At 45.6% G+C, this 71,552-nt stretch overlaps 1 protein-coding gene across 1 annotated transcript; it reads left to right on the forward strand.

Annotated features, from left to right (window-relative positions):
* The first annotated feature begins 4,064 nt into the window (after nucleotides 1-4,064).
* Nucleotides 4,065-23,229, forward strand: LOC137333165 (heparan-sulfate 6-O-sulfotransferase 2-like). The gene is made up of 2 exons (XM_067997353.1): nucleotides 4,065-4,798; nucleotides 21,223-23,229. Exons 1-2 carry the CDS (start codon nucleotides 4,272-4,274, stop codon nucleotides 21,917-21,919), a joined length of 1,224 nt encoding a protein of 407 aa, XP_067853454.1. The 5' UTR covers nucleotides 4,065-4,271; the 3' UTR covers nucleotides 21,920-23,229.
* The last annotated feature ends 48,323 nt before the right edge of the window (nucleotides 23,230-71,552 follow it).

The raw sequence follows: 71,552 nt of genomic DNA on the forward strand, positions 1-71,552 counted from the left end.
TTGTTGCGCGGTGTCCGTTCATCCGTTGTCGCAGCGTCTGCATGGTCTCGCCAATGTACCATGCTCTGGGGCAGCCTTTCCTGCAACGTATGAGGTAGACAACGTTGGCCGAGTCACAGGAGTATGAACCGTGCACCTGGTGGGTGGTGTCCTCTCGTGTGATGGTGGTATCTGTGTCGATGATCTGGCATGTCTTGCAGAGGTTACCGTGGCAGGGTTGTGTGGTGTCGTGGACGCTGTTCTCCTGAAAGCTGGGTAATTTGCTGCGAATGATGGTTTGTTTGAGGTTGGGTGGCTGTTTAAAGGTGGACAAATGTAAGGAATCTTACAACACCAGGTTATAGTCCAACAAATTTATTTTAAAATCACAAGCTTTCGGAGATTATCTCCTTCGTCTGACGAAGGTGAGTAGTGGAGGTGTGGGGATGGCCATAGCGAGGTGTTCGTCATCATTGATGACATGTTGAAGGCTGCGGAGAACATGGTGTAGTTTCTCCGCTCCGGGGAAGTACTGGACGACGAAGGGTACTCTGTTGGTTGTGTCCCGTGTTAGTCTTCTGAGGAGGTCTACGCGATTTTTCGCTGTGGCCCGTCGGAACTGTCGATCGATGAGTCGAGCGTCATATCCCGTTCTTACTAGGGCGTCTTTCAGCGTCTGTCGGTGTCCATCGCGTTCCTCCTCGTCTGAGCAGACCCTGTGTATTCGCAGGGCCTGTCCATAGGGGATGGCCTCTTTGACGTGGTTAGGGTGGAAGCTGGAAAAGTGGAGCATCGTGAGGTTGTCCATGGGCTTGCGGTAGAGTGAGGTGCTGAGGTGCCCGTCTTTGATGGAGATTCGTGTGTCCAAGAAAGAAACTGATTCTGAGGAGTAGTCCATGGTGAGCTTGATGGTGGGATAGAACTTGTTGATGTTATCGTGTAGTCTCTTTAGTGATTCCTCACCACGGTTGCAACCACAGGGAAGTCTATCGTCAATTTGTCCGACCACACCCTTCAACCAGACGAAATCGAAGTTCTCAGCCGAGGGCTCAATTTCTGCCCCACTACCAAAATGGACCCCACTAGTCTCGCGGCAGACACAGAGGAATTCATCAGGAGAATGAGGCTCCGGGAATTCTACCACAAACCGCAAGATTTCAGCAGCGAACCCAATGAGATAATCAACGATCCGGAACAGCAGACAGAGGGATCCGCGGTACAGCATCCGAAGAGGAAAGAGTCTCACTGGACTCCTCCAGAGGGTCGCTGCCCTCAGCTTGACATGTATGCTCAAGCTGTCAGGAAATGCATCTATGCCAGATTCATCAGCCGCACTCGGAAGACAGTCCAGAATGTCACCCGAGCACAACGCAACGCCATCAAAACTCTCAAGACCAACCGCAACATCGTCATCAAACCAGCGGACAAAGGAGGAGCCATCGTCATACAGAACAGAACGGACTATTGCAAAGAAGCATACCGACAACTGGACAACCAGGAACACTACAGACGGTTACCCACAGACCCGACCAAAGAACACACCCATCAGCCCAACAAACTGATCAAGACCTTCGATCCAGACCTTCAAAACATCGTACGCACTCTCATCCCACGTAATCCCCGCGTGGGAGACTTCTACTGCCTCCCAAAGATACACAAAGCCAACACACCCGGACGTCCTATCGTATCAGGCAACGGAACCCTGTGTGAGAACCTCTCTGGGCATCCTGAAACCCATCGTGCAGGGAACCCCCAGCTTCTGTTGCGACACTACAGACTTTCTACAAAAACTCAGTACCCACGGACCTGTTGAACCAGGAACACTTCTCACCACGATGGACGTCTCGGCACTCGACACCAGTATCCCCCACGATGACGGCATCGCTGCGACAGCATCAATACTCAACACCAACAACAGCCAATCTCCAGACGCCATCCTACAACTCACCCGCTTCATCCTGGATCACAATGTCTTCACCTTCAATAACCAGTTCTTTACCCAAACACACGGAACAGCCATGGGGACCAAATTCGCACCCCAATACGCCAACATTTTCATGCACAAGTTCGAGCAGGACTTCTTCACTGCACAGGACCTCCAACCAACACTATACACCAGATATATCGACGACATTTTCTTTCTATGGACCCACGGTGAGGAATCACTAAAGAGACTACACGATAACATCAACAAGTTCCATCTCACCATCAAGCTCACCATGGACTACTCCTCAGAATCAATTTCTTTCTTGGACACACGAATCTCCATCAAAGACGGGCACCTCAGCACCTCACTCTACCGCAAGCCCATGGACAACCTCACGATGCTCCACTTTTCCAGCTTCCACCCTAACCACGTCAAAGAGGCCATCCCCTATGGACAGGCCCTGCGAATACACAGGGTCTGCTCAGACGAGGAGGAACGCGATGGACACCTACAGACGCTGAAAGACGCCCTAGTAAGAACGGGATATGACGCTCGACTCATCGATCGACAGTTCCGACGGGCCACAGCGAAAAATCGCATAGACCTCCTCAGAAGACTAACATGGGACGCAACCAACAGAGTACCCTTCGTCGTCCAGTACTTCCCCGGAGCGGAGAAACTACGCCATGTTCTCCGCAGCCTTCAACATGTCATCAATGATGATGAACACCTCGCTATGGCCATCCCCACACCTCCACTACTCACCTTTAAACAGCCACCCAACCTCAAACAAACCATCATTCGCAGCAAATTACCCAGCTTTCAGGAGAACAGCGTCCACGACACCACACAACCCTGCCACGGTAACCTCTGCAAGACATGCCAGATCATCGACACAGATACCACCATCACACGAGAGGACACCACCCACCAGGTGCACGGTTCATACTCCTGTGACTCGGCCAACGTTGTCTACCTCATACGTTGCAGGAAAGGCTGCCCCAGAGCATGGTACATTGGCGAGACCATGCAGACGCTGCGACAACGGATGAACGGACACCGCGCAACAATCGCCAAACAGGAGGGTTCTCTCCCTGTCGGGGAACACTTCAGCAGTCATGGACATTCAGCCACCGACCTTCGGGTAAGCGTACTCCAAGGCGGCCTTCGAGACACACGACAACGCAAAATCGTCGAGCAGAAATTGATAGCCAAGTTCCGCACCCATGAGGACGGCCTCAACCGGGATCTTGGGTTCATGTCACACTACACGTAACCCCACCAGCGAACAAATGTTATCTGTTTTTAATATAACGGGTCATTGACTGTCTTCCTTCTCTCTCTCTCTTTTTTTTTCTTTGAGGGTTTGTATATTCGGTGGCCTTTTAGGTGACACCTTTCTGTCTGCTCACTGTGATTGCCTTGGCAACGGGCAGTAATCACCAGGCATTGTTCTGTGATTTTCAAATGCGAAGGATTCGAAAATGTCATTTCCACACCATTCACCTGAGGAAGGAGGAAGCCTCCGAAAGCTTGTGGAATTTAAAATAAATTTGTTGGACTATAACTTGGTGTTGTAAAATTGTTTACAATTGTCAACCCCAGTCCATCACCGGCATCTCCACATCATGGCTTCCCTACCTCGACTTCTCTATCTCCATTTCTGGGGTAGGCTGTCAAGCAATATCTATTACAAGCCCACCGACTCCCACAGCTACCTTGATTTAAACGTCCTCCCACCCCGCTTCCTGTAAGGACTCTATTCCATTCTTCCAGTTTCTTCGTCGCAGCTGTTCTGACGATGCCACCTTCCACACCAGTGGACTCCCCTCCACTGTAGTTGACAAGGCCCTCGACCGTGTCCGTCCTATTTCCTGCACTTCTACCCTCATTCCTTCCCTGCCAGAACCACGATCGGGTCCCCCTTTTCCTCACCTTCCACCCCACCAGCCTCCAAGTTCAACATCGCATCCTCCGCCATCCCACCGCCAATCACATCTTCCCCTCCCCTTTCAGCATTCCAAAGGGACAGCTCCCTCCGCCACACTGAGGAGAGATCTTCCAACTGAAAACTCTTTTTCTCTCTCCACAGATGCTGCCTGACTTGCTGAGCTGCTCCAGAATTTTCTGTTTTGATTACTGCAGGTATAAATGCGGCTCCGGCAGCGCCGCTTGGAATTGCGCGCGATTCGAGTCCCGGTGCCGTCAGTCGGGGGCGCGCGCGATTCGAGTCCCGGTGCCGTCAGTCGGGGGCGCGCGCGATTCGAGTCCCGGTGCCGTCAGTCGGGGGCGCGCGCGATTCGAGTCCCGGTGCCGTCAGTCGGGGGCGCGCGCGGTTCGAGTCCCGGGTCCGGTCGGGCCCGGAATGGTGGCGGGGGTCGGGCCGCGGACGATGGATGACCGGTGGAACAAGCTGCTCCTGGGCCTGGCCTCGGCCGCGCTCTTTGCCCTGATCGCGCTGCAGTATCTGTGCCCGGGGGCGGGCCCCGAGTGCCGGGCGGCCCGGCTGTTCGGGGGAGGCTCGGCCGGTGATGTATACCGGGCCGAGGATGAGAGTGCGGCCTGGTTGGGGGGCCGCTTCCAGTTTTCGGAGCCTGAGCTTGGCCGGCGGGTCGGCTTCCGACTGCGGGGCGGCGACGTCCTGGTTTTCCTGCACATCCAGAAAACGGGCGGCAGCACCTTTGGGCGCCACCTGGTGCGGGACCTGGGCTTGGAGCGGCCTTGCGCCTGTGGGCCCCGCGCCAAGCGCTGCGCCTGTCACCGGCCGGGCACCAACGACACCTGGCTCTTCTCTCGCTTCTCCACCGGCTGGAGCTGCGGCCTACACGCCGACTGGACCGAACTCACCAACTGCGTGCCGGCCATCATGGAGCCCAGGCCGCGGGCACCCAGGTGAGAAGTTTCCGTTTTCCTTATTAACTGCGCTGAACCCCTTCATCATTTTGAACACCTCTGTCAAATCTCCTCAACCTTCTCTGCTCTAAGGAGAACAACCCCAGCTTCTCCAGTCTGTCCACATAACTAAAGTCCCTCATCCCTGGAATCATTCTAGTAAATCTCCTCTGCACCTTCACACCCTTCCTAAAGTGCAGTGCCCAGAATTGGACACAGTACTCTAGTTGTGGCTGAACCAGTGTTTTATAAAGGTTTAACATAACTTGTACTCTGTGCCTCCATTTATAAATTGTAAACAATTTTACAACACCAAGTTATAGTCCAGCAATTTTATTTTAAATTCACAAGCTTTCGGAGGCTTCCTCCTTCCTCAGGTGAACGTTGTTGGAAATGAAATCCTCGAAATTTCCAACAACGTTCACCTGAGGAAGGAGGAAGCCTCCGAAAGCTTGTGAATTTAAAATAAAATTGCTGGACTATAACTTGGTGTTGTAAAATTGTTTACAATTGTCAACCCCAGTCCATCACCGGCATCTCCACTCCATTTATAAAGCCCAGGATCCCATAAGCTTTTTTTAAACCATCTTCTCAGCTAGTCCTGCCACCTTCAAAGATTTGTGTACATATACCCCTAGGTCTCTCTGTTCCTGCGCCCCCATTAAAACTGTACCAAATTAGTTTATATTGCCTTTTCTCATTCTTCCTACCAAAATGAATCACTTCACACTTCTCTGCGTTAAATTTCATCTGCCATGTGTCTGCCCATTTCACCAGTCACTGTGTCCTCCTGACGTCTGTTACTATCCTCGTTGTTTACTACATTTCCAAGTTTTGTGTCATCTGCAAACTTTGAAATTATACCCTCTATACCCAAGTCCAGATCATTAATATATATCAAAAAGAGCAGTGGTCCTAATACTGACCCCTGGGGAACACCTCTCTAAACTCACCTCCAGTCTGAAAAACAACTGTTCACCACTTCTCTCTGCTTTCTGTTCTCTAGCTAATTTCGTATCCATGCAGTCCTTTTAATCCCATGGACTTCAATTTTGCGAACAAGTCTATTATGTGGTACATTATCGAACTCTTTTTGAAAGTCCGTATACACAACATCAACCTTCTCCGTTACTTGACCAAAGAACTCAATCAAGTTAGTCAAACACTATTTGCCTTTAACAAATCGGTGCTTGCTGTCATTGATGAACTCGTGTTTATCCAAGTAACAATTAATTTTGTCCCAGGTAATTGTCTCTAAATTTTTCCCCACCAACAACGTTAGGCTGGCTGTTGCTTAGTTTTAATTTCTATATCTTTAGTCATCCAGGGAACTCTAGCTTTGGATGCCCTTCTTTTCCCTCTTATGGGAATATGTCTAATCTGTACCTGAACTATCTCCTCTTTGAAGGCCTCCCATTGCTCATTTGTTGTTTTACCTGCCAATCTTTGTTTCCAATCCACCTGGGCTAGATCCCTTTTCAACTGACTGAAATTAGCCCTCCTCCAGTTGGGAATTTCCACCGTTGATTATTTCTTGTCCTTTTCTACAACTATTCTAGACCTCATGACTTATAAGAATAAAATGAAGAGCTGGAAGAATTTTTGCTCAGAGGGTTATTCGAACAAGGAATACTTTACAATAAGGCAGAGACTGTAACAGTATTTAAAACAGAATTGGATTCATTTTGAAAAGGTTAAATCTAAAAGGACATGGGGGATGAAAATGAGATTAGAGTAGATGGGTGCCTTTTTGAAGAGCTAGCACAGGAGCGGTGTGTCAGTTGAGATGCCACATTTTTTAGATTGGTCTTTAGGCAAATCCTTATATCTTTTGAACTGATCATGAGCGTGTTTACCAAGCTCCAGCTCACCATAAAACACCTTTCTTGGATTGTCTACTATCAGGCAGTTGGATTAAGTGACCAGCCCACTGTGCTTTTGCTATCATTGCCTCAACATCTGGCATATTTGCTCTTCTGAGGACATCAACAATTTGCATTTATATAGTGCCTTTAATGAAATAAAACATCCCAAGGCGCTTCACAGGAGCGTTATCAAACAAAATTTCACACAGAGCCACATAAGGTGGTATTAGGACAGATGACCAAAAGCTTGGTCAAAGAGGTAGGTTTTAAGGAGCATCTTAAAGGAGGAGAGAGAGGTAAGAGGTGGAGAAGTTCAGTGAGGGAATTCCGGAGCTTAGGGCCTAGGCAGCTGAAGGCACGGCCGCCAATGATGGAGCGATTAAAATTGGGCAAGAGGCAAGAATTGGAGGAGCGCAGAGATCTCGGATGGTTGTAGGGCTGGAGGAGGCTACAGAGATAGGGAGGGGCAAGGCCATGGAGGGATTTGAAAACAAGGATGAGAATTAAAATGGAGGCATTCCTGGACCAGGAGCCAATGTAGGTCAGCAAGCACAGGGGTGATGGGAGAACGGGGCTTGCTGCAAGTTAGGATACGGGCAGCAGAGTTTTGGATGAGCTCAAGTTTATGGAGGGTGGAAGATGGGAGGCTGTCCAGGAGAGCATTGGAATAGTCCAGTCTGGAGGTACCAAAGGCATGGATGAGGAGGTAACAAGGAGGGTTGATGAGGGTAACGCATTTGATGTAGTTTACATGGATTTTAGCAAGGCTTTTGACAAGGTCCCACATGGCAGACTGGTCAAAAAAGTAAAACCCCATGGGATCCAAGGGAAAGTGGCCAGTTGGATCCAAATTTGGATCAGTGGCAGGAAGCAAAGGGTAATGGTTGGCGGGTGTTTTGCGACTGGAAGGCTGTTTCCAGTGGGGTTCCACAAGGCTCAATACTAGGTCCCTTACTTTTTGTGGTACATATTAATGATTTGGACTTGAATGTGGGGGGCTTGATCAAGAAGTTTGCAGATGATACAAAAATTGGCCGTGTGGTTCATCTCCCTCCAAAACAGGTATACCGTTTTGGATGATGTTGGGGGAGATGGCTCACCAGGGGAAGGTGACAGTGGCCAGGTTCATGGCACCGTGGCTGGCTCTGCTGCACAGGAGGGCAGGAAAAAGAGTGGTAGAGCTATAGTGATAGGGGACTCGATTGTAAGGGGAATAGACAGGCGTTTCTGCGGACGCAACCGAGACTCCAGAATGGTATGTTGCCTCCCTGGTGCAAGGGTCAGGGATGTCTCGGAGCGGCTGCAGGACATTCTGGAGGGGGAGGATGAACAGCCAGTTGTCGTGGTGCATATAGGTACCAACGATATAGGTAAAAAACGGGATGAGGCCCTACAAGCTGAATTTAGGGAGTTAGGAGTTAAACTAAAAAGTAGGACCTCAAAGGTAGTAATCTCAGGATTGCTACCAGTGCCACGGGCTAGTCAGAGTAGGAATGACAGGATAGCTAGGATGAATACGTGGCTTGAGAGATGGTGCAAGAGGGAGGGATTCAAATTCCTGGGCCATTGGAACCGGTTCTGGGGGAGGTGGGACCAGTACAAATTGGACGGTCTGCATCTGGGCAGGACTGGAACCAATGTCCTAGGGGGAGTGTTTGCTAGTGCTGTTGGGGAGGGTTTAAACTAATGTGGCAGGGGGATGGGAAACGATGCAGGAAGTCAGTGGAAAGTAAAGTGGTGACAGAAACAAAAGGCAGTAAGGGAGAGTGTACAAAACATGACCGGACAGATGGTCTGAAAAAGCAGGGCAAAGACCAAGGGAAGTCTAGATTAAACTGCATTTATTTCAATGCAAGAAGTCTGATGGGCAAGGCAGATGAACTCAGGGCATGGATGGGTATATGGGACTGAGATGTTAGCTATTACTGAAACATGGCTAAGGGAGGGGCAGGACTGGCAGCTCAATGTTCCAGGGTACAGATGCTATAGGAAAGATAGAGCAGGAGGTAAGAGAGGAGGGGGAGTTGCGTTCTTGATTAGGGAGAACATCACGGCAGTAGTGAGAGAGGATATATCCGAGGGTTCGCCCACGGAGTCTATATGGGTAGAACTGAAAAATAAGAAGGGAGAGATCACGTTGATAGGATTGTGCTACAGACCCCCAAATAGTCAACGGGAAATTGAGGAGCAAATATGTAAGGAGATTACAGACAGCTGCAAGAAAAATAGGGTGGTAATAGTAGGGGACTTTAACTTTCCCAACATTGACTGGGACAGCCGTAGCATTAGGGGCTTGGATGGAGAGAAATTTGTTGAGTATATTCAGGAGGAATTTCTTATTCAGTATGTGGATGGCCCGACTAGAGGGGGCAAAACTTGACCTCCTCTTGGGGAAATAAGGAAGGGCAGGTGACAGAAGTGTTAGTGAGGGATCACTTTGGGACCAGTGATCATAATTCCATTAGTTTTAAGATAGCTATGGAGAATAATAGGTCTGGCCCAAAAGTTAAAATTCTAAATTGGGGAAAGGCCAATTTTGATGGTATTAGACAGGAACTTTCAGAAGTTGATTGGGAGAGTCTGTTGGCAGGCAAAGGGACGTCTGGTAAGTGGGAGGCTTTCAAAAGTGTGTTAACCAGGGTTCAGGGTAAGCACATTCCTAATAAAGTGAAGGGCAAGGCTGGTAGAAGTATGGAACCTTGGATGACTCGGGCGATTGAGGCCCTAGTCAAAAAGAAGAAGGAGGCATATGACATGCATAGGCAGCTGGGATCAAGTGGATCCCTTGAAGAGTACAGAGATTGCCGGAGTAGAGTTAAGAGAGAAATCAGGAGGGCAAAAAGGGGACATGAGATTGCTTTGGCAGATAAGGCAAAGGAGAATCCAAAGAGCTTCTACAAATACATAAAGGGCAAAAGAGTAACTAGGGAGAGAGTAGGGCCTCTTAAGGATCAACAAGGTCATCTATGTGCGGAACCACAAGAGATGGGTGAGATCCTGAATGAATATTTCACATCGGTATTTACGGTTGAGAAAGGCATGGATGTTAGGGAACTTGGGGAAATAAATAGTGATGTCTTGAGGAGTGTACATATTACAGAGAGGGGGGTGCTGGAAGTCTTAACGCGGATCAAGGTAGATAAATCTCCGGGACCTGATGAAATGTATCCCAGGACGTTATGGGAGGTTAGGGAGGAAATTGCGGGTCCCCTAGCAGAGATATTTCAATCATCGACAGCTACAGGTGAGGTGCCTGAAGATTGGAGGGTAGCAAATGTTGTGCCTTTGTTTAAGAAGGACGGCAGGGAAAAGCCTGGGAACTACAGACCGGTGAGCCTGACATCTGTAGTGGGTAAGTTGTTAGAGGGTATTCTGAGAGACAGGATCTACGGGCATTTGGAGAGGCAGGGACTGATTAGGAACAGTCAGCATGGTTTTGTGAGTGGAAAATCATGTCTCTCGAATTTGATTGAGTTTTTTGAAGGGGTAACCAAGAAGATAAATGAGGGCTGTGCAGTAGACGTGGTCCACATGGACTTTAGCAAAGCCTTTGACAAGGTACCGCATGGTAGGTTGTTACATAAGGTTAAATCTCACGGGATCCAAGGTGAGGTAGCCAATTGGATACAAAATTGGATTGACGACAGAAGACAGAGGGTGGTTGTAGAGGGTTGTTTTTCAAACTGGAGGCCTGTGACCAGCGGTGTGCCTCGGATCGGTGCTGGGTCCGCTGTTATTTGTTATTTATATTAATGATTTGGATGAGAATTTAGGAGGCATGGTTAGTAAGTTTGCAGATGACACCAAGATTGGTGGCATTGTGGACAGTGAAGAAGGTTATCTAGGATTGCAACGGTATCTTGTTAATTTGGCCAGTGGGCCGACGAATGGCAGATGGAGTTTAATTTAGATAAATGTGAGGTGATGCATTTTGGTAGATTGAATCGGGCCAGGACCTTCTCAGTTAATGGTAGGGCGTTGGGGAGAGTTATAGAACAAAGAGATCTAGGAGTACAGGTTCCTAGCTCCTTGAAAGTGGAGTCACAGGTGGATAGGGTGGTGAAGAAGGCATTCAGCATGCTTGGTTTCATTGGTCAGAACATTGAATACAGGAGTTGGGATGTCTTGTTGAAGTTGTACAAGACATTAGTAAGGCCACACTTGGAATACTGTGTACAGTTCTGGTCACCCTATTATAGAAAGGATATTATTAAACTAGAAAGAGTGCAGAAAAGATTTACTCGGATGCTAGCGGGACTTGATGGTTTGACTTATAGGAAGAGGTTGGATAGACTGGGACTTTTTTCCCTGGAGAGTAGGAGGTTTAGGGGTGATCTTATAGAAGTCTATAAAATAATGTGGGGCATGGATTAGGTCGATAGTCAAAATCTTCTCCCAAAGGTAGGGGAGTCTATAACGAGGGGGCATAGATTTAAGGTGAGAGGGGAAAGATACAAAAGGGTCCAGAGGGGCAATTCTTTCACTCAAAGGGTGGTGAGTGTCTGGAATGAGCTGCCAGAGGCAGTAGTAGAGGCGGGTACAATTTTGTCTTTTAAAAAGCATTTGGACAGTTACATGGGTAAGATGGGCATAGAGGATATGGGCCAAGTGCAGGCAATTGAGACTAGCTTAGTGGTATAAACTGGGCGACGTGGACACATTGGGCCGAAGGGCCTGTTTCCATGTCGTAAACTTCTATGATTCTATGGTTGATAGTGAGGAGGAAAGCTGTGGACTGCAGGAATATATCAATGGACTAGTCAGGTGGGCAGAAAAGTGGCAAATGGAATTCAATCCAGAGAAGTGAGGTAATGCATTTGGGGAGGGCAAACAAGGCAAGCGAGTACACAATAAATGGGAGAATACTGAGGTGTCGAAGAACAAAGGGACCTTGGAGTGCATTTCCACAGATCCCTAAATTTAGCAGGACAGGTCGATAAGGGTAAAAAGGATATGGGATACTTTCTTTTATTAGCCGAGGCATAGAATATAAGAGCAGGGAGGTTATGCTCGAACTGTATAAAACATTGGTTAGGCCACAGCTTGAGTACTGTATACAGTTCTGGTCACCACATTACAGGAAAGATGTACTTCCACTAGAGAGTGTACAGAGCTGATTTACGAGGATGTTGCCAGGACTGGAGAATTTAAGCTCTGAGCAAAGATTGGATAGGCTGGGATTATTTTCTTTGGAACAAAGGAGGCTGAGGGGAGATTTAATTGAGGTATATAAAATTATGATGGGACTAGATAGTGGAAAGGGAGGATCTCAGCAGAGAGATCAGCGGGGGCATAGATTTAAATTAATTGGTAGAAGGATTGGAGGGGAGCTGAGGAGACATTTTTTTCACCCAGAGGGTGGTGGGGGTCTGGAACTCACTGCCTGAAAGGGTGGTAGAGGCAGAAACCCTCAACTCATTTAAAAAAAAATACTTGGATGTGCACTTGAAGTGCCGTAACCTACAGGACTATGGACCAAGTGCTGGAAGGTGGGATTAAGCTGGATAGCTTTTTGTCAGCCGGCGCAGACACGATAGGCCAAATGGCCTCCTTCTGTGCCATAACTTTCTATGATTCTATGAGGGTTTCAGCAGCAGATGAGCTGAGGCAGGGGCTGAGACGGGCATTTACGGAGGTGGAAGTAGGCTGTCTTGGTGATGGAGCGCATATGTGGTTGGAAGCTCATCTCAAGTCAAATATGATACCAAGGATGTGGACGGTCTGGTTCAGTCACAGACATTGGCCAGGGAGAGGGATGGAGTCGGTGATAAGGGAACAGCGTTTGCGGCAGGGACCAGAGATAATGGCTTCGGTCTTCCCAATATTTGGTTGGAGGAAATTTTTGCTCATTCAGTACTGGATGTCGAACAAGCAATGGCCATTTAGCCCCTCAAGCCTGTTCTGCCATTTAATGAGATCGTGGCTGATGTGTGACCTAACTCCTTATACCTGACCTTGCTGCCCACACTGAAGACTGTCCTTGTTGCCCACACCTATATCCCTTAATACCTCCTGGTTAATTTTAAATCTGAGATATAGATTTTTGTTAACAATTGAGCTAGCATCAACTGGAAGACAGAGTTCCAAGCTTCCACCACCCTTTGCGTATAGAAGTGTTTCCTAACTTCGCTCCTGAAAGTCCTGGCTCTAATTTTTAGCCTATGTCCTCTAGTCTTAGACTCCCCAACCAGCGGAAATAGGGTAGATAGAAAGAAACTATCAGTTCCCTTTAATATCTTGAAAACTTTGATCAAAATATCCCTTAATCTTCTAAATTCCAGGGAATACAATCCTAGTTTGTGTAATCTCTCCTCATAATTTAACCCTTGGAATCCAGGTATCATTCTAGTAAATCTACGCTGCATTCTCTCCAAGGCCAATATACCCTTCCTAAGATGCGGTGCCCAGAACTGCCCACAGTACTCCAGGTGTGGTCGAACCAAGGTTTTGTATAGTCTAGCATAACTTCTATCTGGACGCCATGGTCTCTTTGGACCTCTACTGTTTTGAGCTTTTCACCAATCTGATCTATCCTTTTTAGGTCCAAAGTGGGTGACCTCACACTTGCCTACAGTGAAATCCATTTGCCAGTTTTGCCCATTCACTTAATCTATTAATATCTCTCATTTTATGCTTCAATTTACACTGCTTATAATGCTGCCTATCTTTGTGTCATCAGCAAACTTGGATATGTGACTCTCTATCCTCTCATCTAAGTCATAAATAAATACAATGAATAGATGAGGCCCCAACACAGATCCCTGTGGGACACCACTAGTCACATCCTGCCAATTTGAGTACCTGCTCATTATCCTTACTCTGTCTCCTGCCGCTCAGCCAATTTCCTAACCAGGTCAATAATTTGCCCTCAATTCCATGAGCTTCAACTTGAGCTAACAGTCTCTTATAAGGGAATTTATTGAATGCCTTCTGGAAGTTCATACAAACAACATGCATCCACTATTTCTGTAGCCACTTCTTTTAAGACCCTCAGATGCAAGCCATCAGGTCCAGGGGACTTGTCAGCCTTTAGACCCGTTAGTTTACCTAGTACTTTTTCTCTCGTGATTTGTTTTTAGTTCCTCCCTCCCCTTTTGCCCCTTGATTTTCTACTATTATTGGTATGTTATTAGTGTCTTCTACTGTGAAGACAGATACAAAATATCTGTTCAATTCCTCTGCCATTTCCTTGTTTTCCATTATTATTTCCCCAGCCTCATCCTCTAAGGGACCAATGTTTACTTTAGCTACCCTCTTTTTATATACTTGTAGAAGCTTTTACTGTCAGTTTTTATATTTCTTGCTAGTTTATTCTCATAATTTATTTTCTCCCTCTTTATTATTCTTTTAGTCATCCTTTGCTGGTTTTTAAAGTTTTCCCAATCTTCGGGCTTACCAGTAGTCTTTGCCATATTGTATGCTTTTTCTTTTAACCTGATACCATCCTTGACTTCCTTAGTTAGCCATGGTTGGTTCACCCTTTTTGTGGAGTCTTTCCTCCTCACAGGGATATATTTTTGTTGCGAGTCATAAAATATCTTATTAAATGTTTGCCACTGCTTATCCACCATCATACCATCTAATCTGTTTACCCAGTCCACTTTAGCCAATTCTGCCCTCATTCCTTTATAATTGCCCTTTTTTTTATTTGTTCATGGGGTGTGGGCGTCGCTGGTGAGGCCGGCATTTATTGCCCATCCCTAATTGCCCTTGAGAAGGTGGTGGTGAGCTGCCTTCTTGAACCGCTGCAGTCCGTGTGGTGACGGTTCTCCCACAGTGCTGTTAGGAAGGGAGTTCCAGGATTTTGACCCAGCGACGATGAAGGAACGGCGATATATTTCCAAGTCAGGATGGTGTGTGACTTGGAGGGGAACGTGCAGGTGGTGTTGTTCCCATGTACCTGCTGCTCTTGTCCTTCTAGGTGGTAGAGGTCGCGGGTTTGGTAGGTGCTGTCGAAGAAGCCTTGGCGAGTTGCTACAGTGCAACCTGTAGATGTTACACACTGCAGCCACTGTGCGCCGGTGGTGAAGGGAGTGAATGTTTCGGGTGGTGGATGGGGGGGCCAATCAAGCGGGCTGCTTTGTCCTGTTTAATACAGTAGTTTCAGACCCAAGATCCTCGCTCTCAAACTGGATGTGAAATTCATCATGTTATGATCACTGCTTCCCAAGGGATCCTTTACTTTGAGATCATTAATTAATCCTGTTTCGTTACCCATTACCAGATCCAAAATGGCCTGTTCCCTGATTGGTTCCCCGACGTATTGGTCTAAGAAACAGTCCCTAATACACTCCATGAACTCCTCCTCGGGGCTATTTTTGCCAATTTGATTTGTCCAATCTATGTGAAAGTTAAAATCGCCCACAATTATTGCATTACCTTTTTTACAAGTCCCCCTTATTTCCTGATTTATATTTTGCCCTACAGTGTAGCTACTGTTAGGGGGGGCCTGTATGCTACTCCCACCAGTGATTTCTTTCCCTTGCTATTTTTTACCTCCACCCAAATGGATTCGACATCTTGATCTTCTGAGCCAAGATCATTTCTCACTATTATACCAATTTCATCCTTTATTAACAGCTACCCCACCATCTTTACCTTTTTTCCTATCCTTCTGAAATGTTAAATAATCCTGAATATTTAGCTCCCAACCTTGGTCACCTTGCAACCACGTCTCTGTAATGGCCATGAGATCATACCCATCTGTTTCTATTTGTGCCGTCAATTCATCTATCTTATTACGAATGCTGCGCACATTCAGATAAAGAACCTTTAATTTTGTCCTTGCCATTCTTTCCTACCCTGGCCCCATTTGCTAGTGCACTCTTATGTTTGTACGCTCTGTCCCTTCCTGACACACTGTTTATCATTACCCCCATCACTTTCCTGTACTACTTCCTTGTCTTTTCTCTATCAATCTAAACTTTGCCCCACCTGAGCGCCCCCCTTCTCTATTTAGTTTAAAGCCTTCTCTACCGCCCTAGTTATTCAGTTTGCCAGAACACTGGTCCCAGCATGGTTCAGGTGAAGCCCGTCCCAACGGAACAACACCCGCTTTCCCTAGTACTGATGCCAGTGCCCCATGAATCAAAACCCACTTCTCTCACACCAATCTTTGAGCCACTCATTCATCTCTCTGATCTGATTTACCCTTTGCCAATTTGCTCGTGGCTCAGGTAATAATCCAGAGATTATCACCTTTTGTGGTTCTGCTTTTTAATTTAGTCCCTAGCTGCTCAAACTCCCCCAGCAGAACCTCTTTCTTAGTCCTACCTATGTCATTGGTACCTACGTGGACCATGACAACTGGATCCTCCCCCGCCCCCCCCCCCCCCCCACTCCAAGTTCTTCTCCAGCCTTGAGGTGATGTCCTTAACCCTGGCACAGGTAGGCAACACAGCCTTCTGGACTTTCTCTCTTGGCTGCAGAGAATAGTGTCTATCCCTCTAACTATACTGTCGCCTACTACAACCACATTCCTTTTTAATCCCCCCACTTGAATGGCCCCCTGAACCACGGTGCCGTGGCCAGTTTGCTCATCCTCCCGACAGCCCCTACACCCGTCTACAAGGGCTGCAAGAACCTCATATCTATTGGACAAGTGCAGAGGCCGAGGCTCCTGCAGTGCTACCTCCTGGATCCCCATACCTGCCTTGCTCGCAGTCACACCCTCCCTCCCTGACCACGTGTCAATTCTACAGTATTTAGTCTAAGGGGTGTGACTGCCTCCTGGATCAAAGTGTCCAGGTAACTTTCTCCCTCCCTGATGCATCACAATGTCTGCAGCTCGGACTCCAGCTCCTCAACTTGGAGCCAAAGTTCCTCGAGCTGCAGACACGTACCACAGATGTCGTCGCCCTGGACAAAACTGTCCAGTAGCTCCCACATATTGCAGCTGCAACACATCTCCTGCCCTGTCATAACTATTATTTATTTAATTGATTACTACAATGCCATTCAAATTATTTTTATGTTGAACCAAGTATTGGCCTTGTTTAATTTATTAAATTAAGTTTAGTTTTTTTTTAAAATTAGTTTTGCTATAAGTTACTGAGCCCACAGTCCTAAGAAAGAAAAAAACAAGAGATACTCACCACCAACCACCTACCTGCCTTACCTGTAACATCACACTGCAGTTTTGTTTTGTTGCTGTTACCCACTCTCAGTACGCTCCTTTCCACTGACTAATCAAATGTACCTCACCCCTCACTGCACCGAATCCCCTCACTCACCAAATTCCCAATTATAGACTCTGTCGAAACCAGACTCCGTCGATAGCTGAATTCACTAGATTCTGGAAAGGTCCCAGCGGATTGGAAAACCCCTAACCCCTATTCAAGAAGGGAGTGAGACAGAAAGCAGGTAACTATAGACCAGTTAGCCTAACATCTGTCATTGGGAAAATGCTAGAATCCATTATTAAGGAAGTTAGTAGCAGGACATTTGGAGACTCATAATACAATCAAGGAGAGTCAACATGGTTTTATGAAGGGGAAATCATGTCTGACAAATTTATTAGAATTCTTTGAGGAAGTAACGGGCAGGGTGCATAAAGGGGAACCAATGGATGCAGTATATTTGGATTTCCAAAAAGCATTCGATAAGGTGCCACATAAAAGATTATTGCACAAGATAAGAGCTCATGGTGTTGGGGGTACTATACTGGCATGGTTAGAGGATTGGCTAACTAACAGAAAACAAAGAGTCGGGATAAAAGGGTCATTTTCAAAATGGCAATCTGTAACTAGTGTGGTGCCGCAGGGCTCAGTGCTGGGGCCTCAACTATTTATCAGTGACTTGGATGAAGGACCAGAGTGTCTTGTGGCCAAATTTGCTGATGATACAAAGATAGGTGGAAAAGCAAGTTGTGATGAGGACACAGTGTCTGCAAAGGGATATTGACAGGTGAGGCGAATGGGCAAAAATTTGGCAGATGGAATATAATGTGGGAAAATGTGAAGTCATCCACTTTGGGAGGAAAAATAAAAAAGCAAAATATTATTTGAATGGAGAAATACTACAAAATGCTGCAGTACAGAGGGATCTGGGTGTCCTTGTACATGAAACACAGAAAGTCAACATACAGGTGCAGCAGGTAATCCGGAAGGCAAATGGAATATTGGCCTTTATTTCTAGGGGGATGGAGTATAAAAGCAGGGAAGTCATGCTACAACTGCACAGGGTGCTGGTGAGACCACACCTGGAGTACTGCGTACAGTTCTGGTGCCCTTATTTAAGGAAGGACATACTTGCATTGGAGGCAATTCAGAGAAGGTTCACTAGGTTGATTCCAGGTATAGAAGGGTTGTCTTATGAGGAAAGATTGAACAGGTTGGGTTTATACTCATTGGAGTTTAGAAGAATGAGAGGAGATCTTCTTGAAACATACAAGATTCTGAGGCGACTCAATAGGGTAGATGCTGAGAGGATGTTACCCCTCATGGGGGAATCTAAAACTAGGGGGCATAGTCTCAAAATAAGGGGTTGCCCGTTTAAATCGGAAATGAGGAAGAATTTCTTCTCCCAGAGGGTCATGAATCTTTGGAATTCATTACCCCAAAAAGCTGTGAAGGCTGAGTCATTGAATACATTCAAGGCTGAGTTAGACAAATTTTTGATCAGCAAGGGAGTCAAAGGATATGGAGAAAGGGTGGGAAAGTGGAGTTGAGGTAAAAATCAGATCAGCCATGACCTCGTTAAATGCTGGAGAAGGCTCGAGGGGCCGAATGGCCAACTCCTGCTCCTATCTCTTATGGTAACATCCATAGACATTCCCCTGTCCATTTAATGACCTCTTCAAAAAATTCAATCAGGTTCGTCAGGCATGACCTACCCTTTACAAATCCATGCTGGCGCTCTCTGATCAGCTGAAAATTTACAAGGAGTTCAGTCACTCTAAACCTTAATTATAGACTCTAGTAATTTCCCGACAACAGATGTTAGACTAACTGGTCTATATCTCCATAATTTCCCCCTCTCTCCTTTTCTTAAATAGCGGAGTGACATGCAATTTTCCAATCTAAAGGAATGCTTCCTGAATCGAGAGAACTTTTTGGAAGATTATAGTTAGGGCTTCTGCAATGTTCTCACGTACTTCCTTTTAAAACCTTGGGATGGAAACCATCTGGTCCTGAGGATTTGTCATTCTTTAGTGCCATTATTTTCTTCATTACTGTTAATTTGCTTACATTAATTATGGTGAGTCCCCGACCCTGATTCAAAATCAGTTTCCTTGGGATGTCTGGCATGCTATCCTCTTCCTCTACTGTAAATATTGACACAAAGTAATTATTTAACATGTCTTCCATTTCCTTATTTTCATTTACAATATCGCCATTATCAGTTAAGGGGCCTACATTGCTCCTGACCACCTTTTTCCTAATATAATTGTGAAAAAAAATTGGGTTGATTTTGATATCCCTTGCAAGCTTCTTTTCATACTCCCTTTTTGTAGCTCTTACTATCTGTTTTGTCACCCTTTGCTGTTCTTTTGTATCTCTCCCAGTCACCAGGATCTGTGCTTTTTCTTTTAGTTTTATGTTGTACTCTTACCTTTTTTTGTCATCCATGGCTTTTTTTTTTGGTAAGTAGAGCTCTTGCCCCTTAGCGGTATAAACTGGTTCTGTATCACGTTAAATTCTTTTCCGAACACCTCCCACTGATCATCTGTTGTTTTGCCCATTAACAGATTTGCCCAGTTTTCTGTGGACAGTTTCTGTCTCATCCCGTTTAAGTCAGCCATATCTAAATTTAGAATCTTAGTAGCTGATACGGGTTTCTCCCTTTCAAACACAACGGTGAACTCAATCAAATGATCGTTATTAGATAAATGTTCACGCACCGTTAGGCTATTATCTAAATCTGACTCATTATTCATTATTAAATCTAATATGGCCTGCCCTTTGTTGGTTCTAGGACATATTGTTGCAGAAAGCTGTCCTGAACACACTCAAGAAATTCGCTACCTTTCTGACATGAGCTCGTCTGCTTATCCCAATCAATATGAAAGTTAAAATCCCCCATTAAAACTACTTTGCATTTGCTACATACTTGTCTAATCTCTGCATTTATACATTCTGCCACTTCACAGCTGCTACCAGAGGGCCTATACACAACTCCCACTATGGTCTTAAATCCTTTTCTATTTCTTAATTCTACTCAAAGTCTCCACTGCCTGCTTACCTCTCGTTATATCCTCGTCATTGAAGTAATTTCATCCTTAATCACTAAGACTACTCCTCCCCTCTACCAGTTTCCCTATCCTTCCTATAGACCTTATAACCTGGTATATTCAGTTCCCAGTCCTGACCATTTTGCAGCCATATCTCAGTAATGGCTACTATGTCGTACCCTCTAAGTTGAATTTGCACCTGCAATTCAGTCAATTTGTTCCTTATACTCTGTGCGTTTGCATAAAGAGTGCTTATTTGGGCCACATACCCTAACCTGTCCTTTTGCTCTAATGTTTTTCTCTCATTTCTTATTTCTCTCTAATTTAATTACTTTACATCTTTTAGTTTTCCCTTTATCTGTAGTGCCTAAAGCATAATGACCTGTAAAGTTGGGGATTCGTTATCTCCTTTCAAATGCTTCCAGCAGGCATTCACATTTGAGGTTGGGACAAAGGGAAGTCATAGCCCCGGGTGGTCTGGCTAGGATTCTCCTGGGGTGGCTGTACTGACCAACCCATGAACGGAGGAGAAGCCCTGTTCACTTCTAGGGAACAAAAGAAGGCGGAAACGCATGTTGAGGGTGAGTTTGAACAAGGGTGATTGAGTGAAGCAGGGGGGAGGCAAGGCTCTTCAGAAAGATGTTGGTCAGGTTTTAGAGAAAAACACCGTTCAAAGAAAGTGCTTTTTGTTTTAGCCAACGTAAAGGGTCACTGTGGTGTAATTTATTTTATTTGTTGAGAATGGATACAAGTGTTATTGAAAATGATGTGTTGTTGTGCTGGCAATAACTTCAAATGTTTATCAATTAGTTCACGTAACAATTGCAAAATAACTAGTCTGTGGCCTTTCATGTTAAAATGTAAATCAGTCAGCCGTCTGGAGTTTGGAGACATGCACCCAAGGGCAAGTGTAAAGATCACGATATCCACTTCATATCAACAGGGGAGTCCTGGGTTACACTATCAAATACCTAGATATTGTACAGTAAGGGTGAACTCCTAAACGGAAGAGATGAGGAGTCGTTCCACTTAGAGGAGTGACAAGTTCTGCTGAACATGAGAATATTTACGGCAGACACACAATTTGTAACAACGCCTTCAAAATACTTACTTGCTCCTTGGTCAAAGTGTTTGGTGAAAGCAGTGAAACTGATTTCTGATTTGTGCAATGAATTTTCATTTGTAAACATTACAATGATTTCTCAAATGAACTTCAATTTTTATAAAGATATTTGTAAATGTAACTGCAAAAATGGTGTATTTTTAGATGTAAAGAAAAAGTAGGAAATGAATGATAATGGTAATTGGAACTTAATAGTGTGTCTTATACAATGTTGCCAGGCAGTTTGCGAATTGAGAGCTAATGGAAGTCGTCATTTTTCTTTCAGAAATTACTATTATATCACTGTTCTACGGGACCCAGTGTCACGTTATTTGAGTGAGTGGAGGCATGTACAGAGAGGGGCAACATGGAAAGCTTCCTTGCATGTTTGTGATGGGAGATCTCCAACTCAGGAAGAATTGCCCAGCTGTTACCCAGGGGATGATTGGTCAGGTTGTAGTCTGAAAGAGTTCATGGACTGTCCCTATAACCTTGCTAACAATAGACAAGTGCGTATGTTGGCTGATCTCAGCCTTGTTGGATGTTACAATTTGTCTTTTATGCCAGAAGAGAAGAGAAAAATAGTTCTTTTGAACAGTGCAAAAAGTAACCTGAAACGTATAACCTTCTTTGGCCTCACTGAATTCCAGAGAAAAACTCAATATTTGTTTGAAAAAACATTCAATTTAAAGTTCATCACTTCTTTCACCCAGTTTAATAGTACACGGGCTGCTGGTGTGGAGATTGATGAACAAACTCAGAAACGTGTTGAGGAACTAAATTTTCTGGATATGGAACTTTATGACTATGCAAAAGACTTGTTTCTACAAAGGTATCAATACATGAGGCAGAAGGAGCACCGAGAGGCAAGGAGGAAACGCCAAGAACAGCACAAGCTGCTTCGAGAAAAGCAAACCCTTTTTAACCAAGAAGCTGAAAACTCAACAGCAGATTACGTGGGCCTTGTCGAGAGATGGCGATAATGTGACTGGAAAGATCTTATTTTAACTCATGACCTAGGAAAATATTAAAATTAGTCAAGTTATGCAAACATTGAATAAAACCTCAAAGTAAAAATAGATTTAAAAAAAAAATTAAACAAATCAGTATAAGGTGGAAAAAATGCCTTGTGGTTGTATTTACAGTGAATCTGTAGCTGTAACTTCAGATTGTACAACTCTAGATTCCTTTATCAGTCATTGTGTTGGTATGATGTTTCACTGGTGTGGCTATTTGTGGGGCATGAAGTAAATTTTAAATATTTCAACAATGGAATTACCTTTCTGAAAAACAAAGTTGAAATTGGGAAGTTCAGTCTCAAATAGTGTTTTGAATAGAAGATGTTTGTTATTAAACAAACATTTCTAACCATCTATTAGGTCAGTTATGTGTGCCATTATACACATTTTGTGCACTGATTAAACCACTCAATGTAAGACCAACATATTGTCATATTGGTAAACTATCCTGTTGGATGTTCTGCAAAACATACTTGCACTATTTTAAAAGAATCATAGAATGATACAGCATGGAAGGCAGCCATTCAGCCCATCATGCCTGTGCCAGCTTTTTAAAAAGGCTATCAAATTAGTTCCATTCCCTGTTTCTTTCCCCATAGCCCTGCAAATTTTTCTCCTTCACGTATTTATCCAATTCCCTTTTGAAAGTTATGATTGAATCTGCTTCCACCACCCTTTCAGACAGTGCATTCCAGATCATAAGTCACTTTAAAAAAATAAAAAATGTCTCCTCATCTCCCTCTGGTTTTTTTTGCCAATTATCTTAAATCTGTGACCTCTAGTTACTGACCCTTCTGCCATTGGAAACAGTTTCTCCTTATTTACTCTATCAAAACCCTTCTTGATTTGACCACCTCTATTAAATCTCCCCTTAACCTTCTTTGCTCTAAGGAGAATGACCCCAGCTTCTCCAGATAACTGAAGTCATGCATCCCTGGTACCATTATAGTAAATTTCCTGTGCACCCCCTGTAAGGCATTGACATCCTTCCTAAAGTATGATGCCCAGAATTGGACACTACTCCAGTTGAGGCCTAACCAGTGATTTATAAATGTTTACCATAACTTCCTTGCTTTTGTACTCTATGCCTCTATTTATAAAGCAAGGATCCCGTATGCTTTTTTAACAGTTGTCTCAACTTGTCCTGCCACGTTGAAAGATTTGTGTACATATACCCCAGGTCTCTCTCTTCCTGCATTCTCTTTAAAATTGTACCATTTAATTTATATTGCCTCTCCTCATTCTTCATACCAAAATACATCACTTCACACTTCTCTGCGTTAAATTCCGTCTGCCCATTTCACCAGTCTACCTATGTCCTCCTGAAGTCTGTTTCTATTCTCCTCACTGTTTACTACATTTCTGAGTTTTGTGTTATCTGCAAACTTTGAAATTATACCCTGTATACCCAAATTCAGATGATTAATATATATCAGAGAAGTGGTCTTAATACTGAAACCTGGGGGGCACCACTCTATGCTCACCTCCAGTCTGAAAAACAACCGCTCACCCCCTACCCTCTGCTTTCTGTAGAAGATGTTTCAAACACCTCCTTATTGCAGTAATTGAAGGTACAGTTCTATTGATGAGGTGCTAATTACTTTCCTGGTGAGTTGGCTGGCACATTTTTTAATGTTTTTAGCCGCAGGTATTTATATATAAATAATGGCAGTGATTGATGTAATTGGTGAATGTAGTTAGAAAAGAGAAGGCTGAGGGGTGACCTTAGAGGCTTTTTGAAAGGGTTTGATAGGGTAGACGTAGAGAAAATGTTTTCATTTGTGGGGAGTCCAAAACTAGAGGTCATAAATATAAAATAGTCGCTAATAAATCCAATACATATTCAGAAGAAACAAACTTCTTTACCCAAAGAGTGGTAAGAATGTGGAACTCGCTACCACAAGGACTTGTTGAGGCAACTAGCATAGATGCATTTAAGGGGAAGCTAGATAAGCACATGAGGGAGAAAGGAATAGAAGGGTATCTTGATTGGGTGAGATGAAGTAGGGAGGGAGGAGACTCATGTGGTGCATAAACGCCGGCATAGACTAGTTGGGCTGAATACCCTGTTTCTGTGTTGTAGTTTCGATGTAACTCAATGGAGAGGGGTTTACAAGCAGACTAGTCTTTACTTCACATCTAATTTATTCCAATATTCCATCTGGTTCATGCTAGGTGATCCCATTTATACTGACACACAGGTGTCACTTCCTGGCTTCTCATTGGCCAGTCATTTGACATTGCACAATATTATTCAGCCATTACTTCCGAGTAACTAAGTGTTCAAAATAAGTTGCTCCCCACTCAGAACAGGAAACCAGAAGGCCCACGTGAAAATTGTACAAACAATTCAATGTAGAATTGACATTGCTTTTAGATATATTCAATGAGGATTTTTTCCCACTTCAATAATTAGCCAGTTATCAGTTGTGTGTCAGTGTTTGTCTGGTTAGCCAGCATCTTACATTAAGGTTTTCTTTCATTTGAGAAGTGGTGGGGGTGGGGGCTGGTTAATCAAATATTTGGTGCAATGCTTGTAAACGTGGTTTTCAATGATCATTTCCCATGAGACCAGAGGTTTGCTGAAGCAACACATTCCTAGAAATGGGGTTAACGTCAAGCTGTATGCAGCCTGAGTCAAGTCTGGTTTTTGAAACCCTCCCTCAAACACTGATGGGATGTTTTCTGCACGAGCTTGAATAATTGTAGTTGTGTAATTAGCGGGGAAAGCAATTTCCCCACTAGGATATATATTTTGTTTAACCTGCTGACTGTTTCTGAAACCTGGTCCAATCTGATCTCTACAGAGTAAAACATGGTGTGCCTAGTCTTTATTTTAAAAAATTTTTTTATTATTCGTTCATGGGATGTGGGCATCACTGGCAAGGCTGGCATTTATTGCCCATCCCTAATTGCCCTTGAGAAGGTGGTGGTAAGCCGCCTTCTTGAACCACTGCAGTCCGTGTGGTGAAGGTTCTCCCACAGTGCTGTTAGGAAGGGAGTTCCAGGATTTTGACCCAGTGACTATGAAGGAATGGCGATATATTTCCAAGTCGGGATGGTGTGTGACTTGGAGGGGAATGTGCAGGTGGTGGTGTTCCCATGTGCCTGCTGCTCTTATCCTTCTAGGTGGTAGAGGTCACGGGTTTGGGAGGTGCTGTCGAAGAAGCCTTGGCAAGTTGCTGCAGTGCATCCTGTGGATGGTACACACTGCAGCCACTGTGCGCCGGTGGTGAAGGTAGTGAATGTTTAGGGTGGTGGATGGGATGCCAATCAAGTGGGCTGCTTTGTCCTGGATGGTGTCGAGCTTCTTGAGTGTTGTTGGAGCTGCACTCATCCAGGCAAGTGGCGAGTATTCCATCACACTCCTGACTTGTGCCTTGTAGATGGTGGAAAGGCTTTGGGGAGTCAGGAGGTGAGTCACTCGCCACAGAATACCCAGCCTCTGACCTGCTCTTGTAGCCACAGTATTTATATGGCTCGTCCAGTTAAGTTTTTGGTCAGTGGTGACCCCCAGGATGTTGATGGTTCTTTGCATTTATTTTAAATTATGAATTATCAAGGTGAACTTACACAGTGAAACAGATCAATAGATTATAAGAAATAAGTCAAATGTATAAATTTTAAGACCAGCAGTTAAAGATATTTAATTCATTGCATTTTCTGAAAGAGACCAGAACTGTACACAGTACTCCAAGTGTGGCCTCACCAATGCCCTGTACAACTTCAACAAGACATCCCAACTCCTGCATTCAATGTTCTGACCAATGAAACCAAGCATGCTGAATGCCTTCTTCACCACCCTATCCAATTGGTTACCTCACCTTGGATCCCATGAGATTTAACCTTATGTAACAACCTACCATGCGACAAGGTACCGCATGGTAGGTTGTTACATAAGGTTAAATCTCATGGGATCCAAGGTGAGGTAACCAATTGGATACAAAATTGGCTTGACGACAGAAGACAGGGTGGTTGTCGAGGGTTGTTTTTCAAACTGGATGCCTGTGTCCAGCGGTCTGCCTCAGGGATCGGTGCTGGGTCCGCTGTTATTTGTTATTTATATTAATGATTTGGATGAGAATTTAGGAGGCATGGTTAGTAAGTTTGCAGATGACACCAAGATTGGTGGCATTGTGGACAGTGAAGAAGGTTATCTAGGATTGCAACGGGATCTTGATAAATTGGGCCAGTGGGCCGATGAATGGCAGATGGAGTTTAATTTAGATAAATGTGAGGTGATGCATTTTGGTAGATCGAATCGGGCCAGGACCTACTCCGTTAATGGTAGGGCGTTGGGGAGAGTTATCGAACAAAGAGATCTAGGAGTACAGATTCATAGCTCCTTGAAAGTGGAGTCACAGGTGGATAGGGTGGTGAAGAAGGCATTCAGCATGCTTGGTTTCATTGGTCAGAACATTGAATGCAGGAGTTGGGATGTCTTGTTGAAGTTGTACAGGGCATTGGTGAGGCCACACTTGGAGTACTGTGTACAGTTCTGGTCACCCTATTATAGAAAGGATATTATTAAACTAGAAAGAGTGCAGAAAAGATTTACTAGGATGCTACCGGGACTTGATGGTTTGACTTACAGGGAGAGGTTAGACAGACTGGGACTTTATTCCCTGGAGAGTAGGAGGTTTAGGGGTGATCTTATAGAAGTCTATAAAATAATGAGGGGCATAGATAAGGTCGATAGTCAAAATCTTTTCCCAAAGGTAGGGGAGTCTATAACGAGGGGGCACAGATTTAAGGTGAGAGGGGAGAGATACAAAAGGATCCAGAGGGGCAATTTTTTCACTCAAAGGGTGGTGAGTGTCTGGAACGAGCTGCCAGAGGCAGTAGTAGAGGCGGGTACAATTTTGTCTTTTAAAAAGCATTTGGACAGTTACATGGGTAAGATGGGTATCGAGGGATATGGGCCAAGTGCAGGCAATTGGGACTAGCTTAGTGGTATAAACTGGGCGACATGGACATGTTGGGCCGAAGGGCCTGTTTCCATGTTGTAACTTCTATGATTCTATGATTCTATGACTGTTTTCAAATTTTCTATAATTCTGCTTTATGGGAATGTCTCTTATAGACTGTTAGATTTTCAATTTGAAGGAATAGTGCATCAAAAGAAATATCTTTTTCCTATTAATTACAGGTTTGGAGTGTTTCTTGAGCTCTTGCACAGCAGTGAAACTCGAAGCCTTGAACAGTGATTGAGGAACTGATTTCACAAATGCTTGTACCCTCCCATTAACTATCTTGCATATAGAAATTCTTTTAATTGAACCATCTGTTGCATTAGCTCAAGGTAGATCGTTTAATATTTTCCTCAAATAAAGTTTTTTTTAAGAGAATGTTAATGTTAAACTTTTTAAAAAATGTTCTCGTGTTTCAATTACAAAACATAGTGAACTGTTAATTACAAGTGTAAAGTGAATGTATAATAGAAGGGAATATAGTGCAACTTAACCTTGCATACTATGAATGAAACTCCATTTACATGTTCATATACAGATTATTCACACTGGTGATGGTTTTCCACAAGTATCTACATCATACAAAAGAAAATGTCAAGAATTTGCAGGAACTAAATAAACTAAACATTAATGCTTTTAGTTGATTACAGTGGTTTACATGAAGTTCTGTGGTAACAAAAAAAAGTCATGAGAATGTTTCCTTCAAGTATTCTTGAGTTTCACAGTGTGATGGCAGAAGGTGCTTCAATCAGAAGCTAGAACACAAAGGTTGGCAAAGACAAAGAGTGAAGCGCTAACAGAGTGAGGCGATTCAACTGGGAATTGGGTGCTGTGGGGGGAGGAGGTGCTTTGCGATTTTAAACCAAGGAACTAAAAACTAATCAACTTTTAAAACTTAAATTTAAAATATTTTTTTTAAGCAAAGGACTAAGACTGAGCGGAGGAATCAAAAATCAAGAAAAAGTCAGAAAGTGATGTCACAAGACGAGGAGTGCCACGGGTAAGTTAGTAAATATTTAGTTCATTGGTTAGTGTTTTAGTGTTAGATAAATAATAAATTGCCTTAAAGCTAAACAAACAGTTTAATAACATGGCAGGACAGCTGGGGCCCATTGCATGCAAATCCTGTGCCATGTAGGAACTCCAGAACACTTCATGTGACCTGGAAAGCCACATGTGCAAGAAGTGCCGGCAACTGCTGGAGCTGGAGCTCGAACTGAAGAGTTTGAGCTTGAGGGGAGGCTGGCATCATTAGTGCATACGGGAAGCTGAGAGTTTCGTGGTTAGCACGTTTCAGGATGTGGTCACCCCGCAGCTACAGAAAGTTCAGGCGGAGAGGGAGTGGGTGACCACCAGACAGACTAGGAGGAACAGGCAGGCATTGCAGGAGTCCCCTGGGAGTGTAGCACTCACAAATCAGTATTCAGTGTTGAATACCAGTGAGGGTGTTGACACCTCGGGAGTGCAGTCAGGAGCAAATCCACGGCACCGTGGGAGACTCGGCTGCACAGGGGGGCAAAAGAAATGCAGTTGTTACTGGGGATTCGATAGTCGGGTGTTGACCGGAGGTCACCGGTTACGGTTATTGGCTTAGTACAAAGAGGAGAAGAGTCAATTCTCTCTTAACTCTCAATTCACTTTATTCACGCCGTTAGATCATATACCTATAGCTTATACATCTGGTTAGATATAGGCATGCAGTTTATACTAGGTTACACAGTTTTATATTCAAACTAAGATCTAAATGCACACCCACTAGGTTTCTCTGACACTCCGAGTGGTCACAGAATATAAAGGATAATACCCGAAAAGGAGAGCTGATGCTGGCCAGGCGTTCCATTCTCTCTTTCGACGTCGTCTCTACGTCCCTGACGTAGGGTCTCCCACTTCCGCGATGGTTGGTCTCCGGAGTCTTCGCTCTGGCTCCACCCCCCAGATCCTTCATTCTTATTCTGAATCTTATCTCTTCAAGCTGTGCTGTCTCTTTCGTTGGTTTAGGCTTTCTCGGTTACCCTGTGTCTTCTCCTCATTGGCTCTGTCCCAAGGACTTAGGTAGCATTACCTCATTACTCCTTTTCTAAATAAGGACTTGTGTCTTATCACATCTCCTTTGTCTTTCTCAAAACTTAGCTAATTCAAATTGGTTCCAGCCAGCTCAGGCCAGCGACTGAACTCAGGTTACTTCAGTTCAAAAGTTGTTCTTGCCTGTGTGTTTTAGCAGCTGACGTCTCTGGTTACTTTCTGCAGCCCCTAGCCAACACTGGGATAGACGGGCGTTTCTGCAACCACCGACTTGAGTTCCGCATGGTGTGTTGCCTTCCTGGTGCCAGGGTAAAGGTCATCACTGAGAGGGTGCAGAACATTTTGATGATTTTGGGGGGGGGGGGGTGGAGGGCGAACAGCCAGATGTTTGGTTCCCACGTGGACCACATGACATAGAAAGGAAAAGGGTCGAGGTCCTGCAGTCGAGAGTTTTAGGAGCTAGGGAGGAAGTTAAAAAGCAGGACCTCAAAGATAGTAATCTTTGGGTTACTCCCACTGCCACGTGCTGGTGAGTATAGGAATAGCCGGATAAGACCGGTTAATATGTGGCTGGAGCAAAGGTTGCAGGAGGGAGGGCTTCAGATTCCTGGGGCATTGGGACCAGTTCTGGGGCAGGAAAGATCTGTTCATCATGGACGGGTTGCATCTCAACGGAGCTATGACCAATGTCCTCGCAGGGAGGTTAACTAGTGCTGTGGAGAAAGGTTTAAACTAATTTGGCTGGGGGATGGGCATCAGGATGAAACATTAGAGAGGAGAAACAAGGTGCACAGAGGCTGGGAGGGACAAGTAGCTCTAGAGTAAAGAATAGTTCAAAAATAGAAGGGATCAGATGTGGCAAATGTGAGGCAATCTAAGATGAGTTTAGAGTGCATGTGTGTAAACACACGTGGTGTGATAAAGTTGGTGAGCTGCAGGCTCAAATCTCCACAAGGGCAAGGAGGGGGAGGAATTGATGAAATGTTCACAGGATAACTTTCTTGATCAATATGTTTCTAGCCCAACGAGGAAAGAAGCAATGCTGGATCTAGTTCCGGGGCATGAAGTGGGTCGGTGGAGCATGTTTCAGTGGGGGAGCATTTGGGGAACAGTGATCATAATAGCATTAGGTTTAGAATAGTTATGGAAAAGGACAATGAACAATCAAATATGAAAATGCTTCACTGGAAGAGAACAAATTTCAGAGAGTTAAAAAAGGATCTTGCCCAGGTGGATTGGCATCAATAATTGGTAGGCAAAACAGTAATGGAAAAATGGGAGGCCTTCAAGGAGGAGATGGTTCGGGTATAGACTAGACACATCCCTACAAGGGGGAAAGGAAGGGCAACCAAATCTAGAGCTCCCTGGATGAGAAAAAAAGAGGCTTATGACAAATGTAAAGTTCATAATACAGAATACAGAAAGTACAGAGGAGATCTAAAAAAGGGAATCAGAGGAGCCAAGAGAGTATGAGAATAGATTAGCGGCTAACATAAAAGGGAACCCAAAAGTCTTTTTATAAACCTATAAATAGTAAAAGGGTAGTCAAAAGAAGGGTGGGACCAATCATCTTGTGGTAGATAATCAGGAGCCCGGAGTCCAGAGCGAGCGCGGACCTGCGAGAGACCGGGGGCAGAGCATCGGAGCAGGTAAAAAGTGAGGCCCAGGGAGCGAGGGGAAAAAATCTAAAGTGATGTCAGCACAAGGGATGGAGCTGATTGGTGAGTTTTTTTTTTAAGTCTTTAGTTTATTTCTGATAATTTATTAGATTGCTAACTAAACTTGAAGCGTGGCAGGGCACCTCAGTCCCGTCGCATGCACATCCTGTGCCATCTGGGAGCTCCAGAACGCGCCTCATGTCCTGAACAGTCACGTGCAGGAAATGTTGACAGCTGGAAGAGCTTGAGCAGCTGCTGGCGTCACTGAAGTGCATCCGCGAGGCTGAGAGCTACGTGGATAGCATGTTTCTGGAGGTAGTCACCCCGCAGCAAAGAGTGCAGGCAGAGAGGGATTGGGTGACCGCCAGACAGACAAGGAGGACCAGGCAGGTAGTGCAGGAGACCCCTGAGTGCATCTCACTCTCTAACAGGTATACTGGTGAGGGAGAGGAGTCCTCTGGGGAGTGCAGCCAGAGCCAAGTCCACAGCACCCTGGGTGGCTCAGCTGTACAGGAGGGGAGGAGAAAGGTCAGGAGAGCAATAGTGATAGGGTTAGGGGAACAGACAGGCATTTCTGCGGCTGTAGACGTGAGTCCAGGATGGTATGGTATGGTATGTTGCCTTCCTGGTGCCAGGGTCAAGGATGTCCCTGAGCGGCTGCAGAACATTCTGAAGGGGGAGGGTGAACAGCCAGAGGTCGTGGTCCATATTGGTACCAACGACATAGGTAGAAAGAGGGAAGAGGGTCCTGCAGGCAGATTTTGGGGAGTTAGGAAAGAGATTAATAAGCAGGACCTCAATGGTAGTAATCTCTGGATTACTCCTGGTGCTCCACGCTAGTGAGTATAGAATAGGAGGATAGAACAAATCAATGCTTGGCTGGAGAGATGGTGCAGGAGGGAGGGCTTTAGATTCCTGGGGCATTGGGACCAGTTCTGAGGGAGGTGGGACCAGTTCTGAGGGAGGTGGGACCTGAAGAAGCTGGACTGATTGCACCTCAACAGAGCTGGGACCAATGCCCTTTTGGGGAGGTTCACTAGTGCTGTGGGGAAGGTTTAAACTAATTTGGCAAGGGGATGGGCCGCAGAATTGGAAAGGAGAAACAAGGCGCACAAAGGATTGGGAGAGACCGATAGCACTAGAGTAAGAAATAGTGTGGTATTAAGTGGGATCAGATTAAGCGAGAATACAAGAAGGTCTAAGAGATTTACAGTGCATGTGTGTAAACGCAAGAAGGGTAGTAAACAAGGTTGGTGAGCTGCAGGCGCAATTAGCCACATGGACGTATGATGTTGTGGTGATAACTGAGACCTGGCTCACAAAAGGGCAGGATTGGGTGCTAAATATTCCTGGATACAAGGTGTTCAGGAAAGATAGGGAAGGAAAGAAAGGAGGGGTGGGGGTAAGTGGCAGTATTGATTAAGGAGAATATTGCAGTGCTAGAGAGAGAGAGGATGTCCTGGAGGGGTCAAGGACAGAATATATTTGGTTAGAGTTAAGAAGCAGTAGAGTTGCCATTACAATACTGGGGGCATTCTATAGCCCACCAACTAGCGGGAATGATATAGAGGAGCAAATCTGCAGAGAAATTACAAAGATGTGCAAGAGGCATAGAATAGTGGTAATGGGGGTCTTCAACTATCTTTAATATGGACTGGGATAGTAATAGTGTAAGGAGCAAAGAGGGGGAGGAGTTTTGGAAGTGTGTTCAAGAGAACTTTCTTGACTAGTTCTCTAGATTCAGGAACTGTCCCTCTGGATTGGAAAATTGCACATGTCACTCTGCTTTTTAAGAGAGAGAGGGAAACCGGGGAATTATAGACCAGTTAGCCTAACATCTGTTGTGGGGAAAATGCTGGAGTCTATAATTAAGGATAGGGTGACTGAAGACCTCGAGAATTTTCAGTTAATCAGAGAGCCAGCATGGATTTGTGAAAGTTGGTCGTGCCTGACAAACCTGATTGAATTTTTTGAAGAGGTGACTAAAGTAGTGGACAGGGAAATGTCAATGGATGTTATTTATATGGACTTCCAGAAGGCGTTTGATAAGGTCCCACATAAGAGACTGTTAGCTAAGATAGAAGCCCATGGAATCGAGGGAAAAGTGACTAGTGGAGTCCCGCAGGGATCTGTCTTGGGGCCTCAATTATTCACAATATTTATTAACGACTTAGATGAAGGCATAGAAAGTCTCATATCTAAGTTTGCCGATGACACAAAGATTGGTGGCATTGTAAGCAGTGTAGATGAAAACATAAAATTACAAAGCGATATTGATAGATTAGGTGAATGGGCAAAACTGTGGCAAATGGAATTCAATGTAGGCAAATGTGAGGTCATCCACTTTGGATCAAAAAAGGATAGAACAGGGTACTTTCTAAATGGTAAAAGTTAAAAACAGTGGATGTCCAAAGGGACTTAGGGGTACAGATACATGGATCATTGAAGTGTCAATAACAGGTGCAGAAAATAATCAAGGCAGCTAATGGAATGCTGGCCTTTATATCTAGAGGACTAGAGTACAAGGGGGCAGAAGTTATGCTGCAGCTATACAAAACCCTGGTTAGACCGCACCTGGAGTACTGTGAGCAGTTCTGGGCACCGCACCTTTGGAAGGACATATTGGCCTTGGAGGGAGTGCAGCGTAGGTTTACTAGAATGATACCCGGACTTCAAGGGTTAAGTTACGAGGAGAGATTACACAAATTGGGGTTGTATTCTCGCGTTTCGAAGGTTAAGGGGTGATCTGATCGAAGTTTATAAAGATATTAAGGGGAACAGATAGGGTGTATAGAGAGAAACTATTTCTGCTGGTTGGGGATTTTAGGAGTAGGGGGTACAGTCTAAAAATTAGAGCCAAACCTTTCAGGAGCAAGATTAGAAAACATTTCTGCACACAAAGGGTTGAAGAAGTTTGGAACTCTCTTCCGCAAACAGCAATTGATACCAGCTCAATTGCTAAATAGCTTTTTGGCATCCAAAGGTATTAAGGGATATGGGCCAAAGGCAGGTATATGGAGTTAGATCACAGATCAGCCATGATCTTATCAAACGGTGGAGCAGGCACGAGGGGCTGAATGGCCTACTCCTGTTCCTATGTTCCTCGTACATTTCCGGCCGAACGATGATAGAGGCATTGCTGGATCTGGTTCTGTGGAATGAGGTGGGCCAATTGGAGGAAATGTCACTGAGGGAACATTTGGAGAACAGCGATCACCGTATCATAAGGTTTAGATTAGCTATGGACAAGGACCACTCTAAAGTAAAAAATACTCAATTGGAGGAGGGCCAATTTCAGTGGGATGAGAACAGATCTGGTTCGGGTTAATTGGAATCAAAGATTGGCAGGCAAAACTTTAATTGAACAATGGACGGCCTTTAAAGAGGAAATGGTTGGGTACAGTCTAGGTAGGTAGGGCAACTAAAGTCAGAGCTCCCTGGATGACAAAAGAGAAAGAGAAACTCGTGGATAGCACGTTTAGCGAGTTGGTCACACCGCAGGTAAAGGGTATACAGGCAGGAAGTGAATGGGTGACCACCAGGAAGAGTAAGAGATGCAGGCAGGTAGTGCAGGGGTCCCCTGTGGCCATCCCCCTCTCAAACAGATATGCCACTTTGGATGCTGTTGGGGGGGATGACTTATCAGGGGAAGGCAGCAGCAGCCAACTTCCTGGCACCACGGGTAGCTCTGCTGCACAGGCTGGGAGGAAAAAGAGTGGCAGAGCTATAGTGATAGGGGACTCAATTGTAAGGGGAATAGACAGGCGTTTCTGCGGCCGCAACCGAGACTCCAGGATGGTGTGTTGCCTCCCTGGTGCAAGGATCAAGGATGTCTAGGAGCGGCTACAGAACATTTTGGAGGGGGAGGGCGAACAGCCAGCTGTCGTGGTGCACATAGGCACCAACGATATAGGTAAAAAAGGGGATGAGGTCCTAAAAGCAGAATATAGGGAGTTAGGAGGTAAATTAAAAAATAGGACCTCAAAGGTAGTAATCTCAGGATTGCTGCCAGTGCCACGTGCTAGTCAGAGTAGAAATAGGAGGATATTTCAAATGAATACGTGGCTAGAGGAATGGTGCAAGGGGGAGGGATTCAAATTCCTGGGACACTGGAAACGGTTCTGGGGGAGGTGGGACCAGTACAAACCGGATGGTCTGCACCTGGGCAGGGCCGGGACCGCTGTCCTAGGAGGAGTGTTTGCTAGTGCTGTTGGGGAGGGTTTAAACTAAAGTGGCAGGGGGTTGGGAACCTGAGCAGGGAGAGAGAGGAAAGCGTAACAGGAAGGGACAGAAGGTATGGAGTAATAGGTAAAGTGTTAAAAAAGGAAAAAGCAGGAACTAAGCGTCACAAAACAGATTTGAAAGTTCTTTATCTGAATGCACGTAGCATTCGTAATAAAATGGACGAGTTAACGGCACAAATAACTACGTATGGGTATGATCTTGTGGCCATTACAGAAACAAGGCTGCAGGGTGACAACGACTGGGAATTAAATATGCCAGGTTATTTAACAATCAGGAAGGACAGGCAGGAAGGAAGGGGAGGTGGGGTGGCTATGTTAATAAAGGAAGGAATCACTGTAACACAGATAAATGATATTGGGACAAAGCATCAAGATAATGAAACAGTTTGGGTGGAGATAAGGAATAATAAGGGAAAAAAAACATTAGTGGGCGTAGTATATAGGCCTCCTAATAGTTGCAACTCTGCTGGAAGAAGTATTAATCAGGAGATAGTCGGGGCATGTAATAAGGGAACAGCCATAATTATGGGGGATTTTAATTATCATATTAACTGGACAAATCAAATTGGGCAGAGCAGCCTTGAGGACGAGTTCATTGAATGCATCAGGGATGGATTTCTTGAGCAGTATGTAACTGATCCTACAAGGGGGCAGGCAACCTTGGACCTGGTCCTGTGTAATGAGTCAGGATTAATTAATAATGTCCTAGTTAAGGATCCCCTTGGAACGAGCGACCACAACATGGTTGAATTCCATATCCAATTAGAGGGTGAGAAGGTTGATTCTCAAACAAGCGTACTGAGCTTGAATAAAGGAGACTATGATGGTATGAGAGCGGAATTGATTAAAGTGGACTGGGAAAATAGATTAAAGGGTAAGACGGTACATGAGCAGTGGTGTTCATTTAGGGAGTTATTTTACAACTTTCAAAATAAATATATTCCACTGAGGAAAAAAGGGTGTAAAAGAAATGACAGCCATCCGTGGCTAAGTAAAGAAATCAAGGATAGTATCCGACTAAAAACAAGGACATATAAGGTAGCCAAACTTAGTGGGAGGATAGAAGATTGGGAATTCTTCAAAAGACAGCAAAAAGTAACTAAAGGATTGATTAAGAAAGGGAAGTTAGATTATGAAAATAAATTAGCAAAAAATATAAAAACAGATAGCAAGAGTTTCTATAGTTATATAAAAAGAAAAAGGGTGGCTAAGGCAAACATAGGTCCCTTAGAGGATGAGACCGGGAAATTAATGGTGGGAAACATGGAGATGGCAAAAATGCTGAACAAATATTTTGTTTCAGTCTTTACAGTAGAGGACACTAAGAATATCCCAACACTGGACAAACAGGGGACTCTCGGGGGGGGAGGAGCTAAATACGATTAAAATCACTCAGGAGATGGTACTCAGTAAAATAATGGGACTCAAGGCAGATAAATCCCCTGGACCTGATGGCTTCCATCCTAGGGTCTTGAGGGAAGTGGCAGTAGGGATTGTGGATGCTTTGGTGATAGTTTTCCAAAATTCCCTGGACTCAGGAGAGGTCCCGACAGATTGGAAAACTGCTAATGTAACACCGTTATTTAAAAAGGGTAGTAGGCAGAAGGCTGGAAATTATAGGCCAGTTAGCTTAACATCTGTGGTGGGTAAAATTTTGGAGTCTATTATTAAGGAGACAGTAACGGAACATTTAGATAAGCATAATTTAATAGGACAAAGTCAGCATGGCTATGAGGGGGAAGTCATGTCTGACAAATTTGCTTGAGTTCTTCGAGGATATAACGTATAGGGTGGATAAAGGGGAACCAGTGGACGTAGTGTATTTAGACTTCCAGAAGGCATTCGACAAGGTGCCACATAAAAGATTATTACTTAAGATAAAAAATCACGGGATTGGGGGTAATATTCTGGCATGGGTGGAGGATTGGTTATCAAACAGGAAGCAGAGAGTTGGGATAAATGGTTCATTTTCGGACTGGCAACCAGTAACCAGTGGTGTTCCACAGGGGTCGGTGCTGGGTCCCCAACTCTTTACAATCTATATTAACGATTTGGAGGAGGGGACCGAGTGCAACATATCAAAATTTGCAGATGATACAAAGATGGGAGGGAAAGTAGAGAGTGAGGAGGACATAAAAAACCTGCAAGGGGATATAGACAGGCTGGGTGAGTGGGCGGAGATTTGGCAGATGCAATATAATATTGGAAAATGTGAGGTTATGCACTTTGGCAGGAAAAATCAGAGAGCAAGTTATTTTCTTAATGGCGAGAGACTGGAAAGTACTGCTAAAAGAGCTAAAAATTGATAGAGGAGGTACAAGAAAGGCTAGCTGTACTTAAAGTAGATAAGCCACCCGGTCCAGATGGGATGCATCCTAGGTTGTTGAGAGAAGTAAGAGTGGAAATTGCGGAGGTATGGGCCATAATCTTCCAATCATCCTTAGATATGGGGGTGGTGCTAGAGGACTGGAGAATTGCAAATGTGACACTCTTGATCAAAAAAGAGTGTAAAGATAAACCCAGCAACTACAGGCCAGTCAGTTTAACCTTGGTAGTGGGGAAACTTTTAGAAATGATAATCTGGGACAAAAGTAACAGTCCCTTGGCAAGTGTGGATTAATAAAGGAAAGCCAGCACGGATTTGTTAAAGGCAAATCGTGTTTAACTAACTTGATTGAGTTTTTTGATGGGGTAACAGAGAGGGTCGATGAGGACAATACAGTTGACATGGAGTGTGTGGACTTCCAAAAGGCGTTTGATAAAGTGCCGCATAATAGGCTTGTCAGCAAAGTTGAAGCCCCTGGAATAAAAGGGGCAGTGGATGCTCTGAGGATCATTTTCCATCCTCACTAGATACAGGGGAGGTACCGGAGGACTGGAAGACTGCAAAAGTAGTACCATTGTTTAAAAAGGGTACAAGGGAAAGGCTGAACAATTATAAGCCGGTTAGTCTTACCTTGGTGGTGAGCAAACTATTAGAATCAATACTGAGAGATAGGATAAACTGTCACTTGGAAAGGCATAGTTTAATCAGGGATAGTCAGCATGGATTTGTTCAGGGAAAGTCATGCCTTACAAATCTGATTAAATTCTTTGAGGAAGTGACCAGGAGGATTGATGAGGGTAGTGCTGTGGATGTTGTCTACGTGGATTTTAGTAAGGTATTTGACAAGGTCCCACATGGCAGACTGGTCAGAAAGGTAAAAGCCCGTGGGATACAGGGAAATGTGGCGAATTGGATCCAAAATTGGCTCAGTAACCGGAAACAAAGGGTAAAAGTCGATGGATGTCTTTGCGAATGGAAATCCGTTTCCAGTGGTGTGCCACAGAGCTCAGTGTTGGCTCCCTTGCTGTTTGTGGTATATATTAATGATTTGGACTTGAATGTAGGGGGCATGATTGGCAAATTTGCAGACGACACAAAAATTGGCCGTGTAGTTAATAGTGAAGAGGATAGCTGTAGACGCCAAGAAGATCTCAGTGGGTTGGTGGAGTGGACGGAAAAGTGGCAAATGGAGTTCAACCCGGAGAAGTGTGAGGTAATGCACTTAGGAAGGGCAAACAGTAAAAGGGAATACGCAGTAAATGGAAATGTATTGAGAGGTAGAGGAAGTGAGAGACCTTGGAGTGCATGTGCACAGGTCCCTGAAGGTGGCAGTACAGGTAGATAAGGTTATGAAGAAGGCATACGGAATTCTCTCCGTTATTAGCCGAGGTATAGAATACAAAAGCAGGGATGTAATGATGGAACTATATAAAACGCTGGTAAGGCCACAGCTGGAGTATTGTGCACAGTTCTGGTTAGCACATTACAGGAAGGACGTAATTGTTCTGGAGAGAGTGCAGAGAAGATTTACAAGAATGTTGCCAGGGCTTGAAAATTGCAGCTATGCGGAGAGATTGGATAGGCTGGGGTTGTTTTCCTTGAAGCAGAGGCGGCTGAGGGGTGACTTGAGGTGTACAAAATTATGAGGGGCAGGAAGTACTTGTTTCCCCTAGTGGAGAGTTCAAGAACTTGAGGACATAGATTTAAACTGATTGGCAGAAGGATTAGAGGGGACATGAGGAAAAACTTTTTTACCCAGAGGGTGGTGCGTGTATGGAATTTGCTGCCCGAATTGGTGGCAGAGGCAGGGACCCTCAACTCTTTTTAAAAAGTACCTGGACCTGCACCTGAAGTGCTGTAAGCAGCAGGGCTACGGACCGGGTGCTGGAAGGTGGGATTAGAATGGGCACCTGGTTGTTCTTAGAGCCGGCGTGGACATGATGGGCTGAATGGCCTCCTTCTGTGCTGTATCTCTTCTCTGGTTCTATGGCAGCATGGATACGAAATTGGCTAAGTAACAGGAAACAGATAGTAGTGGTGAATGGTTGTTTTTCGGACTGGAGAGAAATATACAGTGGTGGTCCCCAGGGGTCGGTACTAGGACCATTGCTTTTCTTGATCTATATTAATGACTTGGACTTGGGTGTACAGGGTGCAATTTCAAAATTTGCAGATGACATGAAACTCGGAAATGTAGTAAACAATGTGGAGGATAGTAACAGACTTCAGGAGGACGTAGACAGACTGGTGGCAGTGGCAGATGAAATTTAACACCGAGAAGTATGAAGTGATGCATTTTGGTATGAAGAATGAAGAGAGGCAATATAAACTAAATGGTATAATTTTAAAAGGGGTGCAGGAACAGAGAGACCTGGGGGTTCTCATACACAAATCTTTGAAGGTGACAGGACAAGTTGAGAAGGCTGTTAAAGCATATAGGACCCTGTGCTTTAAAAATAGGAGCATAGAGTACAAAAGCAAAGAAATGCTAAACCTTTATAAAGCAATGGTTAGGCCTTAGATGGATTGTGTTCAATTCTGGGCACCACACTTTAGTAAGGATGTCAAGGCATTAGAGAGGGTGATTTTAACTTTCACACAGATTGGACAAATCAAATTGACAAAAATAGCCCTGAGGAGGAGTTCATAGTGTATTAGAGACTGTTTCTTAGACCAATACGTCGGGGAACCAACCAGGGAACAGGCCATTTTGGATCTGGTAATGGGTAACGAAACAGGATTAATTAATGATCTCAAAGTAAAGGATCCCTTGGGAAGCAGTGATCATAACATGATAGAATTTCACATCCAGTTTGAGAGCGAGGATCTTGGGTCTGGAACTACTGTATAAACTTAAATAAGGGCAATTATAAAGGAATGAGGGCGGAATTGGCTAAAGTGGACTAGGTAAACAGATTAGATGGTATGATGGTGGATAAGCAGTGGCAAACATTTAAAAAGATATTTTATGACTCTCAACAAAAATATATCCCTGTGAGGAGGAAAGACTCCACAAAATGGGTGAACCAACCATGGCTAACTAAGGAAGTAAAGGATGGTATCAGGTTAACAGAAAAAGCATACAACATGGCAAAGACTACTGGTAAATCCAAACTTTTAAAAACCAGCAAAGGATGACAAAAAGAATAATTAAAGAGGGAGAAAATAAATTGAGAGTAAATTAGCAAGAAATATAAAAACTGACAGTAAAAGCTTCTACAAGTATATAAAAAGGAAGAGGGTAGCTAAAGTAAACATTGGTCCCTTAGAGGATGAGACTAGGGAAATAATGGAAAACAAGGAAATGGCAGAGGAATTGAACAGATATTTTGTATCTGTCTTCACAGTAGAAGATACTAATAATATACCAATAATAGTAGAAAATCAAGGAGCAAAGAAGGGAAGAACTTAAAACAATCACTATCACTAGAGGAAAAAGTACTAGGTAAACTAATAGGTCTAAAGGCTGACAAGTCCCCTGGACAAAGGAAGTGGCTACAGAGATAGTGGATGCATTGGTTGTAATCTTCCAGAATTCACTAGATTCTGGAAAGGTCCCAGCGGATTGGAAAACCGCAAACGTACCACCCCTATTCAGGAAGGGAGTGAGACAGAACGCAGGTAACTATAGACCAGTTAGCCTAACATCTGTCATTGGGAAAATGCTTGAATCCATTATTAAGGAAATAGTAGCAGGACATTTGGAGACTCATAATACAATCAAGGAGAGTCAACATGGTTTTATGAAGGGGAAATCAAATTTATTAGCATTCTTTGAGGAAGTAACGGGCAGGGTGCATAAAGGGGAACCAATGGATGCAGTATATTTGGATTTCCAAAAGGCATTCGATAAGGTGCCACATAAAAGATTACTGCACAAGACAAGAGCTCATGGTGTTGGGGGTAATATACTGGCATGGATAGAGGATTGGCTAACTAACAGAAAACAAAGAGTCGTGATAAAAGGGTCATTTTCAAAATGGCAATCTGTAACTAGTGGGGTGCTGCAGGGATCAGTGCTGGGGCCTCAACTATTTACAATATATGTCAATGACTTGGATGAAGGACCAGAGTGTCTTGTGGCCAAATTTGCTGATGATACAAAGATAGGTGGAAAAGCAAGTTGCAAGGAGGACACAAAGTGTCCGCAAAGGGATATTGACAGGTTAAGCGAATGGGCAAAAATTTGGCAGATGGAATATAATGTGGGAAAATGTGAAGTCATCCACTTTGGGAGGAAAAATAAAAAAGCAAAATATTATTTGAATGGAGAAATACTACAAAATGCTGTGGTACAGAGGGATCTGGGTGTCCTCGGACATGAAACACAAAATGTCAACATACAGGTGCAGCAGGTATCCGGAAGGCAAACGGAATATTGGCCTTTATTTCTAGGGGGATGAAGTATAAAAGCAGGGAAGTCATGCTACAACTGCACAGGGTGCTGGTGAGACAACACCTGGAGTACTGCGTACAGTTCTGGTGCCCTTATTTAAGGAAGGATATACTTGCATTGGAGGCAGTTCAGAGAAGGTTCACTAGGTTGATTCTGGGTATAGAAGGTTTTTTTTTATTTGTTCAAGGGATGTGGGCATCGCTAGCGAGGCCAGCATTTATTGCCCATCCCTAATTGCCCTTGAGAAGGTGGTGGTGAGCCGCCGCCTTGAACCGTTGCAGTCCGTGTGGTGAAGGTTCTCCCACAGTGCTGTTAGGAAAGGTGTTCCAGGATTTTGACCCAGTGACGATAAAGGAACGGCGATAAATTTCCAAGTCGGGATGGTGGGTGACTTGGAGGGGAACGTGCAGGTGGTGTTGTTCCCATGTGCCTGCTGCCCTTGTCCTTCTAGGTGGAAGAGGTCGTGGGTTTGGAAGGTGCTGTCAAAGAAGCCTTAGCTCGTTGCTGCAGTGCATCCTGTGGATGGTGCACACTGCAGCCACAGTGCACCTGTGGTGAAGGGAGTGAATATTTCCGGTGGTGGATGGGGTGCCAATCAAGTAGGCTGCTTTGTCCTGGATGGTGTCGAGCTGTTGGAGCTGCACTCTTCCAGGCAAGTGGAGAGTATTCCATCACACCTGACTTGTGCCTTGTGGATGGTGGAAAGGCTTTGGGGAGTCAGGAGGTGAGTCAATCGCCACAGAATACACAGCCTCTGACCTGCTCTTGTAGCCACGGTGTTTGTGCCGCTGGTCCAGTTAAGTTTCTGGTCAATGGTGACCCCCAAGATGTTGATGGTGGGGGATTCGGCAATGGTAATGCCATTGAATGTCAAGGGGAGGTGGTTAGATTCTCTCTTTTTGTTGGAGATGGTCATTGCCTGGCACTTATCAGCCCAAGCCTGGATATTGTCCAGGTCTTGCTTCATTATCTGAGGAGTTGTGAATGGAACTGAACACTGTGCAATCATCAGCGAACATCCCCATTTCTGACCTTATGATGGAGGGAAGGTCATTGATGAAGCAGCTGAAGATGGTTGGGCCTTGGACACTGCCCTGAGGAGCTCCTGCAGCAATGTCCTGGGGCTGAGCTGATTGGCCTCCAACAACCATTACCATCTTCCTTTGTGCTAGGTATGACTCCAGCCACTGGATAGTTTTCCCCATGATTCCCATTGACTTCAATTTTACTAGGGCTCCTTGGTGCCACACTCAGTCAAATGCTGCCTTGATGTCAAGGGCAGTTACTCTCACCTCTAGAATTCAGCTGTTTTTGTCCATGTTTGGACCAAGGCTGTAATGAGGTCTGGAGCCGAGTGGTCCTGGCGGAACCCAAACTGAGCATCGGTGAGCAGGTTATTGGTGAGTAAGTGCCGCATGATAGCACTGTCGATGACACTTTCCATCACTTTGCTGATGATTGAGAGTAGACTGATGGGGCGGTAATTGGCCGGATTGGATTTGTCCTGCTCTTTTTGGACAGGACGTACCTGAGCAATTTTCCACATTGTCAGGTAGATGCCAGTGTTGCAGTTGTACTGGAACAGTTTGGCTAGAGGTGCAGCTAGTTCTGGAGCACAAGTCTTCAGCACTACAGCCGGGATGTTGTCTGGGCCCATAGCCTTTGTTGTATCCAGTGCACTCAGCCATTTCTTGATATCACATGGAGTGAATCGAATTGGCAGAAGACTGGCATCTGTGATGGTGGGGATATCAGGAGGAGGCCGAGATGATCATCCACTCGGCACTTCTGGCTGAAGATGGTTGCAAATGCTTCAGCCTTGTATTTTGCACTCATGTGCTGGTCTCTGCCATCATTGAGGATGGGGATGTTCAGAGCCTTCTCCTCCCGTTAGTTGTTTAATTGTCCACCACCATTCACGACTGGGTGAGGCAGGAGTGCAGAGTGAGGGCTGGTCGCTGCCCTGGATGGCAGGGAAGGGGGGGGGTCGCTGCCCTGGACGGCGATGAAGGGGGGGTTTCGGTGGTCTGGTGGTGTGATGAAGTCATGGTAGCTGGCCCACGGGGTGGGGTGGTCTGTCGGTGGCGTGACAAAGTCGTGGCAACTGGTCCAAGGGGTTGGGGGGGGGGGGGTCTGTCGGTAGCGTGACGAAGTCGTGGCAACTGGCTCAAAGGGTGGGGGGGTCTGTCGGTGGCGTGACGAGGTCGTGGCAGTTGGCTCACGGGGTGGGGGGGTCCCCTCAGTCCATCTGTGGCATGAGGGGGCTGTGATCGCAGTCTGGTGGAACAGGGCTGCCCAGGTATTTGGCCTATGGCGTGGGGGCGTCCTCGTCCATGTGCCAGTCCGCTGTTCTGTCCCCAACTGTGTGCTGGTCCCTTGCTCTGTCAACCGTGATGCTAATCCAACCACATGTCTCTTTGCTCATCAATTGATTTAATTTTGAATTTATGTATAAGACTCTTTTTAATCCAGTTAGTCGCTTTAGCCATTGCTTCTTCCAGGCGCTCCGTCACTGCAGCCTGAGCAAATTCATTTTCCAATTCTTCCAGGTTTGTTGTATAGTGCTCAATTAGAATCTGTCTGGTTTGCTTTGCCCAATTTTCTGAATTCAAAGCCAATTTGTTTAGGGTTTCCTGTGACGGTTTTGCCGGTTTTATAAAGTAAGTTAATTTATCCGCTTGTTTTAAGATGCCCTTAGGGGGCTGATTCTGGCCCTTTAAGAATATTAGATGGTGGATTGTCTGGAAAATTCTATATTATTCTAACTGTTATAGCAAATTCATCCCTGGCTACGGGGAGACTCCTATGTGTACCAGGGTCCGACCTCATATGCGTACGGTTGTCAGACAACCTGCACGTGTTCCGCATAGTGTTAGCTATTCCCTGGGTGTAGAAAGGTGCAAAAGGTTTTAAAAGATGTTACTAGCTTCTATTTGGTAATCGAGGTCCCCGCTAGTAACTGTAATCTCACCCCACGGTGGCTCCCTGGCTCAGATGGTCTCCTGCCTGGGACTGCGTCCTCCAAACACTCCCCAGCTCAGCCGGCTGTCCCGCCTGGAAAGGCTCCATTCCCACCAGTCTCACCTCCCCTCCGGTGGCTCTCTGGCTTCGATGGTTCTCTGCCTGCAACAGTACGATCCAAAAACTCTTTAGTTCAGTAAGTTCTCCAGCCTGGAATCTTTTTTTCTCCGACGTTTCGCTTATCCTTAAGCTTCATCAGGGAGAAAGGATTTTAATTTTGTTTACAGACGCTTTTAAGTTCGGTGCCTTGGACTGGCCCCTCCCCTGTGTGGACTGGCCCCTCCCCTGTGTGGTACTGTTGGCTGAAGTTTTGTTCCCGCCCACAAGCAGGCTAGCCTTAACCTGGGATTGGTTAGAATTTCTGTCCTGCATGTAATGAGTCCTGTCTCATGCAGGACTGGCCCCGCCCCCTTCGCTCCACGTGTTCGTTATTTTTAATTAATATTTTTAACCCAATGTTTTAATGTTCCTTTAGTTTATTTTAGATGTTTGGGGAGGGGAAATATTTTTTGAGGTAATGTTTTTTAAAATAATGCTCTTTAACCTTTGAATCTGTTTTAATGCTCCAGGTCATTCTGGCGCCACGGAGTCTGACTGTCTCCGCTGACCCCGGGGCTTGATTACCTGTCCGCCTCACCTGATTTTTAAAAAAACATGAAGCTACTTCACCAAACCCCCACCTCCGGCTATGCCTTTTAATTATAAGGGTATTTTAAACAATTAATTAAACTTCCCAACCGCTTTCCTCCTTTTTAAACCCGATCGCTCGTTAAACGGAACTCAATCTCCCAGAATGCCTCACGCGGCGCTCGCTTTTCAGCGGCCGCGCAGAAAAAACCGATTTCCAAGATAAAAATCATCCGGTGAACGCTCAAAATCTAAAGACTAAATAAAGTTATCGGATTCTCACCCGTGTCCCCAACTCCTCCAGATCCCCGGGGAAAGGGTTTCTTTTTAAAAAAAACCGGAGGTCGATATCCAGCAACTCCCTGCTGTCGTGTTCCCCGCAGCACCAGGCATCTCGTAAAGGGGCCGTCCCCGCATCAATATCCAGAGACCGTGTCCATTATTCCGACGGGAACTCCAACTTTTTTCAAAAATACATATAATTTTTTGTGCACTTATTACTGTCCTAAACCTCGTTTGGGGGGTGGGGGGTGGTTTGGGAAGATGAGTTCCATGTCTGTCAGTCCCCCATTTCCAGTCATGCTTTTTTTTAATGTGCACCTACTTCCTTTTAAAAAGTTTTTTTATTTAAAATCCTCCTTGGTGGTTCTTATTTTTATAGTTGTCCTAAGTTTGCTTGCTGCTTTTTTTGTCAGGGGGCGAAAAGCGATCAAAAAGTTATTTAACCATCTACCTCACTGATTAAGTTTAGATTTAAGATATTTTCTCTGGGTTTTGTTTTCTTGGCATTTATATCTTTTTTTGTATGTGATAATGTAAAGCGCCTCACTCCTGAATGTTAGGTTGTTCAGTGCAGGCAGGAGGGTAGTTACACCCTCTTGTGTTCGTATTCTCACTCAGCCCTTGAGCTTCTTGTCACTTATACCTGCCACTTTTGGTTGACCCATGCTTTACCTTACTACCTGTCTTATTTTTCTTGCCGATCTCTTCTTAGTAGTTTCTTGATCAGTAATCCTTTGATCCCTCTCTGGGGTTATAATCAGTTCCTGGGTTTTGCCAATTTATGGTCTCTGTAGTATTTAGTTATTTTTTGCTTACTTGTATATTTTGTATTTTGTTATTGGTGTTGGAATCATACCCTTTAGTTTAAGTAATGTTAGGGTAATGTTGTATTACATAAGAACATAAGAAATAGTAGCAGGAGTAGGCCAATCGGCCCCTCGAGCCTGCTCCGCCATTCAATAAGATCATGGCTGATCCGATCCTAACCTCAAATCTAAATTCATGTCCAATTTCCTGCCCGCTCCCCGTAACCCCTAATTCCCTTTACTTCTAGGAAACTGTCTATTTCTGTTTTAAATTTATTTAATGATGTAGCTTCCACAGCTTCCTGGGGCAGCAAATTCCACAGACCTACTACCCTCTGAGTGAAGAAGTTTCTCCTCATCTCAGTTTTGAAAGAGCAGCCCCTTATTCTAAGATTATGCCCCCTAGTTCTAGTTTCACACATCCTTGGGAACATCCTCACTGCATCCACCCGATCAAGCCCCTTCACAATCTTATATGTTTCAATAAGATCGTCTCTCATTCTTCTGAACTCCAATGAGTAGAGTCCCAATCTACTCAACCTCTCCTCATATGTCCACCCCCTCATCCCCGGGATTAACCAAGTGAACCTTCTTTGTACTGCCTCGAGAGCAAGTATGTCTTTTCTTAAGTATGGACACCAAAACTGTATGCAGTATTCCAGGTGCGGTCTCACCAATACCCTATATAACTGCAGCAATACCTCCCTGTTTTTATATTCTATCCCCCTAGCAATAAACGCCAACATTCCATTGGCCGCCTTGATCACCTGCTGCACCTGCAAACTAACTTTTTGATTTTCTTGCACAAGGACCCCCAGATCCCTTTGTACTGCAGTACTTTCCAGTTTCTTGTCATTAAGATAATAACTTGCTCTCTGATTTTTCCTGCCAAAGTGCATAACCTCACATTTTCCAACATTGTATTGCATCTGCCAAATCTCCGCCCACTCACCCAGCCTGTCGATATCCCCTTGTAGGTTTTTTATGTCCTCCTCACTCTCTACTTTCCCTCCCATCTTTGTATCATCTGCAAACTTTGATATGTTACACTCTGTCCCCTCCTCCAAATCGTTAATATAGATTGTAAAGTGTTGGGGACCCAACACCGACCCCTGTGGAACACCACTGGCTACAGGTTGCCAGTCCGAGAATGAACCATTTATCCCAACTCTCTGCTTCCTGTTAGATAACCAATCCTCCACCCATGCCAGAATATTACCCCCAATCCAGTGATTCTTTATCTTGAGCAATAATCTTTTATGTGGCACCTTGTCGAATGCCTTCTGGAAGTCCAAATACACTACATCCACTAGTTCCCCTTTATCCACCCTGTACGTTATATCCTCAAAGAACTCAAGCAAATTTGTCAGACATGACTTCCCCTTCGTATAGCCATGCTGACTTTGTCCTATTAAATTATGTTTATCCAAATGTTCTGCTACTGTCTCCTTAATAATAGACTCCAAAATTTTACCCACCACAGATGTTAAGCTAACTGGTCTATAATTTCCAGCCTTCTGCCTACTACCCTTTTTAAATAAGGGTGTTACATTGGCAGTTTTCCAATCTGCCGGGACCTTTGCCGAGTCCAGAGAATTTTGGAAAATTATTAGCAAAGCATCCACAATCCCTACTGCCACTTCCCTCAAGACCCTAGGATGTAAGCCATCAGGTCCAGGGGATTTATTCGCCTTGAGTCCCATTAATTTACTGAGTACCAATTCCTTAGTGATTTTAATTGTATTTAGCTCCCCCCCCCCCCCCTGTTTGTCCAGTGTTGGGATATTCTTAGTGTCCTCTACCGTAAAGACTGAAACAAAATATTTGTTCAGCATTTTTGCCATCTCCATGTTTCCCACCATTAATTTCCCGGTCTCATCCTCTAAGGGACCTATGTTTGCCTTAGCCACCCTTTTTCTTTTTATATAACTATAGAAACTCTTGCTATCTGTTTTTATATTTTTTGCTAATTTATTTTCATAATCTATCTTTCCTTTCTTAATCAATCCTTTCGTTACTTTTTGCTGTTTTTTGAAGACTTCCCAATCTTCTATCCTCCCACTAAGTTTGGCTACCTTATATGTCCTTGTTTTTAGTCGGATACTATCCTTAATTTCTTTACTTAGTCTTTACTTAGTCACGGATGGCTGTCATTCCTTTTACACCCTTTTTTCCTCTGTGGTATATATATTTTTTGAAAGTTGTAAAATAACTCCTGAAATGTACACCACTGCTCATGTACCGTCTTACCCTTTAATCTATTTTCCCAGTCCACTTTAATCAATTCCGCTCTCATACCATCATAGTCTCCTTTATTCTCGCCCTCTAATTGGATATGGAATGTAACCATGTTATGGTCACTCATTCCAAGGGGATCCTTAACTAGGACATTATTAATGAATCCTGGCTCATTACACAGGACCAGGTCCAAGGTTGCTTGCCCCCTTGTAGGATCAGTTACATACTGCTCAAGAAATCCATCCCTAATACACTCAATAAACTCTTCCTCAAGGCTGCCCTGCCCAATTTGATCTGTCCAGTTAACATGATAGTTAAAATCCCCCATAATTATAGCTGTTCCCTTATTACATGCCCCGACTATTTCCCGATTAATACTTCTTCCAGCAGAGTTGCAACTATTAGGAGGCCTACATACTATGCCCACGAGTGTTTTTTCCCCCTTATTATTCCTTATCTCTACCCAAACTGTTTCATTATCCTGATCCTTTGTCCCAATATCTTTTCTCTGTATTACAGTGATTCCTTCCCTTATTAACATAGCTACCCCACCTCCCCTTCCTTCCTGTCTGTCCTTCCTGATTGTTAAATACCCTGGCATATTTAATTCCCAGTCGTTGTCACCCTGCAGCCATGTTTCTGTAATGGCCACAAGATCATACCCATACGTCGTTATTTGTGCCGTTAACTTGTCCATTTTGTTACGAATGCTACGTGCATCCAGATAAAGAACTTTCAAATATGTTCTGTGACACTTTGTTCCTGCTTTTTCCTTTTTTAACACTTTACCTTTTACTCCATACCTTCTGTCCCTTCCTGACACGCTTTCCTCTGTCTCCCTGCTCAGGTTCCCAACCCCTTGCCACAGCTTTGATGCTGGGTTAATCGCCTTGCGCCTTCTAGTTTTCATTTTATCTGTCGTACCTAAAGTGCCTAAAGTACACTTTCTTTCCACTGCTCGATGCTTTTCCCTTTCACTTGTTCTTGAACAACTGTTTGTACTATTTGTATTGTAGATTTCCCCTGGGTCTTCCCCTCTCTTGCTGCTCTCAACTTTATTCCCTTCGGACTCCCCGCTCAGGTTCCCATCCCCCTGCCACTCTAGTTTAAACCATCCTGGAGTCACGTTTGCGGCTGCAGAAACGCCTATCTGTTCCCCTTACAATGGAATCCCCTATCACTATAGCCCTGCCACTCTTCTTCCTCCCCTCCTGTGCAGCAGAGCCACCCATGGTGCCCCGAACCTGGCTCTTGCTGCTTTCCCCTGATAAGCCATCTCCCCCAACAGTATCTGAAGCAAAATATCTGTTTGAGAGGGAGATGGCCCCAGGGGGGTTCAGGTTAGGGTTAGGGTTGCTGCATTGGGGTTAGTGTTAGGCTGGGGTGAGGGGTCAGGGTTGCAGTTAGGTTCAGGGCTGCATTAGGGTTAGGTTTTAGGGGTAGGGTGGGGTGCGTCAGGGTTAGGGTTAGGTGTTTATGGGTGGGGTGGGGTTTAGGTTAGGTTTTAGGGGTAGGGTTAGGGTAAGGGTAAGGTTTAACATGGTGGGCAGAGGGGGGAAACGCCCTCCCTACGTTGTCTGCCTCTTGGCTCTGGACCGCACCTCAGACTGTTCCTGCTGTCCAAATGAATGTACCTTGTGCTTTAGCTTTAGGCACCATCCAGAGTTCCTGCTTGGCTACTATTGAATGCGCCTCGTCCTCCAGCTTTAAGTACCATCCATCGTTCCTTCTTGGAACCACTCCAATCATTCAAAATGGTGGGCAGAGGGGCGTTAGGATTAGGGTTGGTAAGAATTAGGGTTAGGGTTACATTAGGGTTAGGGTTAGGTGTAAGGGTCAGGGTTACACTGCGTTAGGGTTACGTTAGGGTTAGTATGAATTAGGGTTAGGGTTACATTAGAGTTGGGGTCAGGGTTTGGGTTACATTTGGGTTAGGTTTAGTGGTTAGGGTTACGCTGCATTCGGGTTAGGGTTTGGGTTACATTAGGGTTGGGGTTAGGGTTAGGGTTTGGGTTACATTTGGGTTAGGTTTAGTTAGGGTTTGGTGTTAGCGTTACGCTGCGTTAGGGTTAGGGGTGAGGGTTAGTGCATTAGGATTAGGGTTAGGGTTAGGGATAGGGTTAGGGTTAGGGTTACGCTGCATTAGGGTTAGGGTAGGTTAGGGTTAGGGTTACGCTGCATTCGGGTTAGGGTTAGGGTAACGCTGCATTAGGGTTAGGGTTTGGGTTAGGGATAGGGTTAGGGTTAGGGTTATGCTGCATTAGGGTTAGGGTGCATTCGGGTTAGGGTTGCATTAGGGTTAGGGTTAGGGTTCGCTGCATTAGGGTTAGGGTTATGGTTACGCTGCATTAGGGTTAGGGTTAGGTTTAGGTTGTATGGTGTGGGCAGGAGGGTAGTTACACCCTCTTGTGTTCGTATTCTCACTCAACCCTTGAGCTTCTTGTCACTTATACCTGCCACTTTTGGTTGGCACACGCTTTACCTTACCACCTGGCTTCTTTTTCTTGCCGATCGCTTCTTAGTAATTTCTTGATCCGTAATCCTTCGATCCCCCTCTGGGGTTATAATCAGTTCCTGGGTTTTGCCAATTTATGGTCTCTATGTCGTATTTAGTTATTATTATTGGTGTTGGAACTCTACCCTTTATTTTACGTAGTGTTAGGGTTATGTTGTATTGAGGTTGGGGGGTTCAGGTTAGGGTTAGGGTTGCTGCACTGGGGTTAGTGTTGGGGTTAGGTGAGGGTCAGGGTCGCAGTTAGGTTCAGGGCTATATTGGGGTTAGGTTGGGGTGCATCAGGGTTAGGGTTAGGTGTTTAGGGGTGGGGTGGGGTTAGGGTTATGTTTTAGGGGTAGGGTTGGGTGCATCAGGGTTCGGGTTAGGTGTTTAGGGGTAGGGTAGGGTGCATCAGGGTTAGGGTTAGGTGTTTAGGGGTAGGGTAGGGTAGGGTGCATCAGGGTTAGGGTCCAGGGTCAGAGTTGTGATTAGATTCAGGGCTGGGGGGTTGGAGTTACGGGTTAGGGTTGCATTAGGGGTGGGGTTAAGTGAGGGTCAGGGTTTAGGAGTAGGGTGGGGTGTGTTAAGCTTAGATTTTAGGGGTGGGGTGGGAGATTAGGTTTGCTGTATTAGAGTTACGGTTAGGCTTTAGGGGTAGAGTGGGGTGCATTTGGAGAGTTGTGATTAGATTCAGGGCTGGGTGTTGGAGTTATGGGTTAGGGTTGCATTAGGGGTAGGGTTAAGTGAGGGTCAGGGTTTAGGAATAGGGTGGGGTGTGTTAGGCTTAGATTTTAGGGGTGGGGTGGGAGATTAGGTTTGCTGTATTAGAGTTACGGTTAGGCTTTAGGGGTAGAGTAGGGTGCATTTGGAGTTAGGATTTGGGATATGGATGGGGTCTGTTTGTAGTTAGGGTTGGGGCTTTGGTCTGTTTGTTGTGGGCAGTTTGGGGTTTAGTGGTTTTGGTTAGCTTAAACAGTAGGGGTTAGCTCTGTTTATTGTGATTAGGGTAGGGTGTGGTGTGGTTGCGGTTTGAGAGGTTTATCAAGTTGGGGTTGGGATTTGTGGTAATTAAGGTCGGGGCAGTTTTGTTTTTTGATGTTGGATTTCCCCCATTTTAGATCTGATTTAAGCCCTTTGGTAACTGAGTTTGTAGGGTTGTTATCCAGTGTTTTTCCCTCCTCTTCCTTTGTGAGGTTGTCCAGTTCATGTTGGTCTCCAACCCCATAAATTCCAGGGATTCAAGACCATGCTCCATGAAGTGTCGGGAGGTAGGTTTGTATACATCCTTTGTTCTAATAGCACTGAGGTGCCCTGTGAGCCTCATCCTTAGACTATTCCCTGTTTCTCCTACATACAAGATGTGGCATTGTTTGCATCGAATTGCATAAACAGCATTGTGCTGTTCACATGTAATTCTTTGTTTAATTAGGGCTGCTTTTCCTGTGTGTCTATTTTGTATCATTTTGCGGATTATTAGGTATTTACACGTCCCACATTTTGGGTTTGTGCAGTTCTGGGTTGTCTGTTTTCTTATCCTACTTCGAACCAGCATGTCCCGAAGGTTCCGAGTTCTTTTGTACGCTGACGTTATGTGGTATCGACTAAGTGTGTCAACATCCTCTTTTAGTTTCCCAAATTGGGTTTTAATCACTCCGTGTATTAGTTTGGTCATTGTATCGTATGTCGTTATCAGTGGTAGTCTTGCTACTTCTCTGTTTGGCCGTGGGCTATTCAGTCCCCTCAGGAAATCAGACTTAAGGTGCCTGAGGAACCTTTTGGTGTAACCTCTCTGTCTCAGTGCAGTAAATAGGGTTGTGGTGGCTTCCCTAAAGTCCTCTCCGTTTGTGCATATGCGGTGAAAACGTGTCAGTTGTGACTTCACCAGCCCCCGAAAGGTATGTTTTGGATGGTGGCTGTTTATGTGCAGGAGTGTGTGTGTGTCTGTTTCTTTAAAGAATACCTTTGTTGCTAGCTTGTGGCTGTTATTCTCCTGTTGTAATTTAAATACTGTGGTGTCCAGGAAATCCACACTTTCTCTATGTGTTGTAACTTTAAGTTTAATAGATTGGTGGTGACTGTTGAGAATACCTACAAATTCTTGCAATTCTGTTTCTGTGTGAGTCCAGACTCCCCATATGTCATCCAGGTATCTGTAATAACACATCGGGAGCTTGGAACACTTTTCAAAGACTGTGTTTTCCCAGTCTGCCATGTATATGTTTGCGTAGGCCGGGGCAAATTTCTTGCCCATAGCCGTGCCCTTAATCTGTAGGTAGAATTGTTCCTGGAATTCAAAGTCATTTTTTGTTAGTCCTAGGTGTAATAGCTGGATTATGGCTGCATCTGGTCTGTGGGGTTGGGGGAACTTTCTAAGGATATTTTCCACTGCCTGTATGCCTCTGTCTGTTTCTATGTTTGTGTATAGGCTTTCAATGTCCATGGTAAAGAGTATTGCGTTCGGGGGTACGGTCAGTGAGTTCACTATTTCTATGAAGTGGTAAGTGTCTTTAATGTAGCTAGGGTGCTTCTGTGATAAGGGGTTTAGGAATGAGTCAATGTATTCTGCTATCCTGTAGGATTCACTACCACAGTCTGACACAATTGGTCTTCCTGGTGGTATTTCTCCTGGTACAGTCCATGTGTCAGGGTGCTTGTGTATTTTGGGTAGTATGTAGAATTTTCTGGGTTGTGGTTGTTCCCCCCTTAGGTATTCCACTTGTTTCTGATTTAAGTGTTTAGATTTCTTTAGTTCTGTTAAAATGTTTCCAATCTCTTTTCGTGTGTCCTGGTAAATTGGTCCTGCTAATTTCGTGTAGTGGGCTGTATTATTAAGCTGTCTGTGAGCTTCAAGTAGATACTGTTGCCTATCCATGATCACTATACTACTGCCCTTATCTGCTGGTTTTATGATTATATCTAGATTGTTTCTAAGTTCTATGATTGCCCGTCTCTCTCTTCCAGTGAGGTTTTGCTTGTCTGTCTGTTTAGGGATTTTTTCAATTTGTGATTGAGTCTGTTTAATAAAGTTTAGGATTTCTGGCTCTATTTTATTGTTTGGTGGGGTCCATTCTGATGGTGGTGTAAAAGGTTGCTTGTCTGTTTCTGAATCGCTAAAGTAATCGGTCAGTTTTACTCTCCTGTAAAACCTTTTCAGATCTTCCTGAATTTGTACTTTACAATGTTTTGGGGTTGGAACAAATGTAAGGCCCTTGTTTAAAACCCTCTCCTGTACCTCTGTGGGGTTAAAGAGTTGGGAAATATTAATAACAGTTTTTCCCAGGTTCAATCTACCCTTCTCTCGGGTTAATGTCCTTTTTAGTTTAAAGACTTCATCCACTGGTTTATTATGTTATGGGCAGTGCTATCTGTCCAATGGATGTGGTCAGCCCCCACTTTAAAGGATCTAGCATTAATTGCTGGTATGTAATTCTGTTTTTTTATATGCTGGTTAATTCCTCTGATTGTATCCCTCTCCGTTTCTGGAAGTAAGTTACTGAAGTTAATTTCCGGCACCCAGATCTGAGCATTTGGGAATGTGCTCTTAGCCAATTTAAGTAATGACTGCAGTTGCTTGGTTGCAGTCAGTGGTCTCTGCGTTCGATTATTAATGCCAACTGAGAGCACCACCTTTTTGGTCTCCGGACAGGGTTCCAATTTGTCCAGAATTGCTGTGACATGAATGAATTTAGCTCCTGGAAAGCTATCAATTTGGGTGGTGGGATTTGGGCATCTTTTTATCTTGGAGAGGTTGGAATCTCCTATTATTAAAATGGATTTTCTGGGTTCCAATTTCCAGGTAATGTTTTTTCGGCTGGTGTTGGGGTGCCTCGTCACTCTCTGTGCATCTTCCCCTTCAGAGTCAGGTTCTGCCCCTGTTGGTGTGTTTTCTGTTTCTATGTCTGCTACCCCTGCCTCCCCTATTGTGTTCCCTACCTCGGCTTCAGCTATTTCTGCCTCTCCTACTGTGTTGTCTGTCTGGGCTCTCATTGTTCCTGTCCTCATTTCTGTGTCTATTGGGTTTACCTGTCCGGTCTGGTCGCTCCTTTGTTTCTGTGGAAGGGGTTGTTTTGTGACACTGATCTCGGGCTCTAGAACTGCTGTATTTCTTGGGATGGTTGGTTTGGTACAGTCTTTCTTTTGTCTCTGTGGGAGCGGTTGGTACGTGACCCTGGTTTTGGGGTACAGGAATGTTGTGCATGGATTTGTCCCTGGTGTAGGAGGGGTTCTCCCTTCTGTTTGTTTTGTGTTAGGGTTAGGGTTAGGGTTAGGGTTAGGGTTAGGTTTTAAAATGGTGGGCAGAGGGGGGAAACGCCCTCCCTATGTTGTCTGCCTCTTGGTTCTGGCCCGCACCTCAGACTGTTGCTGTTGTCCAAATGAATGCACCTTGTGCTTTAGCTTTAGGCACCATCCAGAGTTCCTGCTTGGCTACTACTGAATGTGTCCCGTCCTCCAGCCTTAAGTACCATCCATCGTTCCTTCTTGGAACACTCCGACCGGTTTCGCCATCTTGCGGCTCATCAGGGAGCTACAAACAAACAGACCAAGTCCTTAGTGCGTCACTTGCAAAAGTTAGGTTTTAAAATGGTGGGCAGAGGGGGGAAACGCCCTGCGTTAGGGTTAGGGTTAGGGTTAGGGTTAGGGTTACGCTGCATTAGGGTTAGGGTTAGGGTTAGGGTTAGTGTTAGGGTTAGTGTTAGTGCGTTAGGGTTAGGGTTAGGGTAGTTACACCCTCTTGTGTTCGTATTCTCACTCAACACTTGAGCTTCTTGTCACTTATACCTGCCACTTTTGGTTGGCCCACGCTTTACCTTACCACCTGGCTTCTTTTTCTTGCCGATCGCTTCTTAGTAATTTCTTGATCCGTAATCCTTTGATCCCCCTCTGGGGTTATAATCAGTTCCTGGGTTTTGCCAATTTATGGTCTCTATGTCGTATTTAGTTATTATTATTGGTGTTGGAACTCTACCCTTTATTTTACGTAGTGTTAGGGTTATGTTGTATTGAGGTTGGGGGGTTCAGGTTAGGGTTAGGGTTGCTGCACTGGGGTTAGTGTTGGGGTTAGGTGAGGGTCAGGGTCGCAGTTAGGTTCAGGGCTATATTGGGGTTAGGTTGGGGTGCATCAGGGTTAGGGTTAGGTGTTTAGGGGTGGGGTGGGGTTAGGGTTATGTTTTAGGGGTAGGGTTGGGTGCATCAGGGTTAGGGTTAGGTGTTTAGGGGTAGGGTAGGGTGCATCAGGGTTAGGGTTAGGTGTTTAGGGGTAGGGTAGGGTGCATCAGGGTTAGGGTCCAGGGTCAGAGTTGTGATTAGATTCAGGGCTGGGGGGTTGGAGTTATGGGTTAGGGTTGCATTAGGGGTAGGGTTAAGTGAGGGTCAGGGTTTAGGAGTAGGGTGGGGTGTGTTAGGCTTAGATTTTAGGGGTGGGGTGGGAGATTAGGTTTGCTGTATTAGAGTTACGGTTAGGCTTTAGGGGTAGAGTGGGGTGCATTTGGAGAGTTGTGATTAGATTCAGGGCTGGGGGGTTGGAGTTATGGGTTAGGGTTGCATTAGGGGTAGGGTTAAGTGAGGGTCAGGGTTTAGGAGTAGGGTGGGGTGTGTTAGGCTTAGATTTTAGGGGTGGGGTGGGAGATTAGGTTTGCTGTATTAGAGTTACGGTTAGGCTTTAGGGGTAGAGTGGGGTGCATTTGGAGAGTTGTGATTAGATTCAGGGCTGGGGGGTTGGAGTTATGGGTTAGGGTTGCATTAGGGGTAGGGTTAAGTGAGGGTCAGGGTTTAGGAATAGGGTGGGGTGTGTTAGGCTTAGATTTTAGGGGTGGGGTGGGAGATTAGGTTTGCTGTATTAGAGTTACGGTTAGGCTTTAGGGGTAGAGTGGGGTGCATTTGGAGTTAGGATTTGGGATATGGATGGGGTCTGTTTGTAGTTAGGGTTGGGGCTTTGGTCTGTTTGTTGTGGGCAGTGTGGGGTTTAGTGGTTTTGGTTAGCTTAAACAGTAGGGGTTAGCTCTGTTTATTGTGATTAGGGTAGGGTGTGGTGTGGTTGCGGTTTGAGAGGTTTATCAAGTTGGGGTTGGGATTTGTGGTAATTAAGGTCGGGGCAGTTTTGTTTTTTGATGTTGGATTTCCCCCATTTTAGATCTGATTTAAGCCCTTTGGTAACTGAGTTTGTAGGGTTGTTATCCAGTGTTTTTCCCTCCTCTTCCTTTGTGAGGTTGTCCAGTTCATGTTGGTCTCCAACCCCATAAATTCCAGAGATTCAAGACCATGCTCCATGAAGTGTCGGGAGGTAGGTTTGTATACATCCTTTGTTCTAATAGCACTGAGGTGCCCTGTGAGCCTCATCCTTAGACTATTCCCTGTTTCTCCTACATACAAGATGTGGCATTGTTTGCATCGAATTGCATAAACAGCATTGTGCTGTTCACATGTAATTCTTTGTTTAATTAGGGCTGCTTTTCCTGTGTGTCTATTTTGTATCATTTTGCGGATTATTAGGTATTTACACGTCCCACATTTTGGGTTTGTGCAGTTCTGGGTTGTCTGTTTTCTTATCCTACTTCGAACCAGCATGTCCCGAAGGTTCCGAGTTCTTTTGTACGCTGACGTTATGTGGTATCGACTAAGTGTGTCAACATCCTCTTTTAGTTTCCCAAATTGGGTTTTAATCACTCCGTGTATTAGTTTGGTCATTGTATCGTATGTCGTTATCAGTGGTAGTCTTGCTACTTCTCTGTTTGGCCGTGGGCTATTCAGTCCCCTCAGGAAATCAGACTTAAGGTGCCTGAGGAACCTTTTGGTGTAACCTCTCTGTCTCAGTGCAGTAAATAGGGTTGTGGTGGCTTCCCTAAAGTCCTCTCCGTTTGTGCATATGCGGTGAAAACGTGTCAGTTGTGACTTCACCAGCCCCCGAAAGGTATGTTTTGGATGGTGGCTGTTTATGTGCAGGAGTGTGTGTGTGTCTGTTTCTTTAAAGAATACCTTTGTTGCTAGCTTGTGGCTGTTATTCTCCTGTTGTAATTTAAATACTGTGGTGTCCAGGAAATCCACACTTTCTCTATGTGTTGTAACTTTAAGTTTAATAGATTGGTGGTGACTGTTGAGAATACCTACAAATTCTTGCAATTCTGTTTCTGTGTGAGTCCAGACTCCCCATATGTCATCCAGGTATCTGTAATAACACATCGGGAGCTTGGAACACTTTTCAAAGACTGTGTTTTCCCAGTCTGCCATGTATATGTTTGCGTAGGCCGGGGCAAATTTCTTGCCCATAGCCGTGCCCTTAATCTGTAGGTAGAATTGCTCCTGGAATTCAAAGTCATTTTTTGTTAGTCCTAGGTGTAATAGCTGGATTATGGCTGCATCTGGTCTGTGGGGTTGGGGGAACTTTCTAAGGATATTTTCCACTGCCTGTATGCCTCTGTCTGTTTCTATGTTTGTGTATAGGCTTTCAATGTCCATGGTAAAGAGTATTGCGTTCGGGGGTACGGTCAGTGAGTTCACTATTTCTATGAAGTGGTAAGTGTCTTTAATGTAGCTAGGGTGCTTCTGTGATAAGGGGTTTAGGAATGAGTCAATGTATTCTGCTATCCTGTAGGATTCACTACCACAGTCTGACACAATGGGTCTTCCTGGTGGTATTTCTCCTGGTACAGTCCATGTGTCAGGGTGCTTGTGTATTTTGGGTAGTATGTAGAATTTTCTGGGTTGTGGTTGTTCCCCCCTTAGGTATTCCACTTGTTTCTGATTTAAGTGTTTAGATTTCTTTAGTTCTGTTAAAATGTTTCCAATCTCTTTTCGTGTGTCCTGGTAAATTGGTCCTGCTAATTTCGTGTAGTGGGCTGTATTATTAAGCTGTCTGTGAGCTTCAAGTAGATACTGTTGCCTATCCATGATCACTATACTACTGCCCTTATCTGCTGGTTTTATGATTATATCTAGATTGTTTCTAAGTTCTATGATTGCCCGTCTCTCTCTTCCAGTGAGGTTTTGCTTGTCTGTCTGTTTAGGGATTTTTTCAATTTGTGATTGAGTCTGTTTAATAAAGTTTAGGATTTCTGGCTCTATTTTATTGTTTGGTGGGGTCCATTCTGATGGTGGTGTAAAAGGTTGCTTGTCTGTTTCTGAATCGCTAAAGTAATTGGTCAGTTTTACTCTCCTGTAAAACCTTTTCAGATCTTCCTGAATTTGTACTTTACAATGTTTTGGGGTTGGAACAAATGTAAGGCCCTTGTTTAAAACCCTCTCCTGTACCTCTGTGGGGTTAAAGAGTTGGGAAATATTAATAACAGTTTTTCCCAGGTTCAATCTACCCTTCTCTCGGGTTAATGTCCTTTTTAGTTTAAAGACTTCATCCACTGGTTTATTATGTTATGGGCAGTGCTATCTGTCCAATGGATGTGGTCAGCCCCCACTTTAAAGGATCTAGCATTAATTGCTGGTATGTAATTCTGTTTTTTTATATGCTGGTTAATTCCTCTGATTGTATCCCTCTCCGTTTCTGGAAGTAAGTTACTGAAGTTAATTTCCGGCACCCAGATCTGAGCATTTGGGAATGTGCTCTTAGCCAATTTAAGTAATGACTGCAGTTGCTTGGTTGCAGTCAGTGGTCTCTGCGTTCGATTATTAATGCCAACTGAGAGCACCACCTTTTTGGTCTCCGGACAGGGTTCCAATTTGTCCAGAATTGCTGTGACATGAATGAATTTAGCTCCTGGAAAGCTATCAATTTGGGTGGTGGGATTTGGGCATCTTTTTATCTTGGAGAGGTTGGAATCTCCTATTATTAAAATGGATTTTCTGGGTTCCAATTTCCAGGTAATGTTTTTTCGGCTGGTGTTGGGGTGCCTCGTCACTCTCTGTGCATCTTCCCCTTCAGAGTCAGGTTCTGCCCCTGTTGGTGTGTTTTCTGTTTCTATGTCTGCTACCCCTGCCTCCCCTATTGTGTTCCCTACCTCGGCTTCAGCTATTTCTGCCTCTCCTACTGTGTTGTCTGTCTGGGCTCTCATTGTTCCTGTCCTCATTTCTGTGTCTATTGGGTTTACCTGTCCGGTCTGGTCGCTCCTTTGTTTCTGTGGAAGGGGTTGTTTTGTGACACTGATCTCGGGCTCTAGAACTGCTGTATTTCTTGGGATGGTTGGTTTGGTACAGTCTTTCTTTTGTCTCTGTGGGAGCGGTTGGTACGTGACCCTGGTTTTGGGGTACAGGAATGTTGTGCATGGATTTGTCCCTGGTGTAGGAGGGGTTCTCCCTTCTGTTTGTTTTGTGTTAGGGTTAGGGTTAGGGTTAGGGTTAGGTTTTAAAATGGTGGGCAGAGGGGGGAAACGCCCTCCCTATGTTGTCTGCCTCTTGGTTCTGGCCCGCACCTCAGACTGTTGCTGTTGTCCAAATGAATGCACCTTGTGCTTTAGCTTTAGGCACCATCCAGAGTTCCTGCTTGGCTACTACTGAATGTGTCCCGTCCTCCAGCCTTAAGTACCATCCATCGTTCCTTCTTGGAACACTCCGACCGGTTTCGCCATCTTGCGGCTCATCAGGGAGCTACAAACAAACAGACCAAGTCCTTAGTGCGTCACTTGCAAAAGTTAGGTTTTAAAATGGTGGGCAGAGGGGGGAAACGCCCTGCATTAGGGTTAGGGTTAGGGTTAGGGTTAGTGTTAGGGTTAGTGTTAGTGCGTTAGGGTTAGGGTTAGGGTTAGGTTGTATGGTGTGGGCAGGAGGGTAGTTACACCCTCTTGTGTTCGTATTCTCACTCAACCCTTGAGCTTCTTGTCACTTATACCTGCCACTTTTGGTTGGCCCACGCTTTACCTTACCACCTGGCTTCTTTTTCTTGCCGATCGCTTCTTAGTAATTTCTTGATCCGTAATCCTTTGATCCCCCTCTGGGGTTATAATCAGTTCCTGGGTTTTGCCAATTTATGGTCTCTATGTCGTATTTAGTTATTATTATTGGTGTTGGAACTCTACCCTTTATTTTACGTAGTGTTAGGGTTATGTTGTATTGAGGTTGGGGGGTTCAGGTTAGGGTTAGGGTTGCTGCACTGGGGTTAGTGTTGGGGTTAGGTGAGGGTCAGGGTCGCAGTTAGGTTCAGGGCTATATTGGGGTTAGGTTGGGGTGCATCAGGGTTAGGGTTAGGTGTTTAGGGTTAGGGGTAGGGTTAGGGTTAGAGTTAGGGTTAGGGTTAGGCTGCATTATGGTTAGGGTTAGGGTTAGGGTTAGGGTTAGGTTTTAAAATGGTGGGCAGAGGGGGGAAACGCCCTCCCCATGTTGTCTGCCTCTTGGTTCTGGCCCGCACCTCAGACTGTTGCTGTTGTCCAAATGAATGCACCTTGTGCTTTAGCTTTAGGCACCATCCAGAGTTCCTGCTTGGCTACGACTGAATGTGTCCCGTCCTCCAGCCTTAAGTACCATCCATCGTTCCTTCTTGGAACACTCCGACCGGTTTCGCCATCTTGCGGCTCATCAGGGAGCTGCAAACAAACAGACCAAGTCCTTAGTGCGTCACTTGCAAAAGTTAGGTTTTAAAATGGTGGGCAGAGGGGGGAAACGCCCTCCCTATGTTGTCTGCCTCTTGGTTCTGGCCCGCACCTCAGACTGTTGCTGTTGTCCAAATGAATGCACCTTGTGCTTTAGCTTTAGGCACCATCCAGAGTTCCTGCTTGGCTACTACTGAATGTGTCTCGTCCTCCAGCCTTAAGTACCATCCATCGTTCCTTCTTGGAACACTCCGACCGGTTTCGCCATCTTACGGCTCATCAGGGAGCTACAAACAAACAGACCAAGTCCTTAGTGCGTCACTTGCAAAAGTTAGGTTTTAAAATGGTGGGCAGAGGGGGGAAACGCCCTCCCTATGTTGTCTGCCTCTTGGTTCTGGCCCGCACCTCAGACTGTTGCTGTTGTCCAAATGAATGCACCTTGTGCTTTAGCTTTAGGCACCATCCAGAGTTCCTGCTTGGCTACTACTGAATGTGTCTCGTCCTCCAGCCTTAAGTACCATCCATCGTTCCTTCTTGGAACACTCCGACCGGTTTCGCCATCTTACGGCTCATCAGGGAGCTGCGTTAGGGTTAGGGTTAGGGTTAGGGTTACGCTGCATTAGGGTTAGGGTTAGGGTTAGGGTTACGCTGCATTAGGGTTAGGGTTAGGGTTAGGGTTAGTGAAAACGCTGCATTAGGGTTAGGGTTAGGGTTAGGGTTACGCTGCATTAGGGTTAGGGTTAGGGTTAGGGTTACGCTGCATTAGGGTTAGGGTTAGGGTTAGGGTTACGCTGCATTAGGGTTAGGGTTAGGGTTAGGGTTAGGGTTAGGTTTTAAAATGGTGGGCAGAGGGGGGAAACGCCCTCCCTATGTTGTCTGCCTCTTGGTTCTGGCCCGCACCTCAGACTGTTGCTGTTGTCCAAATGAATGCACCTTGTGCTTTAGCTTTAGGCACCATCCAGAGTTCCTGCTTGGCTACTACTGAATGTGTCTCGTCCTCCAGCCTTAAGTACCATCCATCGTTCCTTCTTGGAACACTCCGACCGGTTTCGCCATCTTACGGCTCATCAGGGAGCTGCGTTAGGGTTAGGGTTAGGGTTAGGGTTATGCTGCATTAGGGTTAGGGTTAGGGTTAGGGTTAGGGTTAGGTTTTAAAATGGTGGGCAGAGGGGGGAAACGCCCTCCCTATGTTGTCTGCCTCTTGGTTCTGGCCCGCACCTCAGACTGTTGCTGTTGTCCAAATGAATGCACCTTGTGCTTTAGCTTTAGGCACCATCCAGAGTTCCTGCTTGGCTACTACTGAATGTGTCGCGTTAGTGTTAGTATTAGTGTTAGTGTTAGTGTTAGGTTTTAAAATGGTGGGCAGAGGGGGGAAACGCCCTCCCTATGTTGTCTGCCTCTTGGTTCTGGCCCGCACCTCAGACTGTTGCTGTTGTCCAAATGAATGCACCTTGTGCTTTAGCTTTAGGCACCATCCAGAGTTCCTGCTTGGCTACTACTGAATGTGTCCCGTCCTCCAGCCTTAAGTACCATCCATCGTTCCTTCTTGGAACACTCCGACCGGTTTCGCCATCTTGCGGCTCATCAGGGAGCTACAAACAAACAGACCAAGTCCTTAGTGCGTCACTTGCAAAGGTTAGGTTTTAAAATGGTGGGCAGAGGGGGGAAACGCCCTCCCTATGTTGTCTGCCTCTTGGTTCTGGCCCGCACCTCAGACTGTTGCTGTTGTCCAAATGAATGCACCTTGTGCTTTAGCTTTAGGCACCATCCAGAGTTCCTGCTTGGCTACTACTGAATGTGTCGCGTTAGTGTTAGTGTTAGTGTTAGTGTTAGTGTTAGGTTTTAAAATGGTGGGCAGAGGGGGGAAACGCCCTCCCTATGTTGTCTGCCTCTTGGTTCTGGCCCGCACCTCAGACTGTTGCTGTTGTCCAAATGAATGCACCTTGTGCTTTAGCTTCAGGCACCATCCAGAGTTCCTGCTTGGCTGCTACTGAATGTGTCTCGTCCTCCAGCCTTAAGTACCATCCATCGTTCCTTCTTGGAACACTCCGACCGGTTTCGCCATCTGACGGCTCATCAGGGAGCTGCGTTAGGGTTAGGGTTAGGGTTAGGGTTACGCTGCATTAGGGTTAGGGTTAGGGTTAGGGTTAGGGTTACGCTGCATTAGGGTTAGGGTTAGGGTTAGGGTTAGTGAAAACGCTGCATTAGGGTTAGGGTTAGGGTTAGGGATACGCTGCATTAGGGTTAGGGTTAGGGTTAGGGTTACGCTGCATTAGGGTTAGGGTTAGGGTTAGGGTTACGCTGCATTAGGGTTAGGGTTAGGGTTAGGGTTAGGGTTAGGTTTTAAAATGGTGGGCAGAGGGGGGAAACGCCCTCCCTATGTTGTCTGCCTCTTGGTTCTGGCCCGCACCTCAGACTGTTGCTGTTGTCCAAATGAATGCGCCTTGTGCTTTAGCTTTAGGCACCATCCAGAGTTCCTGCTTGGCTACTACTGAATGTGTCGCGTTAGTGTTAGTGTTAGTGTTAGTGTTAGGTTTTAAAATGGTGGGCAGAGGGGGGAAACGCCCTCCCTATGTTGTCTGCCTCTTGGTTCTGCCCCGCACCTCAGACTGTTGCTGTTGTCCAAATGAATGCACCTTGTGCTTTAGCTTTAGGCACCATCCAGAGTTCCTGCTTGGCTACTACTGAATGTGTCCCGTCCTCCAGCCTTAAGTACCATCCATCGTTCCTTCTTGGAACACTCCGACCGGTTTCGCCATCTTGCGGCTCATCAGGGAGCTACAAACAAACAGACCAAGTCCTTAGTGCGTCACTTGCAAAGGTTAGGTTTTAAAATGGTGGGCAGAGGGGGGAAACGCCCTCCCTATGTTGTCTGCCTCTTGGTTCTGGCCCGCACCTCAGACTGTTGCTGTTGTCCAAATGAATGCACCTTGTGCTTTAGCTTTAGGCACCATCCAGAGTTCCTGCTTGGCTACTACTGAATGTGTCGCGTTGCATTAGGGTTAGGGTTAGGGTTAGGGTTAGGGTTAGGGTTAGGTTGTATGGTGTGGGCAGGAGGGTAGTTACACCCTCTTGTGTTCGTATTCTCACTCAACTCTTGAGCTTCTTGTCAATTATACCTGCCACTTTTGGTTGGCCCACGCTTTACCTTGCCACCTGGCTTCTTTTTCTTGCCGATCGCTTCTTAGTAATTTCTTGATCCGTAATCCTTTGATCCCTCTCTGGGGTTATAATCAGTTCCTGGGTTAGGGTTAGGGTTAGGGTTAGGGTTACGCTGCATTAGGGTTAGGGTTAGGGTTAGGGTTAGGGTTAGGTTTTAAAATGGTGGGCAGAGGGGGGAAACGCCCTCCCTATGTTGTCTGCCTCTTGGTTCTGGCCCGCACCTCAGACTGTTGCTGTTGTCCAAATGAATGCACCTTGTGCTTTAGCTTTAGGCACCATCCAGAGTTCCTGCTTGGCTACTACTGAATGTGTCGCGTTAGTGTTAGTGTTAGTGTTAGTGTTAGGTTTTAAAATGGTGGGCAGAGGGGGGAAACGCCCTCCCTATGTTGTCTGCCTCTTGGTTCTGCCCCGCACCTCAGACTGTTGCTGTTGTCCAAATGAATGCACCTTGTGCTTTAGCTTTAGGCACCATCCAGAGTTCCTGCTTGGCTACTACTGAATGTGTCCCGTCCTCCAGCCTTAAGTACCATCCATCGTTCCTTCTTGGAACACTCCGACCGGTTTCGCCATCTTGCGGCTCATCAGGGAGCTACAAACAAACAGACCAAGTCCTTAGTGCGTCACTTGCAAAGGTTAGGTTTTAAAATGGTGGGCAGAGGGGGGAAACGCCCTCCCTATGTTGTCTGCCTCTTGGTTCTGGCCCGCACCTCAGACTGTTGCTGTTGTCCAAATGAATGCACCTTGTGCTTTAGCTTTAGGCACCATCCAGAGTTCCTGCTTGGCTACTACTGAATGTGTCGCGTTGCATTAGGGTTAGGGTTAGGGTTAGGGTTAGGGTTAGGTTGTATGGTGTGGGCAGGAGGGTAGTTACACCCTCTTGTGTTCGTATTCTCACTCAACGCTTGAGCTTCTTGTCACTGATACCTGCCACTTTTGGTTGGCCCACGCTTTACCTTACCACCTGGCTTCTTTTTCTTGCCGATCGCTTCTTAGTAATTTCTTGATCCGTAATCCTTTGATCCCTCTCTGGGGTTATAATCAGTTCCTGGGTTAGGGTTAGGGTTAGGGTTAGGGTTAGGGTTACGCTGCATTAGGGTTAGGGTTAGGGTTAGGGTTAGGGTTAGGTTTTAAAATGGTGGGCAGAGGGGGGAAACGCCCTCCCTATGTTGTCTGCCTCTTGGTTCTGGCCCGCACCTCAGACTGTTGCTGTTGTCCAAATGAATGCACCTTGTGCTTTAGCTTTAGGCACCATCCAGAGTTCCTGCTTGGCTACTACTGAATGTGTCCCGTCCTCCAGCCTTAAGTACCATCCATCGTTCCTTCTTGGAACACTCCGACCGGTTTCGCCATCTTGCGGCTCATCAGGGAGCTATAAACAAACAGACCAAGTCCTTAGTGCGTCACTTGCAAAAGTTAGGTTTTAAAATGGTGGGCAGAGGGGGGAAACGCCCTCCCTATGTTGTCTGCCTCTTGGTTCTGGCCCGCACCTCAGACTGTTGCTGTTGTCCAAATGAATGCACCTTGTGCTTTAGCTTTAGGCACCATCCAGAGTTCCTGCTTGGCTACTACTGAATGTGTCCCGTCCTCCAGCCTTAAGTACCATCCATCGTTCCTTCTTGGAACACTGCGACGGGTTTCGCCATCTTGCGGCTCATCAGGGAGCTATAAACAAACAGACCAAGTCCTTAGTGCGTCACTTGCAAAAGTTAGGTTTTAAAATGGTGGGCAGAGGGGGTTAGGGTTAGGGTTAGGGTTAGGGTTAGGGTTAGGTTTTAAAATGGTGGGTTAGGGTTAGGGTTAGGGTTAGTGCATTAGGGTTAGGGTTAGGGTTAGGGTTAGTGCATTAGGGTTAGGGTTAGGGTTAGTGCATTAGGGTTAGGGTTAGGGTTAGGGTTAGTGCATTAGGGTTAGGGTTAGGGTTAGGGTTAGTGCATTAGGGTTAGGGTTAGGGTTAGGGTTAGGGTTAGTGCATTAGGGTTAGGGTTAGGGTTAGGGTTAGTGCATTAGGGTTAGGGTTAGGGTTAGGGTTAGTGCATTAGGGTTAGGGTTAGGGTTAGGGTTAGGGTTAGTGCATTAGGGTTAGGGTTAGGGTTAGTGCATTAGGGTTAGGGTTAGGTTTTAAAATGGTGGGCAGAGGGGGGAAACGCCCTCCCTATGTTGTCTGCCTCTTGGTTCTGGCCCGCACCTCAGACTGTTGCTGTTGTCCAAATGAATGCACCTTGTGCTTTAGCTTTAGGCACCATCCAGAGTTCCTGCTTGGCTACTACTGAATGTGTCCCGTCCTGCAGCCTTAAGTACCATCCATCGTTCCTTCTTGGAACACTCCGACCGGTTTCGCCATCTTGCGGCTCATCAGGGAGCTACAAACAAACAGACCAAGTCCTTAGTGCGTCACTTGCAAAAGTTAGGTTTTAAAATGGTGGGCAGAGGGGGGAAACGCCCTCCCTATGTTGTCTGCCTCTTGGTTCTGGCCCGCACCTCAGACTGTTGCTGTTGTCCAAATGAATGCACCTTGTGCTTTAGCTTTAGGCACCATCCAGAGTTCCTGCTTGGCTACTACTGAATGTGTCCCGTCCTCCAGCCTTAAGTACCATCCATCGTTCCTTCTTGGAACACTCCGACCGGTTTCGCCATCTTGCGGCTCATCAGGGAGCTACAAACAAACAGACCAAGTCCTTAGTGTGTCACTTGCAAAGGTTAGGTTTTAAAATGGTGGGCAGAGGGGGGAAACGCCCTCCCTATGTTGTCTGCCTCTTGGTTCTGGCCCGCACCTCAGACTGTTGCTGTTGTCCAAATGAATGCACCTTGTGCTTTAGCTTTAGGCACCATCCAGAGTTCCTGCTTGGCTACTACTGAATGTGTCGCGTTAGTGTTAGTGTTAGTGTTAGGTTTTAAAATGGTGGGCAGAGGGGGGAAACGCCCTCCCTATGTTGTCTGCCTCTTGGTTCTGGCCCGCACCTCAGACTGTTGCTGTTGTCCAAATGAATGCACCTTGTGCTTTAGCTTCAGGCACCATCCAGAGTTCCTGCTTGGCTGCTACTGAATGTGTCTCGTCCTCCAGCCTTAAGTACCATCCATCGTTCCTTCTTGGAACACTCCGACCGGTTTCGCCATCTGACGGCTCATCAGGGAGCTGCGTTAGGGTTAGGGTTAGGGTTACGCTGCATTAGGGTTAGGGTTAGGGTTAGTGAAAACGCTGCATTAGGGTTAGGGTTAGGGTTAGGGTTACGCTGCATTAGGGTTAGGGTTAGGGTTAGGGTTACGCTGCATTAGGGTTAGGGTTAGGGTTAGGGTTACGCTGCATTAGGGTTAGGGTTAGGGTTAGGTTTTAAAATGGTGGGCAGAGGGGGGAAACGCCCTCCCTATGTTGTCTGCCTCTTGGTTCTGGCCCGCACCTCAGACTGTTGCTGTTGTCCAAATGAATGCACCTTGTGCTTTAGCTTTAGGCACCATCCAGAGTTCCTGCTTGGCTACTACTGAATGTGTCGCGTTAGTGTTAGTGTTAGTGTTAGTGTTAGGTTTTAAAATGGTGGGCAGAGGGGGGAAACGCCCTCCCTATGTTGTCTGCCTCTTGGTTCTGCCCCGCACCTCAGACTGTTGCTGTTGTCCAAATGAATGCACCTTGTGCTTTAGCTTTAGGCACCATCCAGAGTTCCTGCTTGGCTACTACTGAATGTGTCCCGTCCTCCAGCCTTAAGTACCATCCATCGTTCCTTCTTGGAACACTCCGACCGGTTTCGCCATCTTGCGGCTCATCAGGGAGCTACAAACAAACAGACCAAGTCCTTAGTGCGTCACTTGCAAAGGTTAGGTTTTAAAATGGTGGGCAGAGGGGGGAAACGCCCTCCCTATGTTGTCTGCCTCTTGGTTCTGGCCCGCACCTCAGACTGTTGCTGTTGTCCAAATGAATGCACCTTGTGCTTTAGCTTTAGGCACCATCCAGAGTTCCTGCTTGGCTACTACTGAATGTGTCGCGTTGCATTAGGGTTAGGGTTAGGGTTAGGGTTAGGGTTAGGGTTAGGTTGTATGGTGTGGGCAGGAGGGTAGTTACACCCTCTTGTGTTCGTATTCTCACTCAACGCTTGAGCTTCTTGTCACTTATACCTGCCACTTTTGGTTGGCCCACGCTTTACCTTACCACCTGGCTTCTTTTTCTTGCCGATCGCTTCTTAGTAATTTCTTGATCCGTAATCCTTTGATCCCTCTCTGGGGTTATAATCAGTTCCTGGGTTAGGGTTAGGGTTAGGGTTAGGGTTAGGGTTACGCTGCATTAGGGTTAGGGTTAGGGTTAGGGTTAGGGTTAGGTTTTAAAATGGTGGGCAGAGGGGGGAAACGCCCTCCCTATGTTGTCTGCCTCTTGGTTCTGGCCCGCACCTCAGACTGTTGCTGTTGTCCAAATGAATGCACCTTGTGCTTTAGCTTTAGGCACCATCCAGAGTTCCTGCTTGGCTACTACTGAATGTGTCCCGTCCTCCAGCCTTAAGTACCATCCATCGTTCCTTCTTGGAACACTCCGACCGGTTTCGCCATCTTGCGGCTCATCAGGGAGCTATAAACAAACAGACCAAGTCCTTAGTGCGTCACTTGCAAAAGTTAGGTTTTAAAATGGTGGGCAGAGGGGGGAAACGCCCTCCCTATGTTGTCTGCCTCTTGGTTCTGGCCCGCACCTCAGACTGTTGCTGTTGTCCAAATGAATGCACCTTGTGCTTTAGCTTTAGGCACCATCCAGAGTTCCTGCTTGGCTACTACTGAATGTGTCCCGTCCTCCAGCCTTAAGTACCATCCATCGTTCCTTCTTGGAACACTGCGACGGGTTTCGCCATCTTGCGGCTCATCAGGGAGCTATAAACAAACAGACCAAGTCCTTAGTGCGTCACTTGCAAAAGTTAGGTTTTAAAATGGTGGGCAGAGGGGGTTAGGGTTAGGGTTAGGGTTAGGGTTAGGGTTAGGTTTTAAAATGGTGGGTTAGGGTTAGGGTTAGGGTTCGTGCATTAGGGTTAGGGTTAGGGTTAGGGTTAGTGCATTAGGGTTAGGGTTAGGGTTAGTGCATTAGGGTTAGGGTTAGGGTTAGTGCATTAGGGTTAGGGTTAGGGTTAGGGTTAGGGTTAGTGCATTAGGGTTAGGGTTAGGGTTAGTGCATTAGGGTTAGGGTTAGTGCATTAGGGTTAGGGTTAGGGTTAGTGCATTAGGGTTAGGGTTAGGGTTAGGGTTAGTTCATTAGGGTTAGGGTTAGGGTTAGTGCATTAGGGTTAGGGTTAGGTTTTAAAATGGTGGGCAGAGGGGGGAAACGCCCTCCCTATGTTGTCTGCCTCTTGGTTCTGGCCCGCACCTCAGACTGTTGCTGTTGTCCAAATGAATGCACCTTGTGCTTTAGCTTTAGGCACCATCCAGAGTTCCTGCTTGGCTACTACTGAATGTGTCCCGTCCTGCAGCCTTAAGTACCATCCATCGTTCCTTCTTGGAACACTCCGACCGGTTTCGCCATCTTGCGGCTCATCAGGGAGCTACAAACAAACAGACCAAGTCCTTAGTGCGTCACTTGCAAAAGTTAGGTTTTAAAATGGTGGGCAGAGGGGGGAAACGCCCTCCCTATGTTGTCTGCCTCTTGGTTCTGGCCCGCACCTCAGACTGTTGCTGTTGTCCAAATGAATGCACCTTGTGCTTTAGCTTTAGGCACCATCCAGAGTTCCTGCTTGGCTACTACTGAATGTGTCCCGTCCTGCAGCCTTAAGTACCATCCATCGTTCCTTCTTGGAACACTCCGACCGGTTTCGCCATCTTGCGGCTCATCAGGGAGCTACAAACAAACAGACCAAGTCCTTAGTGCGTCACTTGCAAAAGTTAGGTTTTAAAATGGTGGGCAGAGGGGGGAAACGCCCTCCCTATGTTGTCTGCCTCTTGGTTCTGGCCCGCACCTCAGACTGTTGCTGTTGTCCAAATGAATGCACCTTGTGCTTTAGCTTTAGGCACCATCCAGAGTTCCTGCTTGGCTACTACTGAATGTGTCCCGTCCTGCAGCCTTAAGTACCATCCATCGTTCCTTCTTGGAACACTCCGACCGGTTTCGCCATCTTGCGGCTCATCAGGGAGCTACAAACAAACAGACCAAGTCCTTAGTGCGTCACTTGCAAAAGTTAGGTTTTAAAATGGTGGGCAGAGGGGGGAAACGCCCTCCCTATGTTGTCTGCCTCTTGGTTCTGGCCCGCACCTCAGACTGTTGCTGTTGTCCAAATGAATGCACCTTGTGCTTTAGCTTTAGGCACCATCCAGAGTTCCTGCTTGGCTACTACTGAATGTGTCGCGTTGCATTAGGGTTAGGGTTAGGGTTAGGGTTAGGTTGTATGGTGTGGGCAGGAGGGTAGTTACACCCTCTTGTGTTCGTATTCTCACTCAACGCTTGAGCTTCTTGTCACTTATACCTGCCACTTTTGGTTGGCCCACGCTTTACCTTACCACCTGGCTTCTTTTTCTTGCCGATCGCTTCTTAGTAATTTCTTCATCCGTAATCCTTTGATCCCTCTCTGGGGTTATAATCAGTTCCTGGGTTAGGGTTAGGGTTAGGGTTAGGGTTAGGGTTACGCTGCATTAGGGTTATGGTTAGGGTTAGGGTTAGGTTTTAAAATGGTGGGCAGAGGGGGGAAACGCCCTCCCTATGTTGTCTGCCTCTTGGTTCTGGCCCGCACCTCAGACTGTTGCTGTTGTCCAAATGAATGCACCTTGTGCTTTAGCTTTAGGCACCATCCAGAGTTCCTGCTTGGCTACTACTGAATGTGTCCCGTCCTCCAGCCTTAAGTACCATCCATCGTTCCTTTTTGGAACACTCCGACCGGTTTCGCCATCTTGCGGCTCATCAGGGAGCTATAAACAAACAGACCAAGTCCT

This window comes from Heptranchias perlo, chromosome 15 (assembly GCF_035084215.1).
Source record: "Heptranchias perlo isolate sHepPer1 chromosome 15, sHepPer1.hap1, whole genome shotgun sequence".
NCBI classification, from domain to species: domain Eukaryota; kingdom Metazoa; phylum Chordata; class Chondrichthyes; order Hexanchiformes; family Hexanchidae; genus Heptranchias; species Heptranchias perlo.

Coding starts and splice junctions, on each gene's coding strand:
- LOC137333165 (XM_067997353.1), top strand. CDS start 4,272: ATGGTGGCGGGGGTCGGGCCGCGGACGATGGATGACCGGTGGAACAAG. Junction 4,799..21,222: donor CCCAGGCCGCGGGCACCCAG/GTGAGAAGTTTC, acceptor TTTTTCTTTCAG/AAATTACTATTATATCACTG.